Below are 72089 nucleotides of genomic sequence, written 5' to 3' on the forward strand. Positions count from 1 at the left end.
CATGTGATCTAAGCTAACCAATGACATGTAATCTTTAGATTTGATGGTTGTTTCAGAGACATATGCTTTCCATTCTACTGAGCATCAGCTCACAAGAAAATAGGCTGTGGCATTAAAAATGGAAAGTCCAGATATATAAGCCAATTCAAATGATCACATTTAAGACCATAGTTCAGGAGCTGAAGAGGTGACTCAGCAGTTAAGAAAGCTTACTGCTCACCCAAATTGGGTGTTCACAATAGTTTGTAACTACCTACAGGGAATTCAAAGCCCTCTTCTAGTTTCTGTAGGTACCTACATACAAGGCTATTCCTCCTATGTGCACACCTAATTAAAAATAGTATTTAAAAAACATACTCTAAACTCATGTGATACAAAACAATATGTGCATGTGTATTTATTGCTTTGTTTAAACTAGTGAAAGTTGCATTTAACATGTGTTCTATTTGTTCTTACAGAAAGTTTTATTCAAATTTTAATGTGTACCTTGGAAGTTTTAATGGAGAGTTATTTCAAGTCAAATGTGAATGAGCAAACATTATTAATCAAAAATAGTGATCTCACTCAGCTGGAATATCCAGAAATTGTTATCATAAAGGATTTTTCACTTTTACTTTGTGGGGATTAGAGATATGACAGGTTATAATGAAAATTAAGCCTTTATTTTTCCTCCCGTAGTTATATATTCAACCAAGGTAAATTGCAGCATTTATAAAATATAAAACTAGCAAATCATAAGATTAATTCTTACAGTTAGCAACCAAACAAAATGGACACTGGAAATCTCTTGTTATAATATTTTAATTTCCGTGGATTGTCAGGTTAGTAGAGTGGGTTACTCATTTTCCAAAGATTGAAAAATGCAGAGGTTAAACTCATCCCTTGTCACAAGCAAAGGGATAAAAATGGTTTCTAAGCAGAGGTATCTATAAAGAAGGTGAATCTTGCCTCAGTGAGCTAATCCTATGGGAAGACTATCTGACTTCATTCGCTTTCTAAGACAATATCCTTCTCTCTATCGTGATCCTGTTTCAAAAAGAATCTCCATTAGCTTTTCTGATTGAACTAATCCCACCTCCGTGATCATTCCTCTCATACTCAGCCAGTCACTGTTTCTCCTTATCACAGCCATAGGAATTAGTCTAGGCTGTACACATGAGAAACAAAATAAATGATCAAAACTTAGCCACAGAACAATCTTTTGTAAGTAAGTGTCTTCTGTAGTGACAGACCTGTTATGATTGGAGTCCAGATTTGCCTACAGCCACAGCCAGAAACAGATGGGCGGCTGTAATGAGTAAATATTGCCACTGAGACATGAAGAAGTCAACATGCAGGGAAGCAGTCTTGGCAGTATTCATAGACTTAGTGTTGATAGTTCCTAAAGCAAGCATGTCTGCTTCCTCATGACTTGTTTTGTAAGCAAATAAATATGCTTTTACTTTTTAAGACAGAGTTTTGAGATACCATCTGTGACACATAATTGTCTTGGGAGACAGCATTCTCCCATCATTAAAACAAAAAAAAATCCTAGACAAACAAAATTAATCACTTCTTATTTTTTTTTAGCAATTGTTGAGGATGACAGTCTTTGAGGATCTACAAGCTTTACTTATAGAAACCCCATAAGGCTTTTTTCTTTTCATGGAAGTCTCAGCAAGATATCCTTCAATGATCTGGGGGAAAATGAGTAAAGAAAATTTAGAAGTTTTGTCTAGAGAGTTCTCTATCACAAACACTTGTTATTGGGAATTTTTTAGATTCTAATATAATAGAAGGACATTACTCCAACACACATTACCTTAAGCTTTCTGTGTCTTTTTAAAAGAATGGGAGAAAACACAGTTGGAGACAAAGTTTCTAAAAAATAAACCAAATATGCTATACCGTCTAAAAAGAGAAAAAGAATGGAGGGGAAGAAATAATTTTGAAGGCATAACCTCAGGAACACTGAAGAACTGAGACGTATCCAGAATGTTGCTAGAGCATTCATATCCTGACCTGAGCACCAATAAGCCCAGAGTAGTAGTAACTGATTAGAGCAGAAAAATGAATACTGTATCTTAGAAAATATACTTAGAAAAAACCAAACTCTAGAGGAGATGTGAAAATAAGGATGATAGAGAGATATTAAGCCTCCAAGGCTTCATGATAGAGGAAACGTGAAACTCACTTCAACTTCTATATACCATATTCAAATTCTATATTACCACGAAGCCTCACACTTAAGCCTGATCTGCCACAATTCTCATTGTCCTACATGTCTGACTTTAATTAAAAGGCTAAGCATCATGAGAAATAAGAAAAAATGTGGGTAGCATGAAAAAGAAAAAAGACTCAGCAGAAACACCCTTAGATATGACAGAGTTGTAGAGGTTAGCAGACAGATATTTGACACAACAGGTTATTATGATATGATACCTAATAGGAAAGAGAAACAACCTATGAGATAGGTGAAAAATAGTGATTGTAAAAGTATTTTAAAAAATTAAACAGTTCAAGGATCTAGAACACAGATTAGAAAAGCATTTGTGAGTTTAAAGTTCACTCAAAACTTTAAAAACTGAAAGCAATGTAAAAGGGCAGAAAGGAAGCAGACGAATAGAACAAAGACAAGGGTAATCATTATGGTAGCCAGTGGGATATCAGGAAGGAGAGAATAGAGAGGAAGTAATATTAGAATAATGGCCACAAATTACTAAGAAACAAAAAACTACAGATTTTAAAAAAATGAGAAAATTCAAAACAGAATAAATACCAAGAACAAACACAGGCATGGCATGTTTACAAGGCAGGAAGCCATAAATAAAGTCATGACACACGTCCCTGAAGCCAGAGAAAGAATAAGAATCTTTATTTAAAAAACCAGGTTAGTAAGAAAAATTAGCATAGCTCTAATGAGGAGTTATGCTAGAAGAGCATGACATGAAATATATAGAATAGCAAAATGAAACAAATCTTCAAACATACAATTTGATACCCAGCAGAATAAACTTTCAAAAATAAAACTGATATTCATGGTATTCTTAGACAAACAAAAGCAAAAAATTCTCCATCAGAAGGAATTTTTTGAAGAAATATGAAAAAAAGTACTTAAGACAGGAAGAAGAAGATATACCAAAGCTTGTATGTTTATAAAGAAAATAAGGTGTTTGAAGAATAATCAAGGTTAAGTAGTTTAGTTTTTGCCCTCAACTTATATAAAAAATAAACTTTAAAAAATAAATAATTCAAATTAGAATTACTACATGATTTTCTTGTAATATACCTAAAGATTGTATAATAGAAAATCACTATCTTTTAACAATATCTACAATTAATCATAAACAAAATGTTCAAGATATGGTGAGATTTATATATCAACATTTAAACAGGAAAATGTGTTCTGTTCAATGACATGGATGACATGAGGGATATGCTGAATGAAATAAGCCAGATATAGAAAAATATGAAATATGAAAAAGGAGAAAATATAAAAAGTAAAATATTAATAAAAAGGGAAAATATAAAAAAACATAAAAGGAAAGAAATAGTTCTGTTAAATGAGTAGATGAAAGCTGCCCCTTGACACTGTGATACTTTACAGAGGTTATATCATCATAATAAACATTTATACACATATTATATAGACATATGGATAGTTAGAAATATATATTTAGTATTATATAATTAAATTATGTCTTGTTATGCACCTTAGGTATAGTCATACATTTTCTTTTAAAAGGAAAATACTACTAATCATTATTGGCAATTATAAATATAAAGATCACTGAAAATTTGTAATAACAATATCACATGAAATATAAAAAAACAAATTGGGAATATTCTGTTATAATTTGTCTCTACAACATTTGCATGAAGATAGACTTGAATTAAACTGTGTATTGCAACATTGAAAATTCTACCAAATAATTCCTACACCTGATAAACAACTTCCACAAAGTGGATGGATATGAAATTAACTCAAATAAATTAATAACTTTTCTTTATACAAATGATAAACGGGCTGAGAAAGAAATTAAGGAAACACCATTTTTCATAATAGCCATAAACAATATAACACATCTTAATTGACACTAACCAAGAAAGTGAAAGATCTGTATGATAAGAACTGAAAGTTCACTAAGAAAAATATGGAAAAGGGTATCAGAAAATGGAAAAACCTCCCATGCTCATGGATCTGTCAGATTAAAATAGTGAAAATGGCCAGTTTACAAAAAAATCTACAGATTCAATGCAATTCCCATTAAAATTCCAACACAATCATTTACAGTGCTTTGAAAGAACAATGCTCAACTTCACATGGAAAAACACAAACCCCAGGACAGCTAATGCAATCCTGAATAATAAGAGAACTTCTGGAGGAAGCACCATCTCTGATCTCAAACTGTACTACAGAGCAATAGTGATTAAAAAAACTGCATGGTATTGCTACAGAAGCAGACAAATCAATCAATGGAATAGAATTAACTCAGAAATAAACACATACACAAACACACACACACACACACACACACATACACATACACACACACATACACACACACACACACACACACACATACACACATACACACATACACACACACCTATAGACAAAAGATCCTTGATGAAGAAGCCAAATGTTTCAGGTCTAACTGGTAGTCTTCATGCAGAAGAACACAATTTGATCCATATTTATCACCTTCCACAAAGCTCAAGTCCAAGTGGATCAAGGACCTCAACATAAAACCAGATGCACTGAATCTAACAAAAGAGAAAGTGGAGAATGGCCTTGAACAGATTGGCACAGGGAAAATTTTTCCTTTACAGAACACCAATGGTTCGATCCTTAATGTCAAAAATTGATAATGTACCTCTTGAAACTGAAAAAATCTGTAAGGCAAAGGACACCGTCAATTGGACAAAACAGCATCCTACAGACTGAGAAAGGATCTTCAATAATTTTACATTCTATGAAGGGCTAATTTCCAAAATATATAAAGAACAGGAGAAGATAGAAATCCAAACAAAACCAAATACCCTAATTTTAAAATGGGGTAGAAAACCATACAGAGAATTCTCAACAGAGGAATCTCAAATGGCAGAGAAGCACTTAAATAAATGTTCAGCATCATTAGTCTTCAGGAAAATGCAAGTTAAAATGATCATGAGATTCTACCTTACACTATTCAAAATGTCTAAGGTCAAAAACTCGAATGACAATACATGCTATCGAGGATGTGGAGAAAAAGCAACACTCCTCCATTGCTGGTGGGATTGCAAACAGGTATAAGCACTCTGGAAATCAATCTGGCCATTCCTAAGAAAATGGAAAATAGTTTCTACCTGGAGACCTAGCTATATCACTCCTGGGTATACCCAGGAGATGCTCTACCATACCACAAATGACATGTGTTCCACTATGTTCGTGACAGCCTTATTCATCATAGCCAGAAACTAGAAACAACCTAAATGTCCCTCAATCAAAGAATAAATACAGTAAATATGGTTCATTTGCACAACAGAATGCTATTCAACAACTAAAAATGATGACATCATGAATTTTGCAGGCAAGTGGGTGAAACTAAAAAATATCATCCTGAGTGAGGTAACCAAGACCCAAGAGGACATGCATGGCAAGTATTTGATGATAAGGATATTAGCCAAAAAGTACAGAACACCCAGGATACAACCCAGAGATCCTAAGAAGTAAAACAAGAATGAAGGCCCAAGTGAGGATACTTCAATTCCACTTTGAAGGAAAAACAAAGTAATCACGGGAGTCAGAAAGAATGAGGAATGTTGGTGGGAGAGGGAAGAGAGGCAGGATTAGTTATGGGATAAACAGGAGAGAAGTCCAGATGGCCAGGAGAATGACGGGAAATATGCAGCTTCACAGAAGTGTGGTGGCTGGGGCAGCCTCTAGGCAGTCCTAGAGAAATGGCATGTGATTCCCAGGAATCAATGTAGATGGCCTTAACCAAAATGTCCAACATTGGGTAGATAGAACCTGAAAAGACCACTTCCAGTAGTCAGACAGGACTCCAGAAGAGGAATGGAGACAATAAGCCACATTCAAATTTTTGACCCAGAATTACTTCTATCTAAAAGAAAGGTAGAATAAAAATAGAGCAGATTCAGAAGGAAAGGCCGATGAGTGACTGGCCCAACTTGAACTAACCTGGAATCCTGGACCTCCCAGAGACTAAGCCACTAACCAAAATGCATACATGGGCTGGTCTGTGGCCCCCAGAACATATGCAGCAAAGGACTGCCTTATCTGACCTTAGTGGGGGAGGATGTCTTTAATCCTGTAGAGCCTTGATGCTACAGAGAAGAGGAGTGACCAGGATAGGGCACCCTCTCAGAAAGAAGGAGAGATAGGTGAAGAATTCTGGGAGGGAGGACCAGAAGCAGGGGCAACATATGGCATGTAAGTAAATAAAATAATTAATTTTAAAACTGAGTTTTGATAGTAGATATAAAACTTCACTTTGGGAAGTGAAAATATTCCAAATGGTTGCACAGTAATAAAAATGTAGTTAATTTTACTACACTTACATATATGACGATTAAAGTTGTAGACTTTATAATATAATATGTATCATATTTTAAATGCATACAAACTCCAGGGCAATGGCTAAGAGAAACTTCTTTAAAAGTATAAGTTATTTGATTAAAGAGAAAAACAGAGTTATAAAATGTTCAAATTAGAGAAAGTAGAAAAGTAAAGACAAAACAAACATAGAACAGAATTAGATTTTATCATTAATTGCTTTAAGTGTGAATGACCTAAACACACCAAGATAGAAGATGTCATCTTGAGGCTTAGAAAATAAAACAAAACCAAAATAATATTCTAGATACTTTGTTTACAAGGAATCTACTGTAACAATAATGATGTAAATGAATTACAAATAAAAAGGAAAATGGTATCATGTAACGAGAAAATAGTCAGTGTTCCAATAAATCACAAAGCTTAGATGTGTTCTTGACATGGTCTAAGATGTGTTGGATGACATTTGTAATTTCAATATTTGGGAAGTGTCAGGCAGATTCAAGTTAAAGGAAATTCTGTGCTACCCGGTGAACATTTTTAAATAAATAAGTGAACAAATAAATATTTGTCAAAGACATAGGCTGCAAGAAATAAGAATTTTTTATGGTAGTTAGAAACTTAAACACACCTCCATTCATAAATTATAAATTAAACAAGAAGAGACTCAATACCAAAAATGACTGAGTTGATAGCATTAGACTTAATCTAATTAGAACTTAAAACTACCCAATTTAGGAACATCAGACTACACAATTTTGCATGTTTATAGGGGGTTTTAAGTAAGGCCATACACTCTGTGGACTATAAAAGGTACCTGAAAAGAATTATGCACATCATATGCACCATGTTTTCAGAACACTGTGGGATTAAGCTAAGAATCAGTAACAACAAGAAAACTAGAAATTTTAAAATTAAACAATGTATCTTAAACAACATATAGACACAAAAGAAATCCTGAAATATTCTACAGTAGGAACTGGTGATATGGCTTTGTGGCTACAGATTCTTTCAAGCAAGACTCCTGACCTGAGCTTGAGTGTAGAGATTCATGTAAGGGTTGAAGAAGAAAGCTGACTCAACAAAGTTGTCTTCTGACTTTCAACTGCATGCCATGGCTCCCCAAGGTTCTCCAACACACCTGACCATCATCACACCAATAAGAAAATTTGATTTAATTGAATGTTTTTAGACCAGGTCTCACTATGTAGCTATTGGCTACTCTGGAATTTGCTGTCTAGACCAGTTTGATTTCGAAGTAACTTTAAACAAATGAAGATGTCCTTCTTCTGCCTCCCAGTACTATGAACTACCACACCCACCCAAAGTTTAGTTTAAAGTTTAATCTGAATCATAATAAATATTATCAATTTCATGGAATACAACATAGCAATGGCTAGCTAGAATTACAAAGCATTTAGTGCACTTATGAGAAAAGAAAAAATGCATATAACAATAATCTGAACATCTACCCTAGGAAACTAGAAACCTTCCCACAAACAAGAAAACTGAAGACAACCAGCTGTCTCCATAATTACATTCATAGCTTTATATATCACTGTTCCTCTATAATTCCAGGCTGCAAATAACATTCAACATGACCTATAGTTAGTTAATGGTGATATGTTTCTGTTTAAATTTATTTAATTCTTGGGTTATTTAAAAGACAGTATGCTGGGCATCTTTAGTTTTGACCCATCTATAGGACGGATGCACACACACACACACATGCCCACAGTGCTCTGCCTCATAGCCAAGAATTATTATGCTACCACCTTACTTATCATATGGTTCCTTCAAATGCTGAGATTAAGCTCCAAACTCTCAAGTGCTTCTTGCTCCCAGATTCTGCCCAGGGCTGTGTCCATGTTAGAGGTTTCATATGCTTTTCTTATTTATTTACTTTGATATGCAAATGGCAAATGAGATGCTCACTTGTAGAAACGTCTCACAGTCAGTCTTTTTATAGGTAAATCAACTTAGAAAATTGGTTTTAAAATTGGAGGCCCATCTGTTTGGCTTAAATAGTAATCATAGAAAACTAGGGGTGTCAATTAGCAAGTCTGCCTCAATAAGAAGAACAAAAATGATTTCATTAAAATAGTTCATTCCCTCAGCTTCTTGTTCACTTTTAAAGCAAATAATTTTAGAGTTTCTCTGACTGACAGTATTTTTGCTTTTAATTAACAGTAAAGGTTTAAATTGTATATAAAATTATTTCTAGCTGGGTGGAGTGATAATTGTCAAGATGTGTTAGTAGGTTTACTCCATTTTTGAAATCATGAAACACTGCTGTCAAGATTGCCTTTTAACAAACCCTCACTTCCTCATGATTATACAATTTATTAAGTGTATAAAATGCAAGAAATCAAATCTTCAGGCTTTAATAACAGTAACTGCCATTTATCCCTTAGTGATTACATTTAAGGTGCTGTTTTCACATTCTCTTATATTCACTCATAATATTCCCAGCAGTGCTACTAAAAGAGGTGCACATTGTTGTCCCAATTTAATAGATGTATGAATAAAATTCGAAACATTATTAAGTTCCTTGCCTAAAATAATAAGCCAGCTCAAATAAGGTTTGTCTGACTCCAAAAGCCATACTGCTCGGAGTATAATAATTCTATTAGAACTTCCGATTTGATTAATAGATATTTTCTAAATAGCTGGGTGTCATGCCCCCAATGAAGACACTGCAAGTATGTGAGCAGGCACAGAAATCTTGTTTTGATGCTTCCCATTTATTACAGTGAGAAAAAGTTTTCCTTCTCAGTAGCTTGGAAGACTGAAGTATCCATAGGCTCTGAGAGTGATGTGGAGGAAGGAGGATGCTGATCCAAATTGCATCACAGTTTAATTTACTCTAGGTCAGTGGTTGTCAACTCTCCTACCCTTGCAACCCTTTAATACAGTTCCTCATGTTGTGGTGAGCCCCAACCATAAAATTACTTTTATTGCTATTTCACAACCGTAATATGCCACTGTTATAAATCATAATGCAAATATCTGATAGGCTGGTTATCTGATATGCAAGCTCCAGAGGGCACTTGGCCCACAGGTTGAGAATGGCTGCTCTAGATTGAAGTGGTTTTGTATATGGCACACAAATTTGGGAGCATTAAATATGAAAAAGGAAAAAGAAGTTAAAATCTCCTTTCCAGATGGTCAGAAATTACACAACACTCCGGAAATGGAACTTCTCCACTTGTTCACTATTATGGTAAGTCTCAGTCCAGTATACTGCCGTAATCCTTCATTGATAGACAAGAAATACATAGAAAGAATATATCGAAGAGTCACCACCACCAGTGAGTAGGACAGTTTATATTATGACATTCTAAACAAGTTTGGAGATTCTCAGTCTTGGAGAAAGAAAAATGTTCCATCCCTAAATTGGAATAATTGCCTGGGTTTTGCAATCTCCAAAGAAATCTAACTTAATGGATAAAATTTTCATAATTTTAAGCTCCTTTTTGCCAAAATTTTTCAGCTTTTTTGCACCTGCTGTTGCTCATCTGCTGGTAAATGCTAGCTGGTAACAAACACCATGACTGAGCAGCAAGCAGACGCTAAGGCAAACATCCAGTCATTCAGTTCAATGACATGACTTTCCATGGATGTGTTTGTGTTTATGATTTTATATTGTGACATAGAATTGAGCCGCAGTTTCTGCCTAAAATCATTCCTATAATTAACTATTTAAATATTTCATAATGCTTTATGAAGACTGGAATAATTTTCAAGTGTTCTGTGTGTAGGCATTCTCTTTTAAAGCCATGGGCTTCTTCCACATGGCTTGGTCAGACAACTTTCATATAGCACCCAGAACCACCAACCCAGCAGTGGCACTGTTCCCTACACACACACACATACACACACACACACACACACACACACACACACACACACACACACACACACACAAATGTATAACATGCTTGCTGACAGGCCATCCAAAAGAAACATTTTCTGAACCAAAATTTTCTTTAACAAAATCACTATATCTTACCACACATTGACACAAAAGTATACCCCCAAGGGAATTTAATGCTAATTAAGTAGCCATTGAATCTGCACGCTATTCCTCACTCTGAGAAATAATCTTTCTTAGACGTTGGCTTTTGCTGGACTTCCCTCCCTGAGTTTATAACAGGAAACATAAATTTCTCCACTCATAGGAAAATCATTAATGAGGAGTCCAGTCATGACATCTGACTAAGTTGGCCACTGGCTAAGTGAGGAAAGCCTCTACTTAAAAGCCCTTTAGTAAATGAGCTGCTAATTACTCACTCCAGGGGACTCAATGCTTTTCCATCCTTTCTGTAATTTCTAGATAATTTATTATTATGGCTATTCTTTATACTCAGTCTTCACCTCCCCTAATTTCCAACCTACTGATGTCTTTCTACTTTTCAGATCATTAAGTTTGTCACTGGCTCCTCCTTCTTTATAGTCTTTGAATGGGGGACAATATCTGAATTCTTATCTCAGTTCTTGTGTGCTCTCATCTAGTGTATGTCCTGTTTATTTCTCTCCACTGTGCCCTATATTCTATCAGTTCCAAAAACCAAACATCACCTTTGAGCTTTAAGCCAATTCTTACATTTACGCACTAGATGTCTCTAACTAAATGTCCCAAAGAAATCCCTAATTGAGTATGTCTCAGGAACTTACCTCCTACGTTAGTTACTTTGTATATCTCAAAAGAGATCTGTGATCAAGGCAACTTACAGAAGAAATTGTTATAGTTTCAGAGGATCAGTTCATGATCACCCTGGCCTAGAGCATGGCAAGAGAGTGACAGGCATGGTGCTAGAGCAGGAGATGAAAGCATATATTCATTACCAAAAGAGGTTGGGAGCGCTAACTTGAAATGATGTAGGCTTTTTTTTTTTTTTTTTTTTTTTTTTTTTTTTTTTTTGTAACTATTTTCACTTTATGTGTATCTGTGTTTTGTATGCAGGTATGTTTCAGATTTTAAAGTTACAGACAGGTATGTGCTGCCATGTGGTTTGGAGAATTGACACCAGGTCCTCTAGAAGAGCAGTCAGTGCTCTTAATTGCTGAGTGATCTTTCCAGCCCCATGGAGAGCCTGTTCTAGTTACAGACCTCTTCCAAGGCAACACCTTCAAATCCTTCCCAAACAGTTCTAACAACGGGCATTAAGTACTTAAATATACAAACCTATGGGGAGGGGGAGCAATCTCATTCAAGCAACCACACGAACCTTTATTTGAGTTATTTCTTCTTTCTGTGTCTTTACTGATGGTAATAAAAATGTTAAACATGATGTTATCAGTAAAGATTAAAAAGAAGAAGAAGATTAAAAAAGAAGAAAGAAGTAAGAATAATTGTATATACATTCAATTCTTGTGTTCTATACAGACTAAGTCATCTAGTGCTTATATCACTTATTTTTCAGGGCTACAGTTACTATAGTGCACTTATATATAAATGATACAGGCAAAGAGAGCGTGAATAATTTGTCCAAAGTTGAAAATGAAAATTCAAACTAATATCTCTCAGTTTCATTAGTGTACTATTTCTATATAAAATTAATAATAATAATAATAATAATAATAATAATAATAATAATAATAATAATAATATACCACTACCTATCCTGCCAGCTTCAGAGAAGTGTGGATAACTGACTCTTTTTCCTTATCCAGTTAGCCACCAATAGAAACCTTTGTATTCTTAGAAATAATGTCTTGAAGAAGGGTAAAAGAGGTCTCCCTATTTTGCTAAAGTCATACAACATGGAAAATTAAAAGCATGTAGTTTTCATATCTCAGGTTGGGATTTCGAATACTTATAGTTTGCTTTTTTGCTGTTGTTTTGGGGTTTTTTTTGTTTTTTTTTTTTTTATTTTGTTTTTGTTTTTGAGAAATGGTATTTTTGTATAGCCCTGGCTATCCTGGAACTCACTCTGTAGACCAGGAGGGCACCAAACTCAAAGATCCAGCTGTCTTCCAAGTGCTGGGATTAAAGTTGTGTGCCACCACTACCTTGTTGTAGTAAAACTTAATGTTGACTAGGAGTTTCTACCCCATCTTGGGTTGTTTAGTTCCCAGATAAAAGACACAAAACTTTTCTATTCATGATAAGCACTTAAAGCACTGGAGCTGGGCAGATATAAACCCTCTAGCCTATTAGTATCTACTTCCTGTCAATAACCCACAGATATAACTTGCTGTATTTCACCTGTGGCGCTCTTACCACAACTGGCCATCATTTCATGATTCACCTACTCTGTGGGGTCTTCTGTCCTCCGCTCCTTCTTACTCTTCTCATGGTCCTGACTCAGACCCCATGCCCAGTAACCCAAACTGTGCTTACCTCTCTTCTGCCCAGCTACAGACACTACGCATCTTCATTCAACAAATAGTTTTAGATTAAGGAAGGTTACATAACATCACTTGGCTTAAATGAGGATTTCGTTTTCCCTAGGGGCAACCAGACCTTGAGGCCAATATTTAGTGCTCTAATACATAGCAACATACTGAAGTTCAAAACTGCCTGGCCTCTACTTTTATTTTGTAATGTCACAACACTTTTGCAAAGATGGTGATTAAATACCCAGTTGAGTTCAGAACTTGAACATATGCAGGATAAGATGCACTAGTCTCATCCTAAGGAACATTAGATCTTTAACATGGAATGTAAACAGAGGGTGGAGGCAGTGTCATATTAATTTCAATTTCAGTTAGGATCAGAGGGCTTTGCCTTACTAATAAATACTCTTGGCCATATATAAGCAAATTACACTATAAACATATTAAGGCAAGTTTTCTGAAGGCGAACTTTAAGTGAATAGTATTTGATGTCTTCTATGTTTTTCAACAATGAATATTGCAAGCATGTTATAGACAGAATTTCGATAAGTAAATATTGTAGCTGTTCAGACAGAAGACAGTATTTTTAGGAAGTATTCTTTTGGCATGTACTATTTCCTGAAAAGTCCTCTAGTATTTAAGGAATATAAACCAAAATGACTGCTCTCTGTTACATACTAAATAATTTTTTTATTCATGAAAGAGCTGTGTTGTACCAAGCCTGGAGATGAATATTAAGAATTTCACTGAGGTGAACATGAGGTAGGTAATAGCTTTGTTGACAGTTTACACAAAGGATTCGAACACATCAAATTAATTATAGATTATAAAAATATTATTGAAATCCTAAACAACACATGGTATGATATTAAATACAGCTCAGGAAGTTCCTAAAGGCTATGAATTAAGATCCATACGTGGATCCACAAAGGTAAAGAAAAGGTCAAAGGTACAATCCTGTGCTTCCACTTATTTTCTCTTCTATTCTAGAAAGACAAAGGAACATGTGCCTTCCCTCTGTTGTATCTCTTCCCATGCTCACCCTCTTACTCCAGCTAAAAAACAAACACATTTATGCATGAGGAAAGGTGTAACACTATTATATATGGCCACATGTGTTTGCATGGACATGTCCATGTATGGGCATGAGTCTGTAGAAACCAGAACTTCATGGCATTTTGCCAATTATCTTGGTTGCTTTTCTCAATCCCTCTCACATCTTTTAAAGGGTTTCTTTAACTAAACATTGCCAATTTAGCTAGACTGTCTAAAAATATGGTCCAGGGATCATCTTGCCTATGCCTTCCCAGTGCTTTGATTACAAATGTACACACTACGATATCCTGCTTTTTAAAATCAATGTAGGTTCTGTGTGTTGAACTCAGGTACGCATGTAAACAATGTAAGCAACTGACTAACAGAGCTATATCTCCCAGCTTCACACTACACTATAGAGCAACAGATAAAGTCATCCCAAAATCTGATACAAGAAACTCAGACTATGTCATGGAAGAAAAATTTTCTTGACTGATTCATGGAAGCTCCTTTTATGTAGTGGGAAAGATGGATGTGGAGAAGTCTACCTGTTCAGATGTCATGAGCTGAGAACAAACTGTCTCTCCCATGAGTAATGTCTGGGGTCCAAATCTGTTGTTCTGGTTTTAGTTACATACTTGTGTCTGAACAAGCCATCATTTTGAGGCAAATATGAGTGAACTAAAATCTGTTCTCCTCTATCATGTGTCCAGTCAAGGTATATTGGAATGAGAGAAAGGATGTTATGATCAACCGACCACAAATATTCCATACACAGGCAGATGAGTGCCTCAAAAGCTAGGTAGAATTACAACCAGAAGAAGACTGGAATGTAAGCAAAACCCACCATAGCATCAGTTGTATGTTAATATTCTACAACTGGATTCTGGGGAAAGTGCAAACAAAACTTTGTAATAATTGTGATAGTCTGTCAGGACTCCAGGATTGTCCTAGGACACACCATCTTGCTTGTACTTATGTTGCTCTTAGACAGCTTTCACTACATATGCCTTTTCCTTACTCTCCTATCTTTCCTTTGGAATCATTTGTCATCATAAGAGAATGGCAGACATTTAATGAACTGCAAATGAGGAACATCATCCATGCCATGGTCCAAGAATAACTAAGTTAGGTAGCACAATATAGACCATCAAATATTTAAAATGATGCAATCAGATGAAAGGTTTATTGTTCCAAGAGCACTAATGATACAGCTATACTTATTGCAAATTTCTGTTTTATGCAAAGGCTTTGGAATACCAGGAGCTGCGCTGTCTAAACTGTTCTTTTATATATTTTTTTTTCATTTTTGTCTTTGACCCAAGTATTTCAATCAGACTTATTCTATTGTAAATTCCAATGACTCTCCTCCTGCTTAGTTGCCTGGCAAGCCTCAGAAAGGACATATAGGGGGAAATATCTGGGTTGTGTTTCACTGGGACCCAGAAATGTTGATCTGAGTAAAAAGAGAAGTCCTTTGAACTTTCTTCAAGATCCAAGTATTCCAGAGAAAGGCAAGCATTTGTGCAGGTCAGATGCATCTAAACATACTGGTTCTGTTTGTCTAAGAATTAGCTCAATAGCTTAATTACTAATAGTAAAATAGTACTGATCCATAAGCTTGTATTGGGAATTAAGAAAAAACACAGCAATATAGTAAGGCTACATATGAGAGATCCATGGAAATGACTTTAGAAGGCCCAGAATTTTATCCCAGGCTTTGAGAACACTTTGTCACTAAATACTGAAGAGATGAAGATTTTGAAATTCCAGTTCTCCATAGGTCTTAAATGCATTTAGAAGAAGTACGAATAATGATTTGCAGGTGCCAGACACTATTGGAGGGATCCACAGGGTTCTGGCCTGGCTTGAGAGGCCAAAGAGACGAAACTGAACAATGTGGGCTTCTGGGCTTCTTCTGTAGGCACCACTTCCCCAGAGTTGGTGGGCCAAGGACAGGGCCACCAAGCAGGAAGTGCTGTTGTGGGCTCTAGCATCCAGCTGGTGAGCTAAGTCAAGATCCAGTGATAAAAGCTTCATGAGGGAATACTCTTCCCTGGAGTGTTACAGCTCAGTAAGAAAGACACTTTCAGACAAAGTTTGGTGACATATCTCTTGTACTTTATTCCTTGTGGATGGGGCCTTATAATCATGTTGGGGTTGGAATCTAAAGGCTTGGTCTAAGATGTCAGAGATGCCTTATCTACATGTAGAAGTAGATAAGGTGTCTCTATGTGACTGATAGTCATAGGGCTGTCAATGGTATCATGGTCACATGTTCCAGAACAGGAACCTGGTTGGGAATAAATTTAATGCCTACCATTCTCAGTTATGAGAATTGTAGGGGTTCCTGAATTTGTTATACCTTACCAGGTTTTCAATCTGGAGGCATGATCTATTGTCCCACAGTGTTGTATATTACAGAGATTATCTTCATAATACTAGCAGAAGCTTGAATAGTTGAGAACACTATAAATTCAGGTCTCCAATGGCTTTACAAGAAGACAGGGTGACAGAAATGTTCCCATATGTGTTCAAGCAAAGCAGAGGTAGACAAGGCTTCTTCAGCTCATTTGAGGGAAGGAGTAGGTTGTCCAGGAGAGACAGAGACATGAGAAGCTCACCCACCAGAGTAGAAAGGAAACGTTCTCTTGTAGATTCTCTCATACTCTACATCTAAAGCATCCACATGACAATCTAATCTGCTGATTACTGAGGGTAAGACTTACCTACTTATCTTGAACATCTAGACATAGTGAGTACCTCCCAAGGAAACCAGCAGTATATCTTCTTGAGAGAGAAAACACAACAGAGCCCAGGAGTGACTAAGGGACAGGTACAGTGACTAACTCTTCATCAAGGAGAAAGGCAGGCTCCATCTGGCAAACAGATGGAATCATCCCTGTTAGCACAACATGTAAATTAAATCTCAGTAGCTGCCAGAACAGAGTTGACATTGATTTTGTGGTTTGCTTTCCTTCTTAAAGAAAGAAGCCATTTGTTTGTGAGGCAAAACTTCATGACAGTTCTTTGCTCTGCACTGTGATTATAACACCTAATTTCCTAATTAAACATGCTAATTGTGAGTAGTTACTTCATGTAACTACAAAGCACAGAAGTATAATTATGTAATAAAAAAGCGTTTGTGGAAGTTCTGTGGGAAGGGAATCTGGCAGAGGAGACAGGTGCTTAGTGGAGAGGAGTTAGTACCACTGAGGGATCCCACTGGGTTCTATCATAGTCTGCGTAACAATTAGAACTTGGCTGTGCACATGAATTTTCAACTTTTAAACCTAAACAAGGCTCCTTATATGACTGGGTCATAGCAACAGAGCCACAGGGCACTGAGAGGACAGAGAACATTTCTTTATGAACCAAAAAGTCCCTATTTACTTTCCAGATAAGAATAAAATGAGACAAAACCTTCCACATAAGAGTTCTTCGCTACTCTCCCCATCACCATCCACAGAAAGAGTCCCAGTGACTGAAAAATTCCTGGTCTGTTGTGATAGTGAGTCATAAGCAGGAAGCAGTTCAGGCAGATGCTAAGCCAGGAGAGACCAATTACATATTAAACAGCTGCCTGAGGGAAGAAATACCGACTTGGAAGAGGCATGGCTAAGCCTGGACTTAAGAGCTTGGTGAACTGGTCTAGAAACTGATTGGGAAAGGCAAAGGGAGATTTTGAAGATATGTTCCTGAATAATTTAGATGTGGCTCCTTCAACGTTTTCAAAAAGGAAAGACAAGGCTAGGCAAACCTCTAGCACATCTTTTGATGTCAGGATTATTCTGCGTATAATGAACTCCTGCATGGATCTAGAACTACATGAGGCCCACATATGTGCTTAAGCTCAGCATTGATCATATCAATACTTATTCCTGATCTTTTGTTTCCTAATTGTTTCCATTTTTCTTTTTTATTGGTTATTTTATTCATATTTCAAATGTTATCCCTCTTCCCAGTTCCCCTCCACAAATCTCCTATCCTATACCCCTCCCCTCTGACTCTATGAGGGTGCTCTTACCATCCACCCACACATGCCTCAGCATTGTGGCATTCTCCTATGCTGGGGAATCGAGCCTCCATAGTAACAATGGCTTCCCCTCCTATTGATGTCAGATAAGGCAATACTCTGCTACATATGCAACTGGATCTGTGGGTCTCTCTCTGTGTACGCTTCGGTTTGTGGTTTAGTCCTGGGGAGCTTTGGAAGGTCTGGTAGGTTGATATTTTTATATATATAACTTACCCATTTTCAGTATATATATATATATATATCTTTATTATTTCATTATATTTATATAAACCTGTGCATTTAAATTCAATATTCTTTTCCTATAAACCAATATAATCACCATTCCTCTCTAATGTCTGATGTTTTCTAAGCCTCCAGACTTAATCACTTTCTCTAAATTTCTAGTTTATACTCTGTGCTCATGATGACTATTTTATTAATTGAGGGTTCCTGTTTCTAACCAGTAGGTCAAAGTTCAAGACAAGTAAAGACTTAAGTTTCAGTCGACTGAAAAAGGAAAAGATAAACAGGTTGAACTTTGGTCATGGGAACAGAGATATTGCCTGTAATTATGCATCCCTCATCCCTGTAAGAAATTATGTAATTTTGTCATTGAAAGGTCCTTTGGAAAGATTATTTGTGAGCACTAAACTACCAAGGCACTTATTTTCTTTCTTTCTTTTCTTAATTTAACCACTTTGTTTTAAAAAAACAAAGATAAATGTCAAGATTTTAAGCATTTTTCATAAAAGTATATAAATAGATTTTTGTCAGTGCTTTTTTATTTAAAGATTTGATAGTGTGCATTAAGATCTTACTAGTTACAATGAGCATAAAGTACATGTAAAACAAGATGTAACCTGGAATTAGTCAAAGTTTTCTTGGTATGTAAAGATTAAGCATAATGTTTTTTTTTCTTTTATTTTTCTTTTCTTGAACTTCATATACTATGTGAGTTGTTTCTGGGGTGTTCAGTGCTTTCGGGGTTAGTATCCAATTATCAGTGACTGCATATTATGTCTGTTCTTTTGTGACTGGTTTATCTCACTCAGGATGATATTCTCTAGATTTATCCATTTCCTAAGAATTTCATAAAGTTATTGTTTCTGATAGCTGAGTAGTACTCTATTGTGTAAATATACCACAATTTTTCTATCCATTCATCCACTGAAGGACATCTGGGTTCTTTCCAGCTTCTGGCTATTATAAATAGGACTGCTATGAGCATTGTGGTACATGTGTCTTTGTTGTATGCTGGAGTATCTCTGGGGTATATGCCCAGAAGTAGAATAACTGGGTCTTCAGGTAGGACTGTGTTCAATTTTCTGAGGAACCGCCAGACTAATTTCCAGAGTGGTCGTACCAGTTTACACCCCCAACAACACTGGAGAAGTGTTCCTCTTTCTCTGCATCCTCACCAGCATCTACTGTCATCTGAATTTTTGATCTTAGCCAATATGACTAGTGTGAGGTGGAATCTCAGGGTTGTTTTGATTTACATTTTCCTGATGGCTAAGGATGTCAAGCACTTCCTTAGATGTTTCTCAGCCATTCCATATTCCTCAATTGAGAACTTTTTTTTAAGTCTGTACCCCATTTTTAATAGGATTGTTTGATTCTCTGGTGTCTAACTTCTTGAGTTCTTTATATACCTTGGATATTAGGCCTCTATCAGATGTTAAGTTGGTAAAGGTCTTTCCCAATCTGTTGACTGCCGTTTTGTTTTCTAGACAGTGTCCTTAGCCTTACAGAAACTGCAATCACATTAAGTCCCATTTGTCTATATTTGACCTTAAAACATGAGCCATTGGTGTTCTGTTCAGGAAATTTTCTCCTATGCCTATGTGTTCTAAGGTTTTCCTTAATTTCTCTTCTAATAGTTTCAGTGTACATGGTTTAATGTGGAGATCTTTGATCCACTGGCACTTGAGCTTTGTACAAAGAGATAAGAAAGGCTCTATTTTCATTTTTCTGTATGCTGAGTGCCAGTTGGACCAACACCATTTGTTGAAGAGGCTGTCCTTTTTCCATTGAATGTTTAAAGCTCCTTTGTCAAATTCAGGTGACCATATATGTGAGGGCTCATTTCTGGATCTTCTATTCTATTCCATTGATCCACGTGCCTATCTCTGTACCAGTACCATGTAGTTGTTAGCACAATTGCCTTGTAATATAGCTTGAAGTCAGGGATAGTGATTCCCGCAGATATTTTCTTGTTGTTGAGGATGAATTTCGCTATTCTAGGTCTTTTGTTATTCCAGATGAAATTGCACATTGCTCTTTCCAACTCTATGAAGAATTGAGTTGGAATTTTGATGGTGATAAGGCACTTGTTTTCTAATGTCATGTTGCATCCATAGCTGAAACAGTAGACCAGAAACATATGAATTAAATCTCATCACATAAAAATGTCAGAAGAATTCATTGGTGACATGAGAGAAAGAGACACTTTGATGGTACTGTGTCAAGATTCTGCTCCTGGTTGTCACATTCCCTGAGAGGCCAAACATAGATAGCTGAGCCTGACATCTCCTGCACATGTTGACACCATAGCCAGGACTTGTTTTTTTACATGAGAATTCACAGGCACTGTGATTTATTTTCCTGGAAAAGAAATATAGTAAAAACTTCCCTAACCTTCACATAACCAGCAGTACCCAAGGTAATACAAAGAAACAAATAAACAACTAAAGGCCTGACAGGCATTGTTGGCAGTGCAGGCTAATCAAAAGCAATTTCTTGAGAGAAAATAGATTTATGTCTGGAAAGTTCATTTTGGTTTATCCAGTAGAATAAATGAAATTCGGGTTATGCGAGGTAGAGGAAAAGATATTTATGATACCACCATTCTTAGTTCACAGTAGGAATCCAGGAAAATTGGCAAGAAGAGTATTTTTAAGCAAATTTCTGTTAGCTAGTGTTTTAAATTTTCTCTCCAGCCTTGTGATTATCATAGTTGCACATTTTACAAAAATGGGTGGGAGATGCTTTTTTTGTATGTTAGAGGGTGCATTTGTGGAGGTTGAGGCCTGACATAGGTGTGTTCTTCCATGACGTTAATTTTTGAAGCAGGGTCTCTCACTTAACCAAGGACTCTCTGATTTATCTACTCTGCGTAGCCTGTAAGTCCCAGGGATCCTTTGTCATCATTCTAGTGTTGAAATTAAAAGTATATCCCACAGTTGTGTTCAGATTTTTTTTTAACATGTGTAAGGAGGATCTAAACTCAGGTCCTTACGGGAGCATAGGAAGCAGCTCACTGACTGAGCCAACCATCTCTTCCACCCTGAAAATGTTCCCTTGGATGCTTTAAAGGTAGAAAGCATTCTTTGTTTTTATCTTTGTTTTTTGTTTTTCGTGTTTTCCATTTAAAGAGCCTGGCCTAAGACCAGTAACATAGCTCTTGTCTAACACATGCAAGGCCCTGAGTTTAATTTGCAGCACTGCAAAAAAATAATAACAAGTAAAAATCACTCTTATTTTCAGATAATTTTATGCTTAGAATAAAATTGGAAAATATAGGTTATTTTTTTCTTCTTTTAACATCTTGTAGACATATAAACAATGATTAAAGCCAAGACCTCAACCTTTTATAGTGCTCTTCATTGACATTTCTCTAGATTAATGCTAATGATTCTGCCTCAGGATCCAGCGATGTACAATCAGTTCTTGGATACAGTTCTCATGTCTTGTTAGAGTCTTTCAACCTGTGACGATTTTTTCTTTCATTTCTTTCATAACATGCACACACTGTGGAAGACACCATTTCCTCTTACCTGAGGCAGTACATTCTAGGGTGTTCCACAGGTGTCTGAAGTCACTTGCCTATTTGTCTATGGTCATCTTACCTACACATACCCATAATAATGCTTAATCTCTAAATTAAGCACACTAAAAGGCAACAATCATTAGAAATAAAATATAACATTAGTACTAATATAACATTCAGTATATTACTTATGAATCTTGTGCTTCTAGAATTTTACATGTGATGGAACTGTGACTACTCAAAATTCAGAAATAGCTAAGCCACAGAATAGGGAAAACATTGTCATAGTAAATTGTTTTATAGAAAACCCCCAATATATGTTTATCAGATGTTTGCTTATTCTTAAATTGAAGAGATGCGGCATCAGGAGGGATCATAGAGATACCACACCCATTATTTAAGGTGGTATCTGCCAGGGTTCTCTAATACAATGACACTATTTTCCCTTTGTAATATCGAATCTTTGGGGTAAACCTCTGAAATTATACAAGTACTACTCTTGCTTTTAAATTTAGGCTTTCACTCACCAGTTTTTTTCATCTATCAGGACTTCTAGTGAATAGCACTCAGCTGCGTGTACTCTTTTGTTTTAAATTTTTTATTAGATACTCTCTGTATTTACATTTGAAATGTTATCCCCTTTGCCCACCCTGCTCCCATCTTCTGTACCCCTCAACTTGTCTTCAGAAAAGTGCACTAGCTCCCAATCACCCTCTCTACATTAGTTGCTTGACATCCCCTATATTGGAAAAACCAGTAGCCAATATCAAAGTAAATGGTGAGAAACTTGAAGCAATCCCACTAAAATCAGGGACTATATAACGCTGTCCACTCTCTCCCTACCTATTCAATATAGTACTGGAAGTACTAGCCAGAGCAACAAGACAACAAAAAGAGGCCAAAGGAATACAAATTGGAAAAGAAGAAGTCAAAATATTACTATTTGCAGATGATATGGTAATATACTTAAGTGACCCCAAAATTCCACAAAAGAACTTTTACAGCTGATAAACACCTTCAGTAAAGTGGCTAGATAAAAAATTAACTCAAACAAATTTGTAGCCTTACTCTACTTAAAGGATAAACAGGTTAAGAAAGAAATTAGGGAATAGACACCCTTCACAATAGTCACAAAGGATATAAAATATGTTGTTGTGACCCTAACCAAGCAAATAAAATATCTGTAGGACAAGAACTTCAAGTCTCTGAAGAAAGAAATTAAAAAAGACCTCAGAAGATGAAAAAGATCTTCCATGCTCATGGATTGGAAGGATCAGCATTGTAAAAATGGCCATCTTGCCTAAGGCAATCTACAAATTCAATGCAATCCTGATCAAAGTTCCAACTCAATTCTTCATAGAATTAGAAAGAGTAATTTGCAAATTTATTTGGAATAATAAAAAACCTAGGATAGCAAAAACAATTCTCAACAATAACAAAAAAAAAAAAAAACTTCCAGTGTAATCACCATTCCTGACATCAAGCTGTATTACAGATCAACTGTGTTAAAAACTACTGGGTATTGGTACAGAGACAGGCAGGTAAACCAATAGAATAGAATCAAAGACCCAGAAATGAACCCACAATCTTATGGTCACTTGATCTTTGACAAAGGAGCTAAAAACATTCAATGGAATAGGGGCAGCCTCTTCAACAAATGGTTTTGGCTCAACTGGCATTCAGCGTGCAGAAGAGTCAAAATAGATCCTTTCTTATCTCCTTGTACAAAGCTCAAGTGCAAGTATATCAAAGATCTCCACATAAAACCAGGTACACTGAAACTATTAGAAAAGAAAGTGGGGAAAACCTTAGAACACATAGGCACAGGGGAAAATTTCCTGAACAGAATGCCAATGGCTTGTGCTCTAAGATCAAGAATTGATAAATGGGACTTAATGAGATTGCAAAGTATCTGCAAGGCTAAGGACACTGTCAAGAAAACAAAACAGCAGCCAACAGATTAGGGAAAGATCTTTACCAATCCTACATCTGATAGATGGCTATTATCCAATATATACAAAGAACTCAAGATGTTAGACTCTAGAGAATCAAATAATCCTTTTGAAAATGGGGTACAGAGCTACACATAGACTTCTCAACTGAGGAATAGCAAATGGCTGAGAAGCACCTAAAGAAATGCTCAACATCCCTAGTTTTCAGGGAAATGCAAATCAAAATAACCCTGTAATTTCACCTCATACCAGTCAGAATGGCTAAGATCAAGAACTCAATGAGAACAGATGCTGGCAAGGATGCAGAGAAAGAGGAACACTCCTCCAACTGTTGGTGGGGTTGTAAACTGGTACAACCACTCTGAAAATCAGTCAGAAAATGGGACATAGTACTACCTGAGTACCCAGCTATACCACTCCTTGGCATATACCCAAAAGTAGCTCCAACATCTGACTAGGACACATGCTCAACCATGTTCATAGCAGCCTTATTTATAATAGCCAGATCCTAGAAAGAACCCAGATGTCCTTCAACAGAGGAATGGGTACAGAAATTGTGGTACATATGTAGAATGGATTACCACTCAGCTATTAAAAATGAGTTTATGAAATTCTTAGGCAAAAGGATAGAGCTTGAAGCTATTATCCTTAGTGATGTAACCCAGTCACAAAAGAGAATTCATGGTAAGTACTCACTTATAAGTGGAAACAAGGACCCCAGAAAAAAATCAAAAAAAAAAAAAAAAAAAAAAAAAAAAAAAAAAAAAAACTTGGAATGCCCAAGAAACCATCCACAGAGTTTATGAAGCTCAAAAAGAAGGAAGACCAGAATGTGGATGCCTCAGTCCTTCTCAGAAGTGAGAAAAACAGGGGAGGAAATACAAGGTCAGATAGAGGAGCAGGAATTGAAGAGAAGATTTACAGAGACTGCCCCTCCTGGAGAACAACCCCATATGCAGCCACCAAACCCAAGCACTATTGCTGATGTCTAGAAATGTTTACTGGCAGGAACCAGACATTGATGTCTCCTCAGAGGCTCTCCCAGAGTCATATAGATACAGATGAGAATGCTTGCAGTTAAACATCAGACTGAACACATGGACCCCAATGAAAGAGCTAGAGAAAGAACTGAAAGAGCTGAAAGGTTTGCAACCTCATGGGAAGAACATCATCAACCAGCCAAGGTGGAGAGGGTGATTGGGAGAGGGAGCACCTTCATGGAAACAAGTTGAGGGGGAGGAGGGAGAGGAGGAGGGGTAAGGGCATAACATTTGAAATGTAAGTACAGAGAATATTCAATAAAAAATTTTAAAAAGCCAAATAAAAAACAAACTGTCACATTGGATTCTAGCCTTAACCTTGAGTGAGGCTACTGGACAGGTACTGACAGTATACTGTTGCTACGTCAGAAGGAAATAACAGTGAAAGGCAAGTGTAAGGAGAAGGGAGGGTCTGATGGGGAGGATACAGGGCCTTGGGGTCTTAAGACAGGCACTTGGGAGTGTGAGCAAAGCATCACTTTGTATCATAAAGGATATTTTTTGCAAGCACTGAGAGACATCACTTACTACTTTATCCTTTCCCTTTGCAACAAATTGGGTGCTATTCCATATTAGTGACAGTACATGTGTGTTATTTGACCTTCCACTAAAGAACAAGGAATTTTAGGGTCACTGGGATTGCCCTTGAACCATATTTTTCCACAAGTTGTATAATCCTCACTCCGAGATTTTATTTCTCAAAACCTGTTTCCTAAGTTAAGAAGGAAAACAGAAGTAGTCAGTTCCTCATAAATGCTATATAGTCAGTGCAAAAAACTCAACATCATTTCTGACACATGCTAGTTGTTCACAAAATTGCCATTAATGGTGTGCTTCAGCTGTGATAAATAGGAATACTAAGGGTTGTAATGAATGTTAGCTGTCATTTGACCTATCTTTGGAATTTGTTTTTACCTTCCATTGAACTGGCATGTATTCACAGATCTCAGTATATATAGCCTACAAAAGGGGAGAGGTCTGTGTGTTTTGTTAAACTAAGGGTCTCAAGAAAACAGAGAATGCCTTGGGTTATTAATTACCAGACAGTTTTGACATAGCTAATCAACTTTTCAAGGGATACTAAGATAATCAAATATTCTATGTACATCTTTATGAAACCAGCAATAGTAATGGCATAGGAAAAATTCAGTCTCCAACTGGCATAATTTAAAAGGATATTAATAACTTTTAAGACTGCAGATAACTTTAGGAACTGTGTTTACATTTGTACTACCTGTAATTAGATTTACAAAAAAGGGACTAAATCTAATCTCTATAATGATTTAGCTTAATAAATTTGATTTGCACAAAAGAGAGCCAATGAATCTTCATAACAGTTGAGAAACTCTGAAGATCATGAACCCAGGTCATAAGTCTACAATTTGCCTCTGACTCCCCCCTCCTGTTTTATAAATAAAATATCATCTTAGCAATAGTTAGCTTTCATTTTGCAAGACTGAAAATTTTGTCTCAATGACTCTATTCTGTTTTTAAACTTAAAAATGTAAAAACATTATTATCACAAACTTCCAAATTAAAAAAATCATGAGAAAACTTAACCAGACACCAAGTCTATACATCTCAGTGAACTTGTATGCAATTAGAATAGGCATCCTAAAGCTGTGGGGCTTCACATTCAATTTTATCATTTTACTATTAAATATATTCATTACCAAAAACATCAATCAATCAATCGGTCAAAGAAAAGAATTATGACAGAGTTAAAGTAGAAAACCAACTAGCCTGATATTCACCTCCAGGGCTCAAGTGTTCACTGTTTTAAAAAAGACTTATATTTTCATCTAATATGTATGATTGCTTTGTATGTCTCTGTGTAATGTAAATGCCTGGTTCCTTTAGAGGCCAGAGGAAGATATCCAATATTCAGGAGCTGGAGTTGCTGCCTATGGATGCTGGGAAAAAACTTGAGCCTCTGAAAGAGTAAACAGAATGTTTAACTGTGGAGTCATAACTTCATCCCCAATGACTATATCCTTTAATCAGCTTCTGGATCATATCTAGACACAAGTAGGTTATATAGTAAAAGAAAAAAAGAAAGAAAAAAAGAAAGAAAGAAAGAAAGAAAGAAAGAAAGAAAGAAAGAAAGAAAGAAAGAAGGGAAGAAAGAAAGACAGGAAGGAAGGAAGGAAGGAAGGAAGGAAGGAAGGAAGGAAGGAAGGAAAGAAGGAAGGAAAGTCAAGATAAACTATAGAGAATGGAACAAAAGGATGAAGCAAACATTGGGTGTGTAGGGACATGGATCTATGTGTATGTCCAGTGTGCTACAATGTGCATATAAAGGTCAGAGAACAACCTCAAGTATTGGTACATTGCATCTTTTTGGAAAGAGAAACATTGGTTTTGCTGCTGCATATACCAAACCACTTGTCTTGAACTCTTCAGGGAAATCTCCCATCTTCATCTCTCAACTCACTCGAGGAGCATCAGGGTTACAGCCATGTAGTGCTGAGTTCACATGGGTTCTGATAACTCAGATCTGCACACTTATGCATGAAACACTTTACCCACTTAGCTCTTTCTCCAGATTCAAGCAAGATTCTTAATCATAGCAACAAAGTCCTTTGAATTTTCAGAAACAAGAACTCATTTTGTCATCTCCAGTACCACTGGATGGCCACTGGGAGAACAAGAAATTATTAGCTCTAGTGAATGAAAGTATTAGGTCCTTTAGTGGCAAACAAGAAAGACTGGGGTGGGGGGTGGAACACTTTCAAAGAAGCAGGGGAAGGATGGATGGGATAGGGGGTTTCCAGAGGGGAAACCAGGAAAAGAGATAACATTGAAATGTATATATATATATATATATATATATATATATATATATATATATATATATATACATGATTTCCTAAAGGAAGTGATGTCTGAGCTGGAAGTTGAAAATACAGTAGTCTTTACTCATTAATCCAGAATGACAAGAGTAGAGATTTTAAATGACAGAGGTAACTTGACCAAATCTGTTTCTGTTTACTGGATTGCTCATTAATACACTCCCAAGTCATTTCTTAACTTTGAATGTTAAACTCTTTGAGAAGAAGCACAAGGAAGAGACATTTTCAAGGGCTAAGCACATGGCTAATGAGCAAAGGATAGTATACATTTTGTGGTTACAACTTTAACTAATAGCCAGAAAGGGAACTCGAATTTTTATCTCCTAGTGACTATAAAACAGCATCACCATACTGTAATGATTAACATAATCATTAAAATACAATTTAGTTAAATTTAAGGAAACCTAGACACATGAAGATACGGTGTTTTCATCAAAGCAAGTCAAGGCCAGATAAAACAAGGCTCCTAAATTGACTCTGATGTTTTGAAATAAAATCCTTGGACCACCAATTACCATGGACTCAGAAAAGCAATTATTATCAGCCGCTGCTTTTCCACAGTGAATTCTAATTTAATTACATCTTCTAGGTTTAAAATGGAGCTCTGTACTGGGAGATAGGGGAGAAAGGAGTGCATGTTCATAAGGGAAACAGTGATTTTCAAAAGGAAATATTGAGGGTAATTAGTCATGGTCATTCTGTTTCCAAGAGAGACCCAGGATTATGAATTCATTATTTTTAAGTGGTCATTAGAAGAAAGGAATCTACTCTTTGTTTCTGGGAATATGCTCCTAGGTAGAGTGGAAAGAGGAAGAACCTGAAATTATGCTTGGCATCCTTGCTTCTCTGTTCCTTGGTGCTTTCCTGGGGGCTTGTTCTGTTCCCAGCTAGATCAAGTTTACAGATTTGTTTTATCGACTGTGAATATTTAACCATTATGTTTGACTTCAACGCCTGTTGATGAAGTGACCATTCACACAGCTTCTGGAGATCTTTTCAATCCATACCTCGGGAGAATAAAAGCAGATATGTTTGCCCCTGGCAGGAAGCCAAGCTGTATGACTTTTTTACAGACAAGGCCTTTCCTGTCATTCTCACACCAAGTCATTTATCTGGCAGCACAAAGATCCCTTCTGTTTCCAAGTATGCTGTCCCTGTGGATGGTACTGACAGACTGGCCAAGGCTTGTCTGTGTGGCGAACATTCTGTGTTCATAGAACTATGGCTTGTTTTACAAAATGAGAAAATTCACAGGAACAATCTCTAAAAGTTTCCCTCAGGGTCACCTAAGATGTCAGGAGGAGCAGGGGTGAAAATTAGGGTCACTTGCCCTCTTCCACTTCCACAGAGGCAATGAATATTCCATGGCAACAAGACCCATTTCATTCGGAATTCAGCATTTGCCATTGACATGTAAAAGCAGGATTATCTCCATCCCCATAGCATTTATTTATTTATGTAATTATTCATTATTTACTCATCTGTGTTCTCAGTAACGCTGTTTACCCCCTGCTTCTCCAAGTCTCCATGACAGTGAATCAAATTTCTTTTGTGAATATTCTTTTTTAATTTTTCTAAAAGTAAAATATATTCAATTTTCTCTTTTTTCTTTCCTCCCTTCAACTCTTATATACATATTTATTTCTTGATATATATGTTTGTGTATGTGAGTGTGTGTGTATACATACATACATACATACATACATACATACATACATACACACATACATGAGGTGATTCCAAGGTCCAGGCTGTCTCTGAGGGCCTTGTCTGTATCTATGGGCTTCCTGCAGATGAGGGCCATCTTCCTCGTCTGTGCTGTCACCAGAAACCATGTGGAAACCTACGATCCATTCTCCCTCTTACTACAAAGAGCGAGAACACTACTTTTATAGGGATATCGGTAAGTGCAGAAGGATAGTTGGGAAAGAGGGACATGGAAGGCTTCTGTGAACACTCCTATCTTCCACAACTAACCTCACTCTCCCCCTGAAAGGTAACAGCCTAAATAAGAAGTCATTGAATATAATCTCTTTATTACTATTATTATTATTATTATTATTATTATTATTATTTAATCTTTTTTACAGCCCTGTCATTATCCCCCTACTGGTATGCCCTCCAACTGTTCTCATCCCTTCCCTCCTCCCTCATCTCCAAGAGCTTGCCCCCTTCAACACCCAACCCACGAGACCCCCTCCACTATTTGGGGCCTCAAGTCTCTTGAGGGTTAGGTACATCTTCTCTCACTGAGACCAAAGAGAGCTCTTTAAAAGCATAACAAGGATGTTAAAGTTATGTCCCCACAAATGATGGCTTCTGGTGGGGTGCAGGAAGGGAACAAGTCAGTTCTATCTAAAGGCCAGGCTCCTGTGAATTTGACCATGCTCTAGTAAGTATGTAGATGGCACAAATTGTATATTTTTATTTTTATTTTTATTTTTTGGAGGGAGAGGTTATACAGGTGGGGCAGACATGGAAGGATTTGGAAATGAGTGTGAGGGGTGCATGGTGTGAAATTCCCAAAGAATCAATAGCAATACATATTAAAAAATTACAGGCTCATCTCTGGAGAAGCCTATTCTTCCACCTCTTAGCATTCCTTAGTTGCCTATAATTCTTTGCCTAGGGATGGGGCCCTGTGACACGCTCTCCATGTTAATATGTTTACTGATGGTATACTTCTGCTCTTGTTTAGGTAGACATATTGATGAAGTAGCCTGGGTGAATTGTCCCTGTCATTTTTTAGGAGACAGTCTCATAGCATATTTGTATTATGTTCTTTGAGATATTTTTCACTGTGTGCTTTCTGGAGTCTATGGAAATGTGTTAGATCGCCATGTATCACCTACACTAAGGATTAAAACCATTGCTCTTCCTCAGTAGCACTCACTCAGGTGAACACAAGACACAGAAGAGTCCTAAAGGAATTTTCTTGAACTGGAGCCATTGAGCACTCTCGAGAGGACAGAGGGCTTCACTGGACATCTTGTTGTGAGGAATTGACTCTCCTGTGAATTTATTGTTCTGAAGACTGTTGAGAATATGCTAGGCAAGATGATATATGCCCATAATTCTAGCAGTCAAGATGTGAGAGCCGGTGGATAGCCTGGACTACATAACACATTCCAAAGTATAGAGTAATCTTGTCTCATAACAAAATACAACAAAAAAAAATGTAAATCAGGACAATAATTTTACAACTGAGATACATGGTTTGCATGTACCCATTTTAAGCTGTGTATGCTAAACACAGATCAGATAGAATGATTAAATAAGACAGAATAGATAAACTTCAGGTGGATAAATGGTTCTCTTTTAAAGAGCCACATGGAAAACTGAAGTTCAAGAAATGTACTAAGTCAGTGCACACAGCAAGGTCAAAGCTTCCTAGGAGCCAGTGAGAATGAGAGATGCAGTGTAGTGCAGAGCTCTCACGAACATGTGGCTGTGCAAAGAAGTAGAGACACCCCCCCCCCGACAATTGCAGAAATTTTAATGAGAATTCATGTGTCAAACAATATCAGAGCCATATCTGTTCTCACAGCCTATAGAAGATATGAGAGGTGTGTTTACATTTTGTCAAGTACACAGACAGAAGAAGTTAGTTCCTGAACCCTATGTGTTTCTCAACCTCATTGAGAATCACAAGGAAAAAAGCATAGGCAGAAAGGGACATTTTGTGGGTTGAGTGCCACCTACAGAGGAACCTGTGTTATACAGATAAGAATGTTCCAGTTCACTCAGCTGCTAGACACGGAATCTGGCAGCTGCTATGACACTTCTGAGGATCCTGTCTAGGGGGCTTTGTGTAGCCCCTCACTGATGCCACCACAGGAGTAGACTGCAGCATGCAGGGCCATCTTAACCTTGATAGCATAAAAAAAATCAAGTTTTATTTCCTCTTTATTGAAAATGGTGTGTCTTGTTAGGGATCCTTGCAAAATATGTCCTAGAATATTCCGTGAAGCTATAAATCACATAAAATGACTTCTTTGTAGGACAGTATTTCCTGGAGATCACAAAAGATGTTTTGGGTTTTGTTATTGATTATGGTGTATTCTGATACAGGATCACATGTAATCCAGTACTCCTCAAACTCTCCATAGAACCACAGCAGAGCTGGAACGACTAACCCCCTTGTTTGCATCTCCCAAGTGCTTGTAGGTCTGCGCCACCATGTTTTGTGAGTTGGGTTTCCTGCATGTTAGGCAAGTTCCACTAACTGAGTCCTGACTTATTGTTGCAGAGGGAAAATGGGCTATTAAAAATAGAATCCCTGCAATGGCATTTCAAATGACTTTCTAAAGGACTAAATGCCTTTAATCCCTCTTTCAGGGAGGCAGACACAGGGAGATTTCTTTAAGTTTGAGGCTCACCTGTTATGCACAGTAAGGCCATTTGGGATGACATAGTGAGACCCTATTTCAGATTAAATAAATAAATCATATGCTGTGGTCTGTAATTTGTCTCACTTCTTTTACTGGTGTAAAAAAACTCTACAAAGCTATAAGATCCTCTCTCAAAAGGAGCTAAGTAATGTAAGCAGGGGCTTTCTGGGCTCCTCTCTCTCTCTCTCTCTTTCTCTCTCTCTCTCTCTCTCTCTCTCTCTCTCTCTCTCTCTCTCTCACACACACACACACACACACACACACACACACACACACACACACTTATGTAGCAGATGTGCAGCTTGGTTTTTATGAGTGTCCCCGAACAATGGACCAGGAGCTGTCCCTGAATTTGTTGTCTGTCCGTGGATTCTTTTTTTCTAACTGAGTTGCCTAGTCTGGCCTCAGTGGAAGAGGATGATTAGGCAGTAAGGGAGAAGAGACAGGGGTGTGGGTGAGAGTCTGTATAAGGGAGGACCTGGAGAATGGGGGTTGTGAATAGGATGTAAACTGAATGAATAAATAAATTAATAAGGAAGGAAGGAAGAAAGAAAGAAAGGCAGGAAGGAAGAAAGAAAAGAAGAAAGAAAAAAGGAGAAAGGAAGGAAGGTAGGAAGGAAGGTAAGAAGGAAGGAAGAAAGGAAAGAAGAAAGGAAGGAAAGAAAGAAAGAAAAGAAAAGAAAGAAACGAAGGGAGGGAGGGAGGGAGGGAGGAAGGAAGGAAGAAAGAAGAAAGAAAGAAAGGAAGGAAGATAGGAAGGAAGGTTTGGAGGAAGGTAGGAAGGAAGTTTGCAAGGAAAGAAGGAAGAATGAAGGAAGAAAGGAAGGAAGAGAAGGGAAGGAAGGTAGGAAGGAAGTTAGGGAGGAATAAAGGAAGAAGAAGAAGAAAGGAAGGAAGGAAGAGAAAGGAAGGAAAGAAGGAAGGAAAAAGGAAGGAAGGAAGAGAAAGAAAGTAAGAGAAAGGAAGGAAGGTAAGGAAGAAGGTAGGAAGGAATTAAGGAAGGAAGGAAGAAAGAAAGAGAAAGAAAGGAAGAGAAAGGAAGGAAAGAAAGAAGGAAGTTAGGGAGGAAGGAAGGAAGGAAGAAGGAAGGAAGGAAAAATGGTGAAAGGAAGGAACAGGAAAGAAGGTAGTAAGGAAAGAAGGAAGGAATGAAGAAGGAAAAAAAGAAGGAATGAAAAAGATAGAAGGTAGTAAGGAAGGTAGGGAGGAGGGAAATAATGAAGGAAGAAAGGAAGAAAGAAGAAAGAAAGGAAGAGAAAGGAAGGAAAGTAGGAAGAGGGGAAGAAGGAAGGAAGGAAGGAAGGAAGGAAGGAAGGAATGAAGGGGGAGGGAAGGATGGAAGGAAGCTAGTTAATTCTCCAAGACAATAGGTTCTATCTAATTATGCTATGCCATTGGGACTTGCTATGTGTTTTTAGATTCTAAGCTATATCTTGGAGCCTGGCATGACAGACAGTATAAGTTATCAATAATATTACTTCCCAAAAAGAAGCTGCATTAGAGGCAGCTGACAATTTGTTTGTGGTGCCTTGAGCTTTGGAAAAGAAATGTCAGTTATTCAGTGAGGGGATTTTACTCTAGGCCATGAGTCATGCTGTCAATAGCTCCTGGGCCTAATTGTCAGACCAGGCTTGAAACATCTAAGGCCAAGCAGAGCACCTAAAAATTACTCCTCTCTTGAAAATGTGATACATGAGTTAAAAGTATTATAGCCTCTGTTCCTCCATTCCTTCTGTTCCTTTTTTTCTTTTTCTTTGCAATGATGAAGATAGAACCCAGGGCCTATGTGTACAAGACAAGTGTTCTGCCAACTGAGATCCATCCTCAGCCCATACCTTTCCTATTTCTATTGATCCTTAGAAACTCATGCCTCTGCTCTTGCATTTCATCCAAAGATTGTCATTATCAGTCAGCTTCAGCTAGAAACACTGATGAAGCTTCATTAGAATTCATTAGAACTGGTAGCTAGCACCGAATTATCTTTCTTTGCCTAGCACTAGTCTAAACAAAGAACTAGACGGCTGTGAGATGCTGTCAGATTCTTTTGAATCCTAATGATAGATACTCAGCTAATAACAATGGAGACAAAAATCTTGCCCTTGTCATCCTCCCCTGGATCACTGTTAACTTAGCAGTTGCACCATCACCCCCTCTGTGTTTGGTGGCATGACTCAGCTTCCACCTACAAGTTATGAGATGGTATAGCATCCTAACAGAAACCTATGTACAAGGCCAGCATCATAAATTGTAAATAAAAGTGCCAGGTGAACACAGGAGCTCCCTGTATATAATGGATTAGAATTTTAAGGTGGCATCAGCAAAACATTGAACCAAATGATGGGCACTTCTTAGAGCAGAGTACTTGTTCATTGTGGGTAGAACCAACCAGAGACTCATCAGTTTGGTGACCACAGCCATGGTAAGGTTTTTATCGCCTGTCTAATAGATTCTCTGGATACATGCACTTTAAGACTCAGCAAGTCCATCCCCTTTCTCATGACCATTATCCTTTACTCTGTCCTTTCATTATATTTTCTTTCTCATGGTTTTCATTTGTCACAATTTTTATTTGTAATCCCCCTGCTCTCCTCCCCTGCTGCCTTGGGAGACGTGAACCAGTGTCTATTCATTTCAGATCAGTCACTAATGACTAACTAAACAATGACAATATTTGCTGTCTACTTTAGTAAATAACTGAGTTGGGTAGAGTTAGGTAAGGATCATGGGTGACTCAAAGGAAGCTGTGCCACTCTGCAAAAGGGACAACTCCTGAAAGCAAAGGCCCTTGAGTAATAAGCAAGCAAGTCAGCTGACCAGAGGTTTCTCCTTTCAGCAATTGTTAATCCTTCTATAAGCCCAAAGTGGAATTTCATAAATCTTGTATGTTTTAGAAGATTTCTGACACTTGTGAAATTTGTTTACTTCTGCTAAGTCTTAAGGAGGTTTTTCAGTTTATAGGACATAGCACTATAGCCACCTCTAAGTTCTTGGGTCTTAGTGGCTTTAATATACACAGCTCTGCTCTTTTAAATCAAATTACTTTTGCCTTTAACTCCTTATTATGTGAATAATCTTTTAGTCATTTTGTTGACAGTATGTTTCAAGTCTTTTCCTGAGGGGACAGACACACCCGATAGGGTACCCATGACAGACCAAAGTCCAAACACAACCAAAGTACAACTTGGTGAATCATATGTTTTATTGAGGTTACTTACAGGAGAATGGATGAAGGAATTGCTTGAAGGAGTAGAAATGACTCAAATACAGCTGAGTCACTAAAGCCTACCTGGGCATGGGTGACAAGTCTCAAACCCAGGAAAATGAATCACACTCGACAGCCTGCAGGCAACTCAATATGTCCTTTCTAGGTACCACAGTTGGTCTGAACATTATTTGGGTAGCTCAACTGGTTTTTAGTTCTTCCAGGCAGTTTGTCTGGTCTCAGAGTCTTCCTTGCAATTCAGCTTGTCTGAGACTTCTTGGCCCCTCACATTCCTTCTAGTAAGGCGAACTCTTGACTTTTATTGTTCAATCAGACGGGAAGAGTTCTGGTCAATTTCAATAACTTCCTGAAGCTATGTTAAGATGTGTACCTTTCTGCTTAAGGAGCTTCCTACAGGATGGAATGTTTCAGTCTAGAAGAAAACCATTACACAAAGCTAGGTAATAAGCAATTGTCTTTGTTTCCCTGATGGTATTTTCCACTAATCAACTTATAGTTCATCAGCTCTCCCACCCTCTGTTCCAATATGTGGGCATTGTCCTTCTCAGTAACTGGCATCCCTAAGACCTAAGATTCATTAACAATGGCAGCATTAGTGGCCATTACATTGGCCACTTGAAATCCTTCTATACTTTCTTACCTGCATGAAACAGATTTCAGTATTGTAGGTGGTTATAAAAGTTGACATTGTAAAGATTCTGAAAGGCTGATGGCTCCCAAGATCAATATTCTATATAATCCTCTCAATGAGATCAAATCTGAAATAAATGTAGCCCTAAAGACCCTTTGGTCCACAACCAAGCATACTTTCCATCTTCTTCACTTTAGCTGACATTTTCAAACATCATTCATCTTGCTAGATTCATTTTGAAGTATTAATACCATCTGTCTTTTCTACTGAGCAGGCTGGAAGGAGAGGGCAGAGAACACTGGGAACTTATAACAGAAAGTAGGGATCTTTGCAGAGTGTAACAACTGAAAAGGCAGAAGGCATGCTTACATGCTTATGCATTTTGCTGAGAGTTTCCAAGGTCAATACTATATTTAACTTTACATGTTAAGACTATTAAATTTCTACAACTAGAGCTGAAACTATTCTTACATGTTGCTATATTTGAATGTAAAATATTTCTGCCTGTCCTATTTGCAAACACTGAATTTATAATGGAAGAATGTGATCTGTTGCAATTAAGAGAATGGGGAAAATGCTATGACACTCAAAAGAATGAGATATGGTCATATAACTGGAGGAATTCTTACTACCTTTCTAGCATTTAGGATTAAGTGTCAGTATTTCCTAAGTATTTCAACAGAACACTGCCACATGCACTACCAATATAATGCAAAGACCAGAAATATTTTTTATCAAAGCATGTTCTTTACACAAATATAATAAACCTAAATAGAAGTAGTAGGTATTTTACCATATCTGAAGTTCTGCAGGCCATTTGCTTGCTGCTTTTCATATCGGTAATTATGGATTTGGAGTTTGACAACTTGTTTTATTCTTGGGTAGCCAGTAGAATATTTCAAAGTACTAGTTCTAGTACTGGCATCTTTGCTTCTTTGCTTCTCTCAACTCTGCAGGGCTGTGGGTAATTAAAACCTGTAAATGATGCAGGCATAGAACAGCCAGTAGCATGCCCATTGGCAAAATTCATTTCAGATCCATCCCTATAAAAATTGAATGTCAACCTCAATGGATGAGCTTAGTAATTTTAGATTCAAAGTGGAGTGAGTCTGTGTTCTGGATAAGGGCATATCAGGAGAAGGCAATCCTTCTTGATTCATTGTATAAAATGTTGTTTTCAGTGATTCAAATACAAGAAATGTGTGTGGTCTTCATTCCTCCAGGCTTTCCATATAGAATACACTGAATGTTCATAAACAGTGAGTATACATCCTCAAAAGGAGCTTCAGTAAATCAGGAACTAATCCTAATAATTAACAAGCAGAATATGCAATAGAGGACAGGCTTAGAGACTCTAGCCCTCACTACTAAACTATTGCTACTGATAGACTTTGGGCAATGGGGAGTCAGTGCCTTCAGTTCTGGACTCTCTGGTGAGGTCACAAGGTTCCAATGAATATTTACAATCACTGCTCCTAGTTAACCTAAATATGATACAAAACAAAACAAAAGGTCATGAATTACGGAAATAGACTGGGAGGGAGGATAAAGGGGTATATAGTTAAGGGAAAGCCAAGAGAGAATGGTAGAAAATAATAAACAAATTGCTTTATTATATATTATATGTGTGCATGAAATTGTCACAGAGTATAGTAAGACTCCTGCACAACAAAGAAAACAATCTTCAGAATAAAGAGGCATCCTACAGAATTGGGGAACAGTCAACTGTATAGACTTCACTTGATTAATAAATAAAATATACACCATAACTAAACCTGCTTTTCCAAAGGCTCCACCAGCACCAGAACCTTAACCCTATGTTCTTGTCCTACCAACCCCCCTTCAAGCACATCTAACAGTGAATAAACCTCAGAAAGCCCTAGATGTTAAGAAAAGAGCCTTAAATCTAATCTTATGAAGATTCTAGAGGTCTTTAAAGAGGAAATCAATTAATTCCTTCAAGAAATACAGGAACATACAACAGAACAGGTGAAAAAAACTGTTCAAAACTGAAAAATGGAAATAGAAGACATAAAGAATGCATAAACAGAAATTCCCGCAGATGAAAAATCTAGGTAAGCAAACAAGAACTGCAGATGCAACCATAATCAATAGACTTTAAGAGATAGAAGAGAGAACCTTGGGCATAGAGTATTTGATACAAGAAATTATACATCAGTCAAAAAATGATAAATCTCAAAAATCAGATGCAAAACATCCAGGAAATCTGGGAAAATAAAAAAGGACCAACCCCAAGAGTAAAGGGAATAGAAGGAGAAAATTCTCAGCTCAAAGTTTCAGGAACATATTTTCAACAAAATCATAGAAGAAAAATTTCTTAATCTAAATAAAGAGATGCCTACTAATGTACAAAAACCTTACAGAGCACCACCCAAATTGTACCAGAAAAGAGAATCACCCTGCCATATAATAATTAAAACAAATGTACAGAACAAAGAAAGAATATGAAAAGTTGCAAGGGAAAAGGATCAAGTAACATGTAAAGAAAGATCCATTAGAATTGTACCTAACTTTTAAACAGAGACTCTAAAGGCAAGAAAGGTCCTGGCAGATATCTTTCAGACTCTTGGAGAATACAAATGCCAACTCAGACTTTCAATCACCATAGATGGAGAAAACAATATATTTCATGACAAAAACAAATTTACATAATATTTACCTATCTAGTCCTAAGAATATACTGGAAGGAAAACTCCAACCCAAAGTAGTTAATGACACCCAAGAAAACACAGGATATACATAACCTGACACTAGCAAACCAAAGGAAGGGAAGCTAACACACAAACACACACACACACACACACACACACACACAGAGAGAGAGAGAGAGAGAGAGAGAGAGAGAGAGAGAGAGACAGAGAGACAGAGAGACAGAGAGACCGAGAGACAGAGAAAGAGAAAGAGAAAGAGAAAGAGAAAGAGAAAGAGAAAGAGACATACACAGAGTACACTACCAACATCAAAATTACAAAAAAAATTGATTATTAATATCTTTCAATTTCAATGGACTCAATTCCCCAGTTAAAGGTACAGGCTACCAGAATGGATGCAGAAAACAGGATACATTTTTTTGTTGCATACAAAAAACACACTTCAACATCAAAAGAGATATTACATCAGAGTAAAAGGCTGAAAAATTATTTTTCCAAACAAAGAAACACAAGAGCCAAGATGGAGTAGCCATTCTAATGCCTAAAAACAAACAAAACAAATAACCAGATTTTCAAATTAAATTAATCAGAATAGATGGAGAAAGACACCTCATACTAACCAAAGGAAAAAATATCCACCAAGATGATGTCTGTTTTGACTGTTGATGCCCAAAAAGCAAGGGCACCAACATTCTTAAAGAAACATTACTAAAGCTTAACTCACACATTGAACCCCTCACATTAACAGTGGTAGATATCAACATCCCACTCTCACCAATGTATAGGTCAACCAGACACAAACTAAACGTAGAAATCATGGAAAAAGCAGATATTATGAATCAAATGGATCTACGTAACATTTAACACAAATGAATGTACTTCTTCTTTGTACCATATGAAATCTTCTCCATAATTAACCAGGGTGGAGGAAGGACTGGAAATGGGGAAGGAGGGGAAATCTGCAGTGATGATGTAAAATTAATGAATAAATTAATTAATTAAAGTAAAAATTAAATAAAAAACATTAAAAATGAAACACCAAATATCACAGTCATCCTATTAATAAAAGTGCTAAATGAATGGAACAGAGATTTTTTACATGGAAGAAACACAAATATCCTGGATGTATCTAAAGACTTGTTTAATAGCCCTAGTGTGATTTGCAATTCTTGGTTGTCCTCTTCACTGCATCTAGAATTAACTAAGACCAAAACGAATGGACACACTTGTGAAAAGGTTTTTTTTTTTTTTTTTTTTTTTTTGTTTTGTTTAACTGAATGATTTGAAGTGGGAAAATTCACTTATAATCTTAGACTTTTAGTTGGAGAGGCACACCTTTAATCAAGATATTTAGAGATGAAAAAGCCCACCTCTAATCTAGGCTGCACCTTCTGCGGGCACCTACAAAAAGAACATGGAAGAAGAACTTTCTTCTGTCTCATCTCTGTCTCTGTCTCTCTGTCTCTCTATCTCTCTGCCTGCTTCCTCCATCCCTCCCTAGGAAGTCCAATCCTTCACTGGCATTATAGAACACTTCTTTGGGATTCCAGTTTAAACTGGAAGATCAGCTGAGTCACTGAGCCTTGTGGAATGAAATTATTATATTTGCATGAAAATGAATAAAACTGAATAGTATTGCACTAAGTAAAATAATATAATCCAAAATTTAAAAGACAACAATTATGTTTCCCTGTGTGTGTGTGTGTGAGAGAGAGAGAGAGGGGGGGGGAGAGAGAGAGAGAGAGAGAGAGAGAGAGAGAGAGAGAGAGAGAGAGAGAGAGAGAGAGAGAGAGAAAGTAGAAAGGAGACTATGAAAGGAGTAGAAGAGGTCTGAAGGAAGGGAATGGGCAAAATTAAAGAGAAATGGGATGAATGTGGCCATAGATCAAGGGAAGACCATTTGTAGTAAGGCAGAGCATCTGGAAGAGGGGTGAGAAAAAACAGAACAAATAAGAACTAATATAAGGACATTGTATGAAAGTATCATAATTGAAATTATTACTTTGCAGGCTAACTAAAAACTAATTAAAACAACATCAAATAAAAACCCACACAAATATTCAAAAAGCATATCATTCACACTTGTGATTTATACTTTCCCCTGCTGCCTGTACTTTGACATTTTGTGGTCCGCTTGGTTTAGGTTTTTTTGGTTCGTTGATTGGCTTTTGAGATTGTTTTTGGTTTTTGTTTGTTTCTTTGTTTTGTTTAACTAATCTCCTATAAAGCCTGTCTGAGTTGTTCTTACAATTGGGATCAATTTCAAAGTTTTTTTTATGTTAGTACCAGGATGGGCTGAAATAGTCACTGGACTAGGTAACAGGGGTGATTGAGAGTCCTTTCTAGGTGTAGAGTAGTAATCATTAATACACATTAACCAGCTAGGCTACATCAGGATGATCAGTGGAAATCATCCTTCCAATAGGAAGAAATTGTTTGCAGGTGCAAATAAGCATGAAATAGAACTCGGCTAATGAGTTTTTATTACTAGTTAAATGCATAATCAGATTATTTTGGCCTTCCTATGGCAGTAACAAATCAATTACTAGGGATAAATCCTATCGTGTGCATGTTATGTCTTCAAATTGTCTGACTTGGTCTTTAATGAGTGAATGATTTGATTCTGCTAAAAATGCATACTTCTTAGCACATAGAGGATTAAAAAAAATCAAAAGTAGCTAAATGCTTCTAAGGTGATGAGAACCAATGCAGCTGACAAAGAAGCCAAAACCATACAGTGAAAAAGAGAAAGCATCTTCAAATAATGGTGCTGTCAGTCTGCATGTAGAAGAATTCATCACCCTGCACAAAGTTCAAGTCCAAGTAGATCATCAAGGACCTAAATATGAAACCAGATACACTGAATCTAATGGAAGAGAATGTGGAAAATATCCTTGAATGCATTGGCATAGGAGAAAATTTCCTGAACAGAACCACAATGGCTCAGCCTCTAAGATCAACAATTTATAAATGGGACCTTCTTTAAGGAAAAGAACACTGTCTATAGGACAAAATGGCAACCTACACATTAATAAAAGACCTTCAGTAACCTTATATCTGATAGAGAGAAAATATCCAAAATATTTAAAGAACTAAGGAAGTTAGATTGCAAACACACACACACACACACACACACACACACACACACACACACGAAAAAAAGAAATAGTTCTACCTAAAGACTTAGCTATATGGCTCCTGGACATATACCAAAAAGATGTTCCACTATACCACAAGGACATGTACTCCACTATGTTCATAGCAGCCTTGTTTCTAATAGCCAAAAACTGGAAGCAACCTAGATGTCTCTCAATCAAAGAATGGATACAGAAAATGTAGTTTATTTGCACTATGGAGTAATATTCAGCCATTAAAAACAAAAACATCATTAATTGTGTGGGCAAATAGATCAAAATGGAAAAATAACTTCCAGATTAAGGTAACTTAGACCCAAAAGGACATGCATAAAAGGAACCTAGTGTTGCTGTCCTCTGAGAGACTTTACTTACCAGTGGCTGACTGAGGCAGATGTAGACACCCATTTGACTAAGGTCAAGAACCCCTCTGAGAGAATTAGGGGAAGGATTGAAGGAGCTGAAGGGAATGGCAACCCCATAGGAAGACCCACAGTGTCTAGTCTGGACCCCTGGGAGTTCCCAGAGACTAAGACACCAACTAGAGAGCATACAAGGACTGGTCTGGAGCCCCCAGTACATATGTAATAGAGAACTGTGTTCTATAGCCTCAGTGATAGGGGATGCACCTAATCCTATAGGAACTTGATTCCCCAGAGAAGGGGACTGCCTGGGGGAAGGGAAAATCACCATCTCAGAGGCAAACATAAGGGAAAATGGGGTGAAGAATTTGGGAATGGAGGCCTGTGAGGAAGGCAATAGTTGAGATGTAAATAAAATAATTAAAAATTAGCAACATAACTTGACTCCTCTGGTATAACATTATATTATGCCTATGTAATGAAAAATTTGAAATCCACAGAAGCAACTAATTTGCTCAAGGTGAAGTTGTTGGATAATGATTAAGGCTGCTTTTCTCACTCCTGTCAGAGGTGTGGTCTCAGCCCAAGGGCAAATGTCAATGCACAACCACATTGACCAACATGATTTTACAAGTTTTTTCTCAACCCATCTAAGGCATAATTTAATGAAAAAAATATATATTACATTTTTGCAGTAAATATTTTTATTGAAAAGCTTTATTTTAAGAAACAAAGATAAATGTACATTTTTGCATAGAAGTATACAAATACATTTTTTAAGGTTGTAATTAAGTATTTGTGGGTACATATACATACACATATGTATATATGTAACAATAATGTAGGAAAAAAAGGGTATTAGTTTGAGGGGATGAGAGAGAAACTGGGAGGGGTTGTAGGAAGGAAAGGTAGATGTGATACAGTTCTATTTTAATTAAAATATATTCTTTTTTTTTCTTGAACTTGACACAGTCTGTGAGTTGTTTCTAGGGTATTCAGAGCTTTCTGGGGTTAGTATCCCATTATCAGTGACTGCATATTATGTCTGTTCTTTTGTGACTGGGTTATCTCACTCAGGATGATATTCTCTAGATGCAGCCATTTTCTTAAGAATTTTGTTAAGTCATTGTTTCTGATAGCTGAGTAGTACTCCATTGTGTAAATGTACCATGATTTTTGTATCCATTCATCTACTGAAGGACATCTGGGTTCTTTCCAGCTTCTGGCTATTATAAATAGAGCTGCAATGAACATTGTGGTGCATGTTTCTTTGTTGTACGTTGGAGCGTCTCTGGGGTAAATGCCCAAAAGTGAAATAACTGGGTCTTCAGGTAGTACTATGTCCATTTTTCTGAGGAACCGCCAGACTGATTTCCAGAGTGGTTGTATCAGTTTACAACCCCACCAACAGTGGAGAAGTGTTCCTCTTTCTCCACATCCTCGCCAGCATCTGTTGTCATCTGAGATTTGGATCTTGGCCAATCTGACTGGTGTGAAAGAGGAAGCACCGATCTTCACTATCACCTGCACTATATGGACCATGTGGCACTTGTGGGTTATTTTCATCTCAGTTCACCAGACTTGATAGCACAGAGTTCTCAAAATGTCTCCATCTGACTCACTAAGTTTTCAATTTCCATCTCAGTCTGGTGCTGGCTACTGTCTGGGCCCTGCAGTGATCTCTTCACCTCCATGCCTAACTCTATCTATCTCAAAGCTTTCAGCTGCAGACCCTGCTCCTATTCCCAGCAACCCTATAAAATCAAAACTCTAGAAACTTGTGATTTACTAATCAGATTTATATCAGTAAATTCTCTCTCCACAAAATACTCACACAATAAACTCAGAGTCAATTGATCTTGATACAAATTGTTCATGTAGATAAGGCAGATTGTCCTATAATAATCTATCTCTCATAAGATATTCATAGCTACCTATGGCTATTTAAAGTCACATGGGGGTGGATCATCTTCTTTCACCTCCATCTTGGCTTCCTTCTCCTCTTATCTCTTCTCCAAAACTCTGTCCCTGCCTATCTTTTTCACTGACCAATCACAGGACTTGTCTTATCTTGTGCCTACCCTCACCTATATATCAATCACAATTCACCTTTACAGTCTAATTTTTATAGAAAAGAACTTTTCTCTCAAATATAAGCTGAGCACAACTATTATCATTTTATAATTTGTAAAGTATGAAATACGCCTAACACCCAGTCCATCGATTTTGTCAATTAAATAGAGCATTTTGTTATCTATCCTAGCTTAAGAAAGGCTTAAAATCTATATGTTATGCTTTGGCTGGCTTGTGTACAACCTGAAAACCATCCAATTAAATATGTTCCTTCAAAGTTAAACAGCCTGAGTAGGCTATGAGACTATAAATAATTTTCATACTCATCAAAAATCAGAGAACGACCGATATTATCTGAAAATAAAGGAAGCTTAATATGGCTTCCAGACAGGTTGCAGAGACAATTGCCTACCTGCACAATCCCGTGTTATCAACACAATAGCATCAGTCTTCAGCCTTATGGCCCAGGAATCGGACAGACCTTAGTGAAACAGAAATTATTAAAAAACTAGCTTATTCTGTCTTGGCAAAACTAAGCTGTCCCAACCCGTAAATTATGTCCTCTCAAGAGCAGTACAGGTCTGTAGGAAAAATAGGCAATTTGTGCTTAGTGGCTGCCTATCCACAATGTATATCTGGAGGTAGAAACAATCAATTTCTTTTTTGAATCCACAAAAGGGGAGCTGTTAGGATCAGATATGTCTCAACAAATGATAAATCAACATTAAATGTCACATTTTGTAGATTTCTGACAGTTTTGAAACTCATATGTGTATGTAAAGTAATCTGCACTGTTGTCCATTAATTACTTTTAGTAAATTAATTTAAAAACACCCTAACAGTAAACTCAGAGCCATGAATTTGCTATCTGTCCCTTAACTACTATGCTTAATCATCCCAGATCAATGTATAAGAGCAGTTATAGGGCTGAGTCTAAGGCTTGCATTTCTAAATTTGTTGCATAGGCACAATATCTATAAGAGATTAATAATATCAATCTCAATTTTACATCAATAGGAAATTCATACCAATGAAAACCTTAAATTTGTATCAAATAAATTCTATGCAAATGGAAAAGATTATAACTTTAGCTTAGTAACAAATATAAGGATTTTTACCAAATGAGATTGTATCTGTACAATTTTAGATAATTCCTTCTTGCTAAATTATGACCATTTCTAAATTCATCAGATAAACAACCTTAGAATAACTACCTCCAGCCTTCCAAAGTTCAGTGAACTGGGGTAATGTATCTTCAATAACTTCTTCAAGATGTACATGGGCATTGAGATAGCTTGAGAGGAAAGTAGGGAAAATGAGGGAGCAGTTTAGGCTTTAAAAAGGCCATACTAACAATTGTTGTAGTCTCGATATCTGTCTTGACTGAATACAGGCTGAAACTCCCTGATCAAGAGTTCAAGTGGGTCAGTTCAGCATGTCTGATGATGAGACTGTCCAAATCTGTACATTCTGTAATATATAAATCTCAAAACAAAATTTTAGTTTCATAAAGATACCTGTATGGATTTTTATCAGTTTTTGTAGGGTATACAGACTGGTTAGGGTGAATTTTTTTTCTTTTTTACCCTTTTCTATTTTTATTCTCTTGAATCTAGTTTTTTGGAGGCCTCCCTCTATCGAATCTGATCCATATAACTCTAGAATGTGTCCAGAGTCTAATCACCTTTTTGAAAAACACAAAGAAGATGCCTTTTTCCCCAAATAGCATGTCCTTTAGTCGGCAACCAGAAATGCTTGTATCTTATATTCTTTCCCAGAGAAATAATATAACCACAAAACTCAAAATCACACCCATTTTGAGAATTAAAACAAGCCAAAAAATGAAGTAAACTAAAACACTGTAGAAGCCTATTCTTAGGCCTCTCTATTCTGCCTTGTCAGGATATCAACCCAAAATTCCAATGGAACCCGTGTTAGAAATAATATGAGTCTTCTGCAGCCCAAAATATAACATCTATATAATAATCTCTCTACCTGGAGTGTCAGACTTCCATTCACTAACCACTTCTATAGTATATGCCTGTTATATATTCTGCCTGGTGCTATAGACTTCTATTGTTTTCTCTGTACTAGTTTTAGATTGAAGGCAGAATTTCCCACATGACTCAGGAAAAATCTATACTCTCTCCTTCTAACCATAAAAACAATTTAATCACATTTTTAATAATACCTGTCAATAAGCAGGCAACTTGTGAAACCAGAATTTTAACCCAAAGTTCCAGTGGCATTAGAAAAACATGCATGGAAAGGCAGGGCCAGTGATTGGACAGTGAAAAAGATCGGTCAGGACAGAGTTTTGTAAAGGTGGAAAAGAGAGAAGAGGAGAAGGAAGGCAAAATGGAGGTGGAAAAAATGATCTATGCCCATGTGGCTTTGAATAGCCACAGGTAGCTATGAATATCTTATGTGGAATGAATTATTATAAAACAATCTGTCTTATCTAGGTGAACAATTTATATCAATATCATTTGGCTCTGAGTTTATTGTGAGTGTTTTTTTGGAGTAAAAATTTACTGATATAAATCTGACTGGTAAACTACAAGTTTTTAGAGTTTTTATTTAGTCAGGATAGTAGCAATTGTGACATTTACTACAGGGGCAGTTGCTGGAAATGTGAGCAAGCTTTGCAGCAGAGAGAATGCCAGGGACAAAGAGTAGCTGGGCATAGCATGGAGTGATGCACTGAAACCGTTCATTACTTTTCTAATGTTTACCACAACATTACATGAGTTTAAATTTTTTGTGCTATACTTTAGAAGTTTTAATATAAAGATTATGAAATTCAAAAACCTGTGATGCATAGTGGTACAAATCTGCAATTCTGGCACTTGGGGGCAGAAGTAGGAGGATTGGTGATTTGAAAACAACCTGGGCTACATAGTAAGAAAACTAATAATAGCAAAGGTAATACTAACAAAAAGTAAAAATGGCAGGAGACCTATTATTATTATTATTATTATTATTATTATTATTATTATTATTATTATTTATTCCCAGGGATGGAGAGATGGTTCAGCATTAAAGAGTACTTGCTGTTCTTGCAGCATAGTTGTTAGATTTCCAGCACCCATGTTGGTGGCTCGTGTCTGACTATAACTCCATCTCCCAGAGATCCAGTGACTTCTTCTAGATTTATGGGTGCCTATACACAGAACACAAACTCCTCTATACAGAAAAACACATAAATATAATTTAAAATAAAGAAAATTATAAATACAAGGCATTTATTTGACTATCTGTTCACTAGACCATTAGATCCCTCCATATTTTTAATACAATGTCTCCCCATGAATCCCTGGCTCTTCTGGAAATCACTATGTAGACCAAGCTGCCCTTGAACTCACAGATATCTGCCACCTTGTGCATCTGCGTGCTGAGATTAAAGGCATGGAACACCACACCCAGCAAGATCCTTTATTTTTAACAGTATTTGTTGCTTGCCTTACAAGTAATGCACTCTGAATCAGCTCTTGAAAAGCCTAATATGACACTCACAACATTTCCTTGCCCTCCCCATCACTTCTTTGATGTAGACCTGTTTCCTTTCAGTATGTATAGGATTTATGCATCTCAATTCAACTGAGAACTCTGTGTCAGACTCAAGTACAAACAAAGACCTCACCTTTGCCACCTAAACCTGAACATTTTGTTCAAGTTCAAAGTTGTCTCAAATGCACACTTTTAATGGGCATGACATTAAAGATTTATTAACACTCAAAAATATTATTAGGAAGAGCTTAGAGACTATCTGCTTTAATTTTTATTTTGTGAATTCATTGCTTATTCAATACATGCTTTTTACAAATCTGCTATGTGCTGAGTAACTATGAATATTTAAACCTCTGTGCCTTTAGATTTCACTACAGTGTAGTAAATGATACAGATCATTAAAGCCATGACTATATGAGGGATAGGATCTTAATGGATCTAAATGGAGTCCAATGAAAAGTCACTCTATTCTGATGTGGGAAGTGGGTGATATCATTGTTTAGTCCTAGGAATATTCTAATGAAATAGTAAATAGTAGCTCGGAAATAGAATTGAGTCTTGAGTGAGTAAGGAATGATTTGCATTAAATATGTATAAAATATGAATGTCTTGAAGCTAACCCCTCCTCATTTCCAAGGAGGCCTTAGACCTATGCAGGGAGAACACCAGGCCATGGATATATGTATCATATAAAATGATAAACATAGGCAGATGTCTTTTGGTGGGTGCTATTTACTACAGGAATTCAAAGGAATAGACAAAGGAACAGTGGCAACAATTGGCTTTGGGGGGGTTATTTAAACTTTCAGTTATGGCTGGGTAGGAGGTAGAACCTACAGCATAAGGAGTCGTTAATCTTTTAGAGCCTTTCACTCGGGTAAAATTGGCTTTTTAGCTTTGCAGCATAAAGGAATGTCAGTACAAACTGCCAAAAAAGCATATTTGTAGTTTATCAAAAACAACAACATTTAAACAGTTCCATGGGACCACAATTTATAGAAAGAAGTATATTTGGGAAGAAAGTAAGACACATAAGAAAGAATAAGTTGGATTTCGCAAAGGAGTGTTGCACTTTAGTGACCTTACAGTAGTCGCATCGATGATGTGTTTTAGTATATTAACTTCACAGGATTGCTAAGGAATTGGAATGAGATCATGTTCCTGAACTAGATCACAGGGTATCAGATGTTACAATATATCTATTGTCAAAAAAACTTAATAATGTTTTCTCTGAGTGTTATATTGAGTATCCACAAGAGTAATATTCTTGAAGGTCATATAGGGCTAGGTTTAATCCTTTTTATTTGGCATAAAAATCTATTTTTAGAAATTAAACACTACACATGTGTCAATAGTTTTCCCAGCCAATGTTAAGTCTGCTGGAATTCTTAATTTTCAGCTGGCAAGAGGCTTCAACCAACTCTGGAGTAAGGGTCTACTTTTCCTTCGTTTGTCCCTATAATATAGCTGTCTGTCTAGCCTCTTTAAAGTCATCTCTACTTTGTGCTAGTTAACTTTTGTCAACTTAATACAAGCTAGAGTTATTTAGGAAGAGAAACTTCAAATGAGAGAATGTTTTTAATAGATTGCCAATGTCCTATGCTCTAAGGTCAAGAATCGACAAATGGGACCTCATGAAATTGCAAAACTTCTGTAAGGCAAAGGACACTGTCAAAAGAACAAAACAGCAACCAATAGATTGGGGAAAGATCTTGACCAACTCTACATCTGATAGAAGGCTAGTATCTAATATATATAAAACCCTCAAGAAGTTAAACTCTAGAGAATCAAATAATCCTTTTAAAAATGGGGTACAGAACTAAACAACGAATTCTCAGCTGAGGAACATCGAATGGCTGAGAGGCACCTAAAGAAATGTTGAACATCCCTGGTCATCAGAGAAATTCAAATCAAAACCACCCTAAGATTTTACTTCAACCAGTCAGAATGGCCAAGTTCAATAACTCAGGTAACAGCAGATGCTGGAAAATGTAGATTTTTATACAGGTATTTTGATTATATTCACTTATTTTTATTTTATATGTATAAGTGCTTTACCTCCTGTGTAATGCATGCATATGATCTATATTCATGCATTATATATGCCATGTGCTTTCAATGCACATAGAGGCCAGAAGGCAACATCAAAACTCTGACAAGTGGAGTTGCAGCCAGTTGTGGGTTGCCAGATAATTGCAGAAAATGAATCCTGGTCCTCTGCAAGAGCTCCTAACTACTGAGCCATTTCTCCAGTCCCATAAGTTTACATATTATTGATATCTTCAGAATTGACTTCTATTCAATCTGAGAGTATTTAAACTCCCAAATCTGGGTGATATGAGAAGTTATAGTGGCTGGACTCAATAATGTGCATTTTCCAGTCATTATCTCAATACTTGCAGTGGGAACTCAGTTGAATACTAGGCTCTGTCTGTGAGTCTATCCTCTCTCCTCCTAACTCTGCTGTCTATCTTATAGTGCTTTTCTCCCACATTTACAGAAAAAAAAAAAAAAAAACATTTGAATGGCTTGTGGAGTTTACTTCATGGAGTTATTAAACACAAAAAGAAGTGTAAAAATCAAATTGAGGTGGCTTTCTGAAGCTTGGGCATGCTGTTCGAGGTGTAAAAGCAGAGCAAAATCGGATAGCGACTCATAAGTTACCTATCAAGAGGTAACTACAGCAATTAAAAACAATATAAAAATAAAAGAATCAACAGTAATAAAAGAATAAATAAAAATATAATCAACAAAAGTAAAATAATCAATTAATGAAGAGGTTAGAAATGTTCATAAGCAGAGCTGATTTTGTGGCGGCTTTGAAGCTGGTTATATTTCACAAACACCAAAGCAGATGGTTAGATGCAACATTCAGCTTAATGTGTAGGAAGAGCAATCATTATGGAGTAATTTCGTCTTCTAAACTGTAATTCGGGGAATACAGAACATTTTATTAAATATAAAATTAAATTTAGTTGATCCACTAAATGGAACTGACATTTTCATTTCATCATTTAAAAATTTCTTGCCTCCAGATCCATTATTATTTTTAAAAAATAGACTGAAAATAAAAATTCAGAGCCAGCTTCCTTTTCCTTTTTGTTTTTTTTTTTCATTTTCTCATAATTATTTTAGTTTCTACCCACTTTTTACTTATGTTGCTATCACAGAGAAGCAGCACAAATATAAAACATTGTATTCCCTTATAGATAAAGCAGAAGTAGGAAGACATAATAATTATCATTTTGGGTAGTTTAAATAAGATGGTCCCCATTAGGTCATATATTTGAATGCTTGGTGAACAGAGAGTGGTACTATTTGAAAAGATTAAGAGGTGTGGCCTTTTTGGAAGAAGTTTGTCACTGTGGATGGGCTATAAGTTTTCAGAAAGCCCAAGTGACTTTCTCCAGCACCGTAGCTACATGCTGCTATGCTCCCCACCATGACAATTGTTGACACTGTGTTTAGCTTCATAAACTAGGGAGAGTGGGTCCTAAAAATAAGGTGTACTAAGGTCTCATGCAACAGACAACTTTATTCAAGGTACGAGACAATTTACATTCTGAGAGCATCCTCAAAATTAAGTAAAGTCGTGTAAGCAAAATTCACTTGAGTTCAAGTTGTATACAGTCACAAGGGCAAGGTCCATGATTTTAGACTGTATAGGGTTATGAGTGTAAACCATTCTTAAAAACATTGTTCAGAATAATGATGTGTAACATGATGAGTAATATGAAGTAAATCCTCTCCCATTTACTAAATTTGGAGGAACACAAAAGTGCATTCCAAAACAAAGGTAACAAGTCTTGTTTACTTGGATTTTTATCACAAGCTCTTAGAAACCTTCTCACACAGATATGTTCATAGAACATATTCCAACAGATGACAATGGGCTGAACATCTGAAACTACAGGTAAGCCCCAATGAAGCACTGTCCTTTTGAAGAGTTGCATTGGTCACAGTGTCTCTTCACAAAAATAAAGACTGTCACATAGTTCAAGGCTTCAGAATCCATTCATTGCTGATTTAAAAGAAGAAAGAATGGGCTGTTCTGAAATCTGGACTAGGCAAAGAAATGGATTCTTTCCAGAGCCTTGAGAGGAGATGCAGTCCTGAGGAGCAGCCTACTTTTCTCGCAGTATTTCTGAATATTTTAGGGATTGCATTTATAACTCCAGAACAGTATCTTATTAAGTCAATAGGATGGTGATAAGAGCAGAAAAAGTAAGATTGTTCAATTTTTTTCATCATTTGCCTTATTTTGTATTTTCTTCCTATTGTTATTGAAGTCCCTCAGGGTAAATAACATTGTCCTGTGTGAATTGCATTCTAATATGTACATGCTGGAAGTACATTTCTCAGAGGTTATCTACCACTTATTGCTTATAACACATCCATGACATAGCACTTATATATTTCATTTCTCTGGATAACAAACAGCTCTTAGAGAGATTAAGTAAGTTGTCAAAGGCTATAAATGTTATGATTAAGTGCTTTGGTGCCACAGAGCAGACAGCATATGCAAACAGGAATATCCTCATGGAGGAATGTCAGGCCATAAACCATATTCTAAACACTCTGGTAAATCTCACTAGAGAAAAACTTAGCAAATCTAAAATCATAATAAAATACCACCTTAAAGATTTATTTTCATTTTGTAAATATGTGTGTAAATGTGTGGCTGGGAACATGAATGCAGGTGCCCACATACTCCAGAAGGTGTTGAATCCACTGGAATTGTTTATACAGGAAATTGTGAATTACCCAGCATTTGTGCTAGGAACTAAACTTGGGTCCTCTTTAAGAGTAGTATAGATTCTCTAGTGCTGAGCCCCTAAAACAGCACTCTACAAAACATATAAAATATGTATTCATACTTTTTCAGGTAAAACAGATATATTTCAGACTCATATGCTTAATGGCTTCAAACTGGATGAGAAAATGACAGGTTGAATCAATCTTACCAATTAGCTTAATATCCATCACCAGGGTGACTATGTAAAGTAAGCATACTAAGAAAACAAAACAATGTTTAACTAAAGTTTTCTTCACTGTGTATGTAATAATTATATTTTAAAGACAATTTATTACAATATTTTTCATAAACTTATTTTATTCAAGAAACTAATAAGATCTTAAGTCATTTAGGACTACAAAAAAATTTACCTTTATAAAACAGAAAGGTAGTCTGCTCATACTAGCCAAAAGAATATGGGATGATGTATGAATTTCCTAACATGATGCTCGCCACTCATTTTAAAAGGGGTATACATAAACATTAAATGAGAAAGTTCATGTTTACCACATATGTATCTTTGGAGATGTGTGCACTGCTTCATCTAAAAGGATTCAACTTTACTTCCCTGTCCATCTATCTATCTTGCTGGTGGTGGTGGAGTCTTGAAACAGGTCTATTGTATAAATGTCCTGAAGGAACTGTTCTACTGAAGTAAAATCCAAAAACGATTCTTGTTAAACTTCAGTGATTATTGGAAACACACACACACACAAATTTAGCTCTTCAAATTCAAAGCCTATAAAAATATCAATGTGACTTGTTTCGGGAAAGGAAGACAGACATGGAAGCTATGTTTCCCTTGTAGGAGATAGAGCCCCCCTCTGTGTGCTGAGAGCCCAAAAGTGAATGAAACAAGAATCTGCTTAAGCTTTTCATGAACCTTTGTATAACTAGCTCATCTTTCCACTATATTAGATTTCTTGAGATAAGAAGCCTGGATGATTACATCTGCTCTAACACCCCAGCCACCATCTCAAGATCAGTATGTATTAAAATATCTCACACACTTCCCCCCTGAAACCCCTGGAAGTTAGCCAGAGGGCAAACTTCCTCTTAGTCACTCTGAGCCAAGTTCTAGCATCTGCTCAGGGAAGATAATGCCAGAGCAGGTATGTTCTGAAGGAAGCTGTGAGTACTGAAATACATCATGAGACTTAGACCCAACCCAATGAGAGGACCTGGCATGAGACAGACTTCAAATAAATGTTGAATGCTTAAAAAAAAGGAGAGAGAGAAGCTGAGTTATATATTCAAAATTTAGAGCTTAGTGCAAGTCAATTAGGCCAAGCACAAAAAAAGTAGAAAGGAGAAATCAGTACAGAAACTACCCTCTCTTTATAGTAGCATCATTAGCCAGGCATTGGCATCAAATGCTGAGCACAACGAGGCAATAAGGATGGAGAGTTACCAGAAATATGATCCCATTTGCAACTTAATTGGATTAAGGCTCTTCTAAATCACAGTTCCATCACTAATCAACTGTGTGACTTTAGTGACATTCCTTATCTTTGTTTCACCTTCCTCATTTGTCAAGTTAAGAGGATAATAGTGCTTCTACTCTCAAGGATGTTGTAAATATTAAATGAGTTAATATATGTAAAAGGATAGCATAATGCCTAGAATTTACTACTTGCTGTGGTAGGCTGATACAGCCTCCCAAAAGATGTTAGAATTTAATCCTGATGGGATGTTTACTTTTGTGTGTTAGTTTTTTCTGGGCCACAATGTGCATATATTTGATGAGACCTAATTCTAGATATATTAGTGCAGGTGTTATTTTGTATGAGATTAACATTTAAATGTGTGTGTATCAAGTAAAGCAAATTACATGTCACAATAAGGGTGAGCACCATCCCATCCTGTTCAAAAGGTTAATATAATAAGCAGCTGAGCTCCTCTGAGCAAGAAGGAATGTCCTAGAAACTAGATTTTGCATTTGACCTGAATATCTTCCTAGTGTCACTAGCCTGATGACCTCCTTTATCATCATGTTTTAGACTGTTTCAACCTCTAGTTCTATAAGCCAATTCCTTAAAATTGTTTAATTTTACCACCATCCTTAGCTTCCTTACCTTTCTCTGCTTTCTTCACTTTCTCTGTGATACTACTGATTGCATTTCATCAAATCCTCTGGCTCTTGAAAGAACTCTTCAATATTGCTATGGTCATCCTCATAACATATTAACTTCGAGTTGTCAAATTAATTACTTTGCAAAGGTATTTTTGTAGTGTAAGAGAACATGTTCACTGTTGGGATTCTGTAAACCCCACCCCTCAGTTACATGGCAATAGCCAGGTACTCTCAGCCCCAGTGACCTGACACTATAAAATGGGCTGTTTGGCCCCTCCTCTCTCTCTCACCTCTATTGTTCTCTTGTTCACTTGCACTCTTGCTCCCCCCCCCCCGCCCCCCGCCTCTTACCTCTCCTCTTCTCCTTCCCTTTCCTCCTCTCTCTCCACGTGCTCATGGCTGACCTCTACTCCTCTATTCCTCTCTTTTCTCTTCTCTTCTCTCTCTTCTCTCTCCTCTCTCTCTCTCTCTCTCTCTCTCTCTCTCTCTCTCTCTCTCTCTCTCTCTCTTCTCTCTGCCTCTACTACCCCCTTAACTCTCCCATGACTTGAATAAACTCTATTCTGTACTATTCCATTGTGTGGCTGGTCCCTCAGGGGAAAGGGAATCCTAACATGGGCCCCCCAGAGGCATCTTCCTTGCCTCCAGGCCTGGCCACATCTCCATGGGCCATATCTTCCCCTCTCTTTATCCTTTTCCTAACATTGGTGCTGAAACCCAGGACATCATCTTTTAACAACACTGGTGCCTGTGACTTCCAGTATATTTTGAGAAACTTACACATGTCTTCCTGTATAATTTAACCAAGCCTGGGTTACTCACAATACCCCATATATTGTAAAGGCTAAATAATATATTTTATATTTACCTTTCAAAGAAACTAAGGACAGGAACAAAAGTCTACAAGTGTTAATAGGAAACATTCCTTAATATATTTTTCCAGCAGAATTGGTCCAATACATAGCTTAAATGTACATACAGAATCTAAAACCAGGCTTGATGTCCAGGGATACTAGGTATTGAAAAAAGAAAGAAATTAGAAAGATGTTTTAGATGTGGTTTGAGTATCTGGTAGTCTTTTCTCTGTGTTCGGGGAGTAGAAAAACTAAACTTGAATGTGAAATTGCCACTAAGTTCCTTGGAGTCTCGTGATAAAATGAAACAATAGCTCCATGAGGAAAGAAACCAGTCAGCATTTTTTCAAGAAAATACAACTTCAGCCGAGGCTATAAATTTTAAAGCCTAGTGCAAACAGCATCATGATGAAATTTTCTACATCATCATTTCCCATTGTTCTAAAACAACCATGCAAATGTTCAGTAGGCCTGACTCCATTGGCAGGAGAAATTGTGGTGCCTGATTGAATTCATGCAGTTGATTTAATGATATTGGTGCACCTGAGAGGATTTTGCTCTTCTGCTTCACATTTTGTTTATGTGACTTTCAAGGGACTTTGAGATTTTAAGTCTCTGAACCGATCTTAACCTGAAAATAAATCACCACAAGATAAAATGCTTAGTCTTACAAATAACTCTTCTGTTGCTGGCTTGCAGCATCTGGTTTGAATGACTGAGGGAACTCAACAGAATAACAATAACCAACTGCCAAACTAAGTAAACCAAATGAGACTACTACTTACGAAGTTTTACTTTGGAATTTATTTTTTCTTTGCCCAGTAAAATAGTATATATACCTGTAACTCTAACACCCAGGAGGTAGAGCTAGGAGACAAATTTCCAAAGCCAGGCTGGGCCGCATAAGGAGCTTAAGACCAATGTGGGATACATAACAACACCATGTCTCAAAAAATGGTGGTGGGAAGAGAGCTACAGCTATGGCTCAGTGGCTAAGAATGATTGCTGTTCTTTAAGGTTGTTTGCAGTCCCAGCTCAATATGCTCACAATCTTCATGGATAAATTCTAGAGGATTCAACATCCTCTTCTGGGCTACACAGGCACTGAATATGCTCACCCATGGAAACTCACATATGATGAATATAAAAATACTTTTAAAATAAAACAAAATCACTTTCTATAGAGTAGAGTCTATCAAGAATAAGTGAATTTCTAGGTTCATACCACCATACTATCTTTACAAAAATTTTATTGGGTGATTTTTCCCCTCTTTTTGTTACAACTTCTTACATTTTTCCCTGTCTGTCTGTCTGTCTGAACTGTCTATCTTTACTTTCTTCCTGGTTTGACACTGCTGTGTATTCTAGAATAGGTGACCCATAAAGACCAAACAAGATTGTTACCTGTCCTGAGGTTACAAACTACACATAAATAACATTTTAGTGGTGTGTAAATTCACTCTGTGGCCAAACAAAAAGGATAGCAATTCTTCTGAAATACTTTAATGGTGAAAGCACTTCATATCGGAGCAGTAAGCTTCACAGTCTTGGCCACACTGCTGTAGCCATATGCTCATGTTCTCAGAGGATGTGAGAAGAGGGATGCTGAACGTTTTGCCTATCACTTCTTCAAATTGTCCTTCTCGATCTCCTCCAGCTCAGTGTTTACTTTGATTTTTCTCTTTCACTCACTGTAATCTGTGGTAGATCAGTATGCAATTAATTCAAATTTCCAACATCTCATTATAATAATCTTCCCAAGTGCCCTGAAGGGGCTCTGATTTGACACATTCACTGTTGGTGACACAAGAAACTGGCTGGCTAAATCTGATTCCTTTGAGCTTTGTGGATGAGAAAATGAGCTACACTCCTGCAATTCTTTTCCTACCTTGACTCCTGTCACAGTGTAGAGTTCCAGCCTTCCCATCTGGCCTGCACTGGAATGCCAGACAAGGACTTTAAAGTCTTCTGTGCAAACATAAGTGATTTTTAATAGTTTTAATAATTGACTACTCTGAAAATGAGTTATTTACTTATAAAGCTTGATTTCTAGCTTTTCTTGAAATGAAGGAATGAAGGGGTTGGTGAGGTGTTTTGGTCAGTGAGTGCTTGTTTCACAAATGTGAGGGATAGAGTTCAGATCCCCATGTAAGGGACATGTAGGCATGGTGGACTTCTTTTAATATTTTCTAGGCAGAGACAAGGTGCCCCAAGAACAAGCTGATTATATAGACCACTTGAAACGACTAACTTGGGGCCCACCCGAGAGAACCTGTTTTAGTGAGTAAGGTGGAAAATAATTGAAGCAATCTGCCTTTAGGTTTGGGCCTGCACACACACACACACACACACACACACACACACACACACAGTACAACTTGTGCTTTTTTAACAAGGGAAGTTTTGGATTGCTAAATTGTACAGGAAATCTTCTGTACAATACAAGCATCTCTCCTATTTTATGTTTAAAATTTACCCTGGGGAAGAAAGGCTCTATCACGTGTATACATGCACACATACATGTGTGCATGCACACATCAACACACACAAATATTTCCAAGTAGATACATTCATACTTATCTGGATCTGCTCATGTTCAGCTTCTCTCCTTCTTTTCTATGCTTCTCATGATCATTCCAAGAAGCTGCAAAGCCTTCTTAAACTGATTTAATATTAATAAAAATGTTTTGCCTGTTTTATCTTGATAAGAGGACTCTAATGCATTTTTCTTCTCCGTTGAAAAGAAATATGCAGAATGCATTAGTGTATTGATAGCTGTGGCCCTGTTTAAATGTTGGGTTTTTTGTTTTATTTTCTTTTTCTGTTTTTTAAAATTTTCTAACTTGGGATTACATTGAGAATCCCAAAGGTCAAGTCTCACATCTAGGCTCTAGTAAAATAATTTTTTGAAAAGCCAGTAACCACCAGAGCAATAATCATAGCAAGAGGGTTAAAGCCTTTTTGGCATGTTTATCACTGACCTTCATCTATTAACTTCAAGGTAAGGTAATGAAACTTAAGCTCCAGAGAGATGATATTATCTACTTCTTGATAAATCTGCCTAATGAATAAGTAATGAGTTAAATTCTTAAAGAAAATGAAACTCCAGGGGAGTCTTAGGGAAAAATTTGAACGATTCAATTTCAGGATTTGTTTACCTCATAATTAGGAGAATGATAATTAGCCCACAGTTTCTGAGCTAGGAGGTTTCTTCATTACTAAATAATTTACTACAAAGAAAAACTACTGTGGAAGTCTGCAATGACCAATATGAATCTTGGCTGTGGAGATTTAAATAAGAATACCCACATGAGCTCATTATGTGAATGCTTAGTTCCGAGTTAGGAACTGTTAGGAAAGGATTGGGAGGTGTGGCCTTGTTGGAGAATGTATATTACTGGGCATGGGCTTTAAAGTTCCAAAGTACATTTCTAGTTAGCACTCCCTGCCTCCTGCCTGTGAATGAAATGTAAACTCTTAGGTATTACTCCAACACTGTGTCTGCACACCCAATGCCAAATGTTCCACACCCTGATAGTCAAGGAATCTAACCCTCTAAAACCATGAGCACCAAAATTAATGCTTTTTTTTATAAGTGGCTTTGGTTGTGGTGTTTTGACATGACAATAGAAAAGCAACTAAAACGCTTGCTTTGCCTAGCTATTGTCATACTCTTGACACAATATCAAACAATAAGGAACACTCTAGGAAAGAACTATATAATAGGAAGGAACCACATAATAATGATAGACATCTCTCCATTCCAAATGACCTGTGAGATGACGAGAGAGGTAGATGACATTACTTACACTGGAACATTCTAGTTTGTATGTGTGCACATTTTTTATACTTCGGAAGAAGAGAAAGTAAATGAGAGTGCTGATTAAATCCATGGCAAAATTTATTTAAATGCTTTGTCTCCAGCCCTAACCACTGCTTACTCAGAAAATGTAGAATTGTTTGTTTATGGTGACTAGTATCTTATTACTGTGCATATATGGATGTGTGGCTGCCTGTAAATGTATACAGTAGCTGTGTGATGATCAGAAGACAATTTCGGGAATCTGTCCTCTGATTTCATTTTGTGTTTTGGGAATTCAATTTACTTTATGAGGCTGTGTAGCAAGCTCTTTCTCTTGTGGAGTTATCCACATTTTTGTGAGCCCTAGACATGTGGGACTCTATTATAGCACAAGACTCAATCCCCACCCACCCTTCATTTCTTTGCTTTAAACTGGTTTTCAACCATTCCTTTTAGAATAGACTAAATCTTAAAGGTTAAAGGGATGAGTTCAAATCTTAATTCTACCATTATTTATGTGGCTGTGGATATAGTAATGCAATTGATTTTAAACTCAATTCCTCCATCTCTATAATGGGACCTGTCCACTAGAGATCTAAGAAAAGATGAAGTAAAATCTATGTTAAGAGCATAAATTAGTGCCTGACATGGAGTAGGTATATACCTGAGTAAAGGGAAGGCAGACTAAAGGTGTGTGATTATGATTTTCTCTCATGGTTCCTACTCTCACCTTGTAAATGGCTCCTACATTCATCGATAAAATCTCTACTAGAATAAAGATGTTCTCTGTAAACAGTTTCCCTGTGTTGTCAACAGACAATGAATAGGCAATGTTCTGTGTACAGGAATACATAATAGACTGATAAAATTAATACTTCACACCTTGCTATTTCTGTGCACCATTCTGATGAAAGCTCAGGTTACATTAGTGTTTGAAGGAATGGAACATCTTGGAGCTCATATAATCTAAAACAAGTACAACACTCTCCTACCTCTGGTTTGCAGCCCCAAAGACCATGAAAGTTATCCTCACTGTGATCCTTGCTTATAATTCAAGGTCTTTATTTTTCTCTACCCCATAGCTGCTAAGAAGTAGATTTGAGGGATCTCTGTCTATAATATTTAGCTATCTTGTTTCATCTTCTTTTGGGAGTATCTCTGCTTAAGATTTTCATAGCTTGACATTTAAGCCTTCAAGAGACATCCTAATAAGAAAAGTTAAGGCTGGAAACATTGCTAGTAACAATGAGTTGCTCCTGGATTCTCCTTCTAGAACTGGGCATAACTATAATTGTGTTGCTATGACAGAGTACTTGTGGCTGAGTAATGTACAAAGACAAAAAGGGGTCTTTTAGAATATAGAACTGAAGATAGGGAAGATCAGAAAGAATGGCTGTATCTGGCAAGGCATCATCTTGCATGGTATGGCAAGTGACCGCATGAGGACAATGCCTGGCAGAGAGGTCTCACACCTGTAGAAGAAAAAGAAATCAGAGCTGACATGTTTTACTATAGCCTGCTTATATTTAATTAAGAGGTACTCTGGTATCCCCAGAACACATGGGTCTTCTTTAAAACCCCATGACTCTACACACTGCATCAAATATCAAGAATGGGACAAACCACATCCAAACCATAGCATATGTGATATCACATTCTGGGAGCCAGTTATACAGGCCTGACAAATTGCTCAGAATATATGACTTCAGAGGCCAACTAGGGATTGTCCCCACATTCTTCAGTGACCTCTGTATTGAGAAGGCCATGGACTAGTGAGAGCCCCCATATACAGAAGTATTCGAGATTTATTATGCAGCAGCATGGGTGTATCTAACACTACTAACCTGTGCCCTTAAAATAAATCAGGTGGGAACTAGAAAGTGGCTCAGTGGTTAGAACATTTGTTATGCAAGCATGAGAATTTGAGCTCACATTTTAGTACTGTGGTGATTTGAATAAGAATGACACCAATAGGTTCATATATTCGGATGCTTAATCATCAGGGAGTCGACTAGTTGAGAAGGATTAGGAGATGTGGTCTTATTGGAGTAGGTATGACCTTGTGAGGTGGAAGTGTTTCACTGAGGGAGAGCCCAGCCCAGGGGCTCCTTTCATCCTGTTGCTATGGACTTGGATGTAGATAGAACTCTCAGCTACTTTTCCAGTAGCCTGCCTGCATTCTACCATGCCTACACTTTGATGAAAATGAACTATATCTCTGAAAATGTAAGCAACCTTTTTTAAGGGTTACTGTGGCCATAATGTCTCTTCACAGCAATAGAACGCTGCCTAAGATAAGCTCCGTCATGACCATGAGTGTGCTTATAACCCTAGATATGCTAAGGGAAGATGGGAGGATGGCTAGGGATTGCTAGTAGCTAACCTGGCTCCAGGTTCAGTAACAGACTCTGTCTCAAAAAGTAAGCTGGAGAACAGAATAGGCACTTCACACACATACAATACACACACACACACACACACACATACAACATACACAAACATACACAAATCACAAATAAACAACTCTTAATGTGAGCCAAATATAACAACATATGCCTAGAACCCTAGTGACTGGAAGACTGAGGCAGGAGCATTGTGAATTTGAGGCTAGCCTAGGATACACAGAAATTTGGAGACCAAATTGTACTACTAAGCAAGACCCTGTTTTAGAAAACCAAAGGGAAAATAGTAATTTTATACTATGTGTGTTGTGTCATAATTTTTAATATTTATGTGTTATTTAGAGGTTCATGGATCTCTTCGAAAACTCTAGCCCCCCCCCCCACACACACACACACCAAAAATGTACTCGTGGGAGTTTTGTAAACTTCACAACCTACAAAGAATGTGGGTTTCAGGTTGAAAGTTATGGGGAAAAAAACTATCTTGGTTCTCTTTCAAATCTCACACTCTATGATTTACCTGGATAAATCTGAGGGGAGGGGGAGTGTTTTCAGTGGAGAGGAGAAAGAACCTAAGAGCTCCATGCTCTGTGAACCTGCCCCTGTGGGACTTAAGCCTCTGCTTTTCATCAGCAATAAAACTTGCCCACAGACATTTTTATCATGTCCTGCTGGAACAGATCAAAAACGTATTTATCAGCTGGATTTATTTCCATATATTTTCAATGAGTTGGCAGTCTCTTCTTAGCTGAAATATGGCTGGAGTGATTTCATCACGTTTATAGAGCAGCCCACTTTGTGCATCCAAATGATAAATGGCAGATCCACAGGTTGGTAAATAAGGAAGCAGACATCTGCTGGGCCATATAGTTTACATTAATCAGTTTTATGTGCTGGGCCATGCATCCTAGAGCTTGGACAAAGGTTAATGCATCTTGGTTACACCACTGGCTCCTGCAGATGTTTTGACTCTTGTGCTAGCTACCACAAGTTTGTCTGTTAGGAAAACCAGCCTCAGGTTTTTGTGTTAAACAGTTAGTCTCAGGAAACTCAGACATCTCATTCTATTCCCTCAAGGTAGCATTTGGGAAGGCAGGGGAGAACACTGTAGTCTGCATGCATATCTGAGATCACGACTTCAAGCATATGATGTTACAATGTGTGAGGTAGGTTTGGGGGACTCTTTATAGGACAGATGTGATGAAATGTTACTCCCGAAATTTACAAACGTCAAAGGTTATGCCCACTTTCAATGCTTTCACTTCCGAGGATTTGTGTGTCCTCTCAGATAGACAAAGTAGACTGAGTGTTGGTTTCGGTCATAATTAGCTTTACTTGTCAACTTGACACACCTGGGAAGAAGAAACACCAAGAGAAGAATTACTTCTATCAGACTGGCCTGTCACAGCTCTTGTGGGGGCATTTTCTCAATTGATATTTGATTTAGGAGTGTCCAACCAACTGTGGACAGTGGCATCCCAAGGCATTAAAAGTTGGATGAATGTGAATCTGGACAGGATGAAGAGAGTGAGCATCATTCCTCCTTGGTCCCTACTTCAACTCCTAGCTTATTGTTTCTGCCTGAGTTTTTGCCATGACTTCTCTGAGTGATGGACCACCTGTATGCCAAATAAACCATCTCTTTTATCCAAAGATTGTTTTGTTCAGTGTTAAGATATGTATCATGGTATTACTTAGTGTAGTACACAGAGGTTGCATTCTAAATCTGAAAAACAAGCAAAGCCTATAGCAAGCTTTCCTCCTGAAGTCTACAAATAAACCAGCAAAAACAACAAAAATAATAATACCAACAATAACAACAAAAACAAAAACCCACAAAGATCTGGGACATATGGAAAACAAAGATTTGTTTCTCAGAATGTCTACCATTTACCTCTGGTTTTCTTAAAATTTGAATTAGATCATGGTCATGGCTTTGACTGAGCTTTGTCTGGACTGACTGGTGTTTTTTGCTTTTCTATTTGGCCAGGAAGAGAAAAACAAAACCGAGTCAGGTGGCTCTCAGTACTATATCTATTATGGTTGCTATACTTGGTGGAGTCTAAGCATCGTCCATCTTTATGATCAAGGTTCACTATGGGAGTCTTTCCATAAACACTAGTATATAAAGATCCACGTCTATATTGCAAAATGTCAAAAGAGTAAGTTTTAAAGGTGGACATTAATGAAGAATTCAACAAGTCATTCTTGTGTCCACTGAACAGTATAGTCTATAGAATAACAGATAATATAGTCTATTGTGTATAGATTTACAAAACAAAAATAAATGTACAGATTTTAAACATTTATTGCTTAAAATTATACTTTTTTGTCAGTACTGTTTTTTCAGACATTAAAATAATTTTTCACATAAAACCATGTGAATATATTTTTTTTAGGCAGTACTTGATTTTTTTTTCCCAAGGGCCCAACAGTACGCATTGAAAACCCAATACTTACAATAAGCGTAAAGTATATGCAAAACAAAACACAACATGGAAACAGTCAAAGACTTCTTGTTTGTAAATATATGTATATTTTTTTGTTTTCTTTATTTCTTGGACTTCATACAGTCTGTGAGTTGTTTCTAGGGGAGTGCAAGCCTCTGGGGTTAGCATCCCACTATCAGTGACTGCATATTATGTCTGATCTTTTGTGACTGGGTTATCTCACTCAGGATGATATTCTCTAGATGCAGCTATTTTCTTAAGAATTTGGTTAAGTCATTGTTTCTGGTGGCTGAGTAGTATTCCATTGTGTATATGTACCACACTTTTTGTATCCATTCATCTTCTGAAGGACATCTGGGTTCCTTCCAGCTTCTGGCTATTATAAATAGAGCCGCTATGAACATTGTGGTGCATATATCTTTGATGTGTATTAAAGTGTCTCTGGGGTATATGCCCAGAAGTGGAATAGCTGGGTCTTCAGGTAGTACAATATCCAATTTTCTGAGGTATCGCCAGACAGATTTCCAGAGTGGTTGTATTAGCTTGCAACCCCACCAACAGTGGAGAAGTGTTCCTTTTTCTCTGCAGCCTCGCCAGCATCTGCTGTCATCTGAGTTTTGGATCTTGGCCAATCTGACTGGTGTGAGGTGGTATCTCAGGGTTGTTTTGATTTGCATTTCCCTGATGGCTAAGGATGTCGAGCACTTCCTCAGGTGTTTCTCGGCCATCCCGTGTTCCTCAACTGAAAACGTTTTGTTTAGCTCTGTACCCCATTTTTTAATACGGTTATTTGATTCTCTGGTTTCTAGCTTTTTTAGTTCCTTGCACACCTTGGATATTAGGCCTCTATCTGATGTGGTGTTGGTAAAGATCTTTTCCCATTCTGTTGGTTGCCGTTTTGTTTTCTTGACGATGTCTTTAGCCTTACAGAAACTTTGCAATCTCATTAAGACCCATTTGTTAATCTTTGACCTTAGAGCTTGAGCCATTGGTGTTTTGTTCAGGAAATTTTCTCCTGTACCTATGTCTTCTAAGGTTTTCCCTCCTTTCTCATCTAATAGTTTCAGTGTATCTGGTTTAATGTGGAGATCTTTGATCCACTTACACTTGAGCTTTGTACAAGGAGATAAGAACGGGTCTATTTTCATTCTTTTGCATGCTGAGTGCCAGTTCGACCAGCACCATTTGTTGAATAGGCTGTCCTTTTTCCATTGAATGTTTACTGCTCCTTTGTCAAAAATCAGGTGGCCATATACATGAGGGCTCATTTCTGGATCTTCTATTCTATTCCATTGATCCACATGCCTATTTCTGTACCAGTACCATGCAGTTTTCAGCACAATTGCCTTGAAATATAGCTTGAGGTCAGGGATAGTGATTCCCACAGATGTTTTTTTGTTGTTGAGGATGGATTTCGCTATTCTAGGTCTTTTGTTATTCCATATAAAATTGCACATTGATCTTTCCAATTCCATGAAGAACTGGGTTGGAATTTTGATGGGGATTGCATTGAATATGTAGATTGCTTTTGGTAGGATGGCCATTTTTAAGATGTTGATTTTTCTAATACATGAGCATGGGAGATCTTTCCATTTTCTGAGATCCTCCTCAATTTCTTTCTTTAGAGGTTTGAAGTTCTTGTCATACAGGTCCTTCACTTGCTTAGTTAGAGTCACACCAAGGTATTTCATAGTTTTTGTAACGATTGTGAAGGGTACGTTTTCCCTAATTTCTTTCTCCACATGTTTGTCCTTTGAGTACAGGAAGGCTACTGATTTGTTTGAGTTAATTTTGTATCCAGCCACTTTACTGTACTTGTTTATCAGCTGTAGGAGTTCTCTGGTGGAATTTTTGGGGTCACTCAAGTACACTATCATGTCATCAGCAAAGAGTGATGTTTTTATCTCTTCCTTTCTGATTTGTATCCCCTTGATCTCCTTTTGCTGTCTAATTGCTCCAGCCAGGACTTCCAGTACTATGTTGAATAGGTAGGGCGAGAGTGGGCAGCCTTGTCGAGTCCCTGATTTTAGTGGGATTGCTTCAAGTTTCTCGCCATTAAGTTTGATGTTGGCTGTTGGTTTGCTGTATATTGCTTTTATTATGTTTAAGTATGGGCCTTGGATTCCTGTTCTTTCCAGGACTTTTAACATAAAGGGGTGTTGGATTTTGACGAATGCTTTATCAGCGTCTAGTGAGATGACCATGTGATTTTGGTCTTTGAGTTTGTTTATATGGTGGATTACATTGATGGATTTCCTTATGTTAAACCATCCCTGCTTCCCAGGGATGAAGCCTACTTGGTCATGATGAATGATCATTTTGATGTGTTCTTGGATTCTGTTTGCGAGGATTTTGTTGAGTATTTTTGCATCAATGTTCATAAGTGAGATTGGTCTGAAGTTCTCTTTCCTTGTAGGGTCTTTGTGTGGTTTAGGTATGAGGGTTATTGTAGCCTCAAAAAATGAGTTGGGTAATATTCCATCTGATTCTATCTTTTGGAATAGTTTGGCGAGTATTGGTGTTATATCCTCAATAAAAGTCTGATAAAATTCTGCACTGAACCCGTCTGGACCTGGGCTTTTTTTGGTTGGGAGGCTTTTGATGACTTCTATTTCTTTAGGTGGTGTAGGGTTATTTACATGGTTTACTTGGTCATGGTTTAACTTTGGGACCTTGTATCTGTCTAGGAATTCACCCATTTCCTCCAGATTTTCCAATTTTGTGGAGTATAAGTTTTTGTAGTAGGGTCTGATGATTTCTTGAATTTCCTCAGATTCAGTTGTTATGTCCCCACTTTCCTTTCTGATTTTGTTAATTTGGATACTCTCTCTTTGCCCTCTAGTTAGCCTGGCTAGGGGTTTATCAATCTTGTTGATTTTCTCAAAGAACCAACTCTTGGTTTTGTTGATTTTTTCAATGGTTCTTTTTATTTCTATTTGGTCTATTTCTGCCCTAATTTTGATTATTTCTTGCCGTCTACTCTTTTTGGGTATATCTGCTTCCTTTTGTTCTAGGGCTTTTAGCTGTGCTGTCAGGTTGCTGATGTGAGCTCTCTCCAGTTTCTTTGTGGAATCACTTAGGGCTATGAGTTTTCCTCTCAATACTGCTTTCATTGCATCCCATAGGTTTGGGTATGTTGTGTTTTCGTTTTCGTTGAATTCTAGAAAATCCTTAATTTCTTTCTTTATTTCTTCTTTGACCCTGCTATCCTTTAACAGAGCATTGTTTAGTTTCCATGTGTTTGTGGGCTTTTTATTGTCTTTGTTGTTGTTAAAGACCAGCCGTAGACCATGGTGATCTGAGAGGATGCATGGGAGTATTTCAATCTTCTTATATCGATGGAGGCTCGTTCTGTTTCCAATTATATCAATTTTCGAGAAGGTGCCATGGGGTGGTGAGAAGAAGGTGTATTCTTTTACTTTGGGGTAGTATGTTGTGAATATATCTATTAATTCTAGTTGGTTCAAAGTCTCTGCTAGTTTTGCAGTGTCCTTGTTCAGTTTCTGTTTCCCTGATCTGTCCATTGGTGAGAGTGGGGCATTAAAGTCTCCCACTATTATTGTGTGGGGTGAAATGTATTTTTTGAGCGTTAGTAGGGTTTCTTTTGTGAATGTGGGTGATTTTTTATTTGGAGCATATATGTTAAGGATTGAGAGTTCCTCCTGACAGATTTCCCCGGTAATGAATAAAAAGTGTCCTTCCTTATCTTTTTTTATACCTTTTGGTTGGAAATTTACTTTATTCAATATTAGAATAGCCACTCCAGCTTGCTTCTTGGAGCTGTTTGCTTGGAAGTTTTTTTCCCACCCTTTTACTCTGAGATAGTATCTGTCTTTGTCTCTGAGATGAGTTTCCTGTATGCAGCAAAAGGCTGGATTTTGTTTATGTATCCAGTCTGATAGTCTATGTCTCTTTATTGGGGAGTTGAGACAATTTATGTTAATAGATATCAAGGAATAGTTGTTTCTGTTTCCTGCTATTATTGCTTTTTTGGGTTGAGTTGTGTCTGTGTTTTTTTCTTCTTTTAGTTTTCTTGTTTAGGAGTTTTCTTGTTCTTACTAGGCTGTATTTTCCCTCCTTGTATTGGGTTTTCCACCTATAATTCGTTGTAGTGCTGGGTTTGTGGTCAGATATTGTGTGAATTTTGATTTGTCTTGAAATATCTTCGTCTCTCCATCGATGGTGATTGATAGTTTTGCTGGGTATAGCAGCTTGGGCTGGCACTTGTGCTCTCTTAAGGAGTGCATGATGTCTGTCCAGACTCTTCTAGCTTTCATAGTCTCTGTTGAGAAAATCGGGTGTGAGTCTGATTGGTCTGCCTTTATATGTTACCTGACCTTTTTCCCTTACTGCTTTTAGTATTCTTTCTTTACTTTGGGCGCTTGATGTTTTTACCATTATGTGTCGGGAGGTATTTCTTTTCTGGTCCAACCTATTTGGAGTTCTGAAGGCTTCTTTTATGCTCGTGGTCATCTCATTCTTGAGGGTAGGGAAGTTTTCTTCTATGATTTTGTTGAAGATATTTACTGTGCCCCTTAGTTGATACTCTTCTCCCTCTTCTATTCCTATTATCCTTAGGTTCGGTCTTCTCATTGTGTCTTGGATTTCCTGGACATTTTGGGTTAGGAGCTTTTTGTTTTTTGCATCTTCTCTGGCTGTTTTGTCTATGTTTGCAATGTTGTCTTCTGCCCCCGAGAGTCTCTCTTCGATCCTTTGGAATCTATTGGAAATGCTTGCTTCTGTGACTCCTGATTTCTTTTTTTGGTGTTCTGACTCTAGGGTTATCTTTTTTAGTGTTTTCTTTATTGTGTCAATCTCTGTTTTAATTTCCCTCTTCCATTCCTTTATTTCTTTGGTTCTGTTTTCCTCTAGTTCTTTGAGTTCTTTGAGTGTTTTTCTTGTTTCTTCTTTAAAAGCTTCTGAATCTTTTTGCTTTTCCTCCCTTTCTTGTTTAAGTAACTCTATCAGCGTCTTGAGGCATGATTTCAGGTCTGTGTCTTCTTTTTCTGGAGTGTTTGGAGTTCCGATGTTTGCTGTTATGGGAGAGCTGGGCTCTGGTGTTGCTAGATTGTCTTGGTTCCCTTGGGATATACTCTTTCTCTTTCATCTTGCCATTTTGATATGTTCTTACCTTTCCCTTGTATCTGGTCTGTGTCCCTGGTTCTCCACTGGTTGAGGTGTCAGATGGGTCAAGCCCTGTTTTATGCCTCAGAGTCGTCGGGTGTGAGCAGAAGTCCAACGTTCTGTTTCTGTTTGCTGGATCAGGCACGGCAGGGCAGGGCAAGGCAGGGGGTGTACTTTCCTGGTGTACTCCACAGAGATCTTTCTGTTCCCCTGCAGCCCAGGTCTCCCACCCACCAGTTGCTCAGCCTCTATGAGCCGCCGTTCCGCCTGGCAGGTAGGCCAGGCTCCGCTCTGTGTCCGGAAGTAGCCTCCGGGTGGAAACAGAAGTTCTAATTTTCTGTTTCCAATCGCTGGATCGGGCAGTGCGGGGCAGGGCAAGTGATGGTGTGCACTTTCCGTGTGCACTCCGCAGAGATCTCTCTGCTCCCCTGCAGTCTTGGTCTCCCACTCACCAGTTGCTCAGCCTCTATGAGCCGCCGTTCTGCCTGGCAGGTAGGCCAGGCTCCGCTCTTCGTCCGGAAGTCGCCTCCGAGTGGAAACAGAAGTTCTAATTTTCTGTTCTCAATCGCAGTTGCTCAGCCTCTATGAGCCGCCGTTCCACCTGGCAGGTAGGCCAGGCTCTGCTCTGCGTCCGGAAGTCGCCTCCGGGTGGAAACAGAAGTTCTAATTTTCTGTTCCCAATCGCAGTTGCTCAGCCTCTATGAGCCGCCATTCCGCCTGGCAGGTAGGCCAGGCTCGGCTCTGCATCCAGAAGTCGCCTCCGGGTGGAAACAGAAGTTCTAATTTTCTGTTCCCAATCGCTGGATCGGGCAGGGCGGGGCAGGGCGAGTTACGGTGTGCACTTTCCGTGTGCACTCGGCAGAGATCTCTCTTCTCCCCTGCAGTCTTGGTCTCCCACTCACCAGTTGCTCAGCCTCTATGAGCCGCAGTTCCGCCTGGCAGGTAGGCCAGGCTCAGCTCTCAGTATTTACATTTTAAATGTTATCCCCTTCCCCTCTTCCATCCCCCCATTGCCTCTCCCCCTTCATTTATTTTCATGAAGTTGCTCCCTCTCCCAATCACCCTCTCCACCTCTCCATAAACTTTTTAAAAAGATTTCCTTTGACTTTGCTCCCATTCAAAGAGATGTATCTCATGCTAGGTTGTGAAACTGCCATAAACGGGGCAGTGCTCTGTAAGAAGGTGATGTTGGCTCACTGGGAAAAACAGAAGTTGAAAAGGGCCTACAGGGAGGTGACATTTAAATATTCAGACTGAAAGAAGTCCCTGCCAGAGGAAAGGACCAGAAAAGGCTTGCAGGTGGCTACAAGTTGCTCACATCAAAGTACCACTGCACAGCTTGTCTGTAGGCAAAGATACAAATGTTTGGAACCTGGAATTGCAAGGCTTGAAGGACACACTGGGGCATTATAATTACTTTGAAGAGAATTCGTAGGTTTTGGTGTTTCGAGTGAAAGAGAAAGGAAAAGCAATGAAATCTTACCAGTAAGGAAATAGCAAGTCAGAAAACTGGGGGACAAGGAGCACCAATACGAGATCACTGAGATGGAGAAGTATGAGATGGATTGGGCTATGGAGTTAACTTCCTAGTTAAAAGTGACTTCCATTTCCTGCAGCCACCCACATCAGGCAGCTCATGAGCCTGTGTCTCCAGCTTCAGGGAATGCGATCTCGTTTATTGATTCCACGGGAACCTGCACTCGTGTGATACACATTCTCACATGTACATATAAATAAATATAAACTGTAATTGATGTAGAAAGGAAATGCAAAGAGAAGGAAAACATATTCTGTCTAGATCACCACAAATTTAACGGTGAGCTTTACACAAGAATGATGAGCTTAGGAAGAATGAAAGACAATTTAGGGTGATGTGTGTTTGTCTCTCCAGATAACATTTTGTGTCCCCGAAGAGGAGAGACTCTGCATCTCTGTCTTAAATGCCATTTGGCTCTATGAACCAAATCAGAAGTTAAACAAAATGGCAGTGCTGTACCTGCTCCCCGCCCAGACATTAATTTTCTTTATGTTGCTAGAAACTGTTGTTTTTGATGTGGAAGGCGTCAGCATGACCAAAAAAACTAAAGACTTTTTTTTTTTTTTCTCTTTCTGGGTCATATTAACATCAATGACCAGTAAAAAAGAAAAATGGAGAAGGGCATTGCTAGCAGACTGGAAAATTGGTTTGCTGTATAGGTAGCTGCTTGAAGGATTTCTATGCTGTGCTTTGCTTAGTTATTGCTTTTTAGTAGTTTGAAGAATAGAAAGCTAGAAGTGATCCTTTGATCCATCGTTTTAATATGATGAGACTCCATGATGCTATGGCTAGATTTCCAGACTTTCGGTTTATAGCTTTCTGAGGTCAGGGGATCACTGCTCTATCATGCTTTAGCCGTTCTCACTGTTTAAAACTTCAGCAGCTGCTAGCTTTCTCTGTATTTCCTGTGTCATGAAATACACACACACACACACACACACACACACACAGGCACACAGTCTACTACCATCTTAGATTTTTGAGCCTTTGAAAATCTTAGGTTCCTTAAAAGAATCAAATGGAAACTATTTGAAAGTAACTATGGAGATTTGGTTAACATGTCACCCATATGCAACTAGGAATCACAGGAAGTTCAAATCCAAGGCTAATTGGAGATGAGAACATTTCCATTTCTTGATTTGCATTCTTTCTTTCAAAGTTCTTTCCTTCTCTTTCTGAGATAGACTCTACATAGATATTCCGGACTGACCCAAAACTTGCAATTTCTTCAGCCTCAGCTTCAAGAGCACTCGAATTAAAAGGAATTCAGTAGTATGCCTAGTTGTCACACACACACAAAAAAATTAAGCTGAAGTTTTAAATTTTCTGTAGCTAGTCTCAGTCACCATGGCAATCCACACAGCAAAAGGAACAGGGGAGAGTCAAGTGCCATCTCATGCTTTGGTGCTTCTTGGTTTTCCGTGTCACTGATTAACTCAGCTTGGTATGATTTGACAATCTGCACTTTACTTATCACTGGAGACATCTGGGGATTAGCTGATAACATGG

Source organism: Micromys minutus (assembly GCF_963924665.1).
Source record: "Micromys minutus genome assembly, chromosome: 3".
In the NCBI taxonomy this organism is placed as follows: domain Eukaryota; kingdom Metazoa; phylum Chordata; class Mammalia; order Rodentia; family Muridae; genus Micromys; species Micromys minutus.